This window comes from Zea mays, chromosome 4 (genome assembly GCF_902167145.1).
Source record: "Zea mays cultivar B73 chromosome 4, Zm-B73-REFERENCE-NAM-5.0, whole genome shotgun sequence".
NCBI lineage: Eukaryota > Viridiplantae > Streptophyta > Magnoliopsida > Poales > Poaceae > Zea > Zea mays.
Genome location: NC_050099.1, coordinates 126,414,837 through 126,486,359, shown reverse-complemented (window position 1 = coordinate 126,486,359; position 71,523 = coordinate 126,414,837). Strand labels below are relative to the sequence as shown.

The 71,523-nt window shown below is 50.3% G+C and overlaps 1 protein-coding gene, 1 long non-coding RNA gene and 1 other non-coding gene across 4 annotated transcripts; 2 read left to right on the top strand and 1 right to left on the bottom strand.

Annotated features, from left to right (window-relative positions):
* Positions 1 to 712: 712 nt before the first annotated feature.
* On the bottom strand, positions 713 to 794 carry TRNAS-AGA (transfer RNA serine (anticodon AGA)). The gene has a single exon. It is a non-coding gene; the product is annotated as a tRNA-Ser (tRNA).
* A 120-nt stretch (positions 795 to 914) lies between these two features.
* Positions 915 to 4,658, top strand: LOC100275721 (uncharacterized). The gene is made up of 2 exons (XR_002269144.2): positions 915 to 1,118; positions 1,900 to 4,658. It is a non-coding gene; the product is annotated as an uncharacterized lncRNA (long non-coding RNA).
* Positions 4,659 to 40,353: 35,695 nt separating this feature from the next.
* LOC103653654 (homeobox-leucine zipper protein HOX7) lies at positions 40,354 to 45,118 on the top strand. 2 transcript variants are annotated; one of them, XM_035967324.1, is made up of 5 exons: positions 40,354 to 40,975; positions 43,014 to 43,220; positions 43,314 to 43,591; positions 44,373 to 44,452; positions 44,542 to 45,118. In XM_035967324.1, exons 3-5 carry the CDS (start codon positions 43,490 to 43,492, stop codon positions 44,885 to 44,887), a joined length of 528 nt encoding a protein of 175 aa, XP_035823217.1. In that variant the 5' UTR covers positions 40,354 to 40,975; positions 43,014 to 43,220; positions 43,314 to 43,489; the 3' UTR covers positions 44,888 to 45,118. The 2 variants fall into 2 exon arrangements, with proteins under 2 accessions (XP_035823217.1, XP_008678710.1); XM_008680488.4 differs by having other exon boundaries at positions 40,364 to 43,220.
* The last annotated feature ends 26,405 nt before the right edge of the window (positions 45,119 to 71,523 follow it).

Below are 71,523 nucleotides of genomic sequence, written 5' to 3'. Positions count from 1 at the left end.
CACAAGGTGGAAGACTACATTTTTGCTAAAGGCCCCTACGTTTTGTATTATTTGCGCCAACGTTCCCCAAGTTCCCTTTCGCCTCTGCCGCTGATCCCCCACCTCCCTGTGTCGTCCTGTGTAGTTCTTTGCCGCCCGTCGCTCACCATGAAGCACAAGGTGGAAGACTACATTTTTGCTAAAGGCCCCTACGTTTTGTATTATTTGCGCCAACGTTTTTTATTCAAGAATGAGTAGGGGTGGTAATAGGCTCAAAATTTTACACTATAAAATTTAAGAATCAGATCATATTAAAATCAGACTGCATTTCTATTTATTTTTATGCTAAAATTAATTAAGGACTCAGATGAATTGTAAAGAAACATTTAGAGTGTGTTTGGTTTGAGTAATTATTTCATCCAAGATGAGTTAGTGCATCATAAGTTCATTATTCAAATTTGGTGAGATGACCTCATTTCTAATGTTAGTACTAACTAAATAATTCTGAGGAATTAGATGATGATGAATCAACTCATTCTATTGCATAAAACCAAATAAAAAACGTGAGAAGATGGTGGTATAATTTAATCCTTAAACCAAACATTCTATTATATTGTGATCCATTATTACCTATACGTAGAAATTGAAAAATAGGAGTTTAGGAGAGCGGCAATTATAAGGTTCATGGAGCGGCAAAAACGATTGTACGAAGCGAAAAAAGCACCCAAAAAAACGTGGTCGGCAGGATTCGAACCTGCGCGGGCAAAGCCCACATGATTTCTAGTCATGCCCGATAACCACTCCGGCACGACCACTATGTAATAATAATATGAGGTCTAGATTATACATCTGGGCTGTACGTGCAAGTTTGTCACAGGCGAGAGGGGCGCGCACATGTAATTACGTCTTGAATGCAAAAGGGCCAGGGCCGAGGTTGGGCCCAGATTGACAGTTCTTCGGCTTCTTGGGCTGGGCCTACTCTGACCGCTCCCGCCCCACCACCGATTCTCTTCCTCCGCTCCGTTCCCCACCTCCGTTGGTGCGTCCACCGAGGCGGCCGGGTCGGTTCGCCTCCGCCGCGGTCGATCAATGAATCCATGCCGGCCTCGTGGCCTGGTTCCTTGCTCTCCTTATTCTAGGTACGCTTCTGCTTTTCGATACTGTTATTTCATTCAGGCTCAGGCGTGGCTTCGGCTTCAGGGACCACGCGATGCTTTCCCAGTCAGCCAGCCGGGTGGGCGGGGCGCAATGGGGGTTCCGAGTCTTGGAGGTGTGTCGGTGTCTCGTTTGATTTGGCTGTGGGTGTGGTTCTGATAGGGTAGGTCGCTGTACCTCTCCGCTACGGCTACCTCACTTGTGCCACGCTCACGCTTCGCCAGGGATCGAACTAAAAGGCTAGTGGTAGTGCTAAATCTCGCCTGAGCGACGTAGCATTTAGGCTATCGAGTATTGATGTTTCTGTTTACAACCCCACTCTGGACATTCATGACGATATATGGGGGATGGCTTTGCTGGGGTTTTAATGTAATATAATCACGGTCCCGGGTGTCACGTTTTTAGTTTGTCCAATTTCGTTGAGCAAAACTATGGCTGAAACTACTGCTCTTGCTCCTGCGCGCTGGATATTTGCTTTATTCCACTGCACGTGTTTTACCCACAAGCCACAACATGCCATTGAAAGATTACAAGTACTAGAGCAAATAGGATCACGTACACACATGCCATGTCTGGCAAGGTGATATTACAATACCATCTAGTTGTCGTATACTGGGCTTACTTTATATGCTGAATTTTCTCTCAGGGCTGTTATGTGTTTGCTCTCTGTGCTCTTCCACACATCAACTCATGGAATTCTGTTTTCAACTAATTCCATGTTTTATATCATGAATAACAAGAACTTCATTTTCTTGATGTTACCAGGAATGTGCAACTGAGTGACTGCTGAGCTGTAGATAAATGTGAGGAGTTGAGGACATTATTTACAAACAAATGGTATGTAGTATTCCAGATCTGAAGAACTAGACGGAGCATATACAACAGAAGTGATAGTATATGAATAGTAAGGATTTTCTCCAACAAAAATTCTTCCATAATCTCTAGATCTATCACATTAAGTTATGTCACATGTTTTGCTGAAAGCAATAGTAACAGACTCATAGTGTCCTTCTGGAAGAATATGTCCTGAAGTAAACTAATGTAAAAGTCAACCTTTGTAATTAATTCGAGCTTAGTAGTGGTCTTGTAGTGACAGTACTTTAGTACTTTATTCTCATGACTTCTTGTGCTTACTAAGCTTTGGCAGTAAGCTTTTAATTTGCATCTTCCAGCAGAAGCTATATGTTAGAGTCAATTTGTTCTAACTGTAAACCATCAAAATAACTCATAACTGTATCTGGTAATACACAAACTAAAAATTCTTGTTACTCTGTTTGAAATATCGTTATTTACTGTAGTTGTTTCTGGTGTTATAATGTAATAAAAAAGACAGATCCAGTATCAGTGGCTTCCACATGCGTGAAGTTTAGGCGAAGGAATAACCGAGGCAAGCTTTGCCCTGTATCTTGCAGAGAGACTACACTGACTGAATCTAGGACTTCTGGATTAATGGAAAGGCTTCTCACCACTTTGTTAGACTTGTCCTTCTCTGGTGTTATACTGTCATCTGATAAAATAATTCAATAGCAAGCTAAGCAACAGTATACTTCATACATGGCAGAGCTCAACTTTGACTTCTCAGGGCTTAAAATTGAATTTATATGACATAGCTTGTTTCATTTCAGATCATCTGTTTTTCTTAAGTCATCGCTTGTTTGATTGGGTTTTCAGTTAGCAACATCATAGTTAGCAGCCCAAGATTAAGAATTGTAGTATCTTCTGAAGATTAAGACCTCAGTCATTCTCCGAAAGTATCAATACTTGGAAGTATGAAACTGTAGATCATGAACACAGTGTTTCGTCAATGTTTTTTGAACAACTTATGTTATGTGCTTGATTTTTAAAGGAGTCAGTTGACAACCAGTGTTCATTTCTTTTCAGCTTTAATAGTAAATAACTGATCATTAGGTGCAATTTTCTATTCAAGCAACCATGTTACATGATCAGTTGGTATTTATGGCACATCAATTTTGTTAGTTGCGATGCTAGCATTCTGAACTGTGTCATCATGGTTTGCTTTTAGAACTATTATACATAGATAATAATTGATTTGGAGAACACTTCAATTCCTGTAACAAACACGCAAGTTACGCTAGCATGTCATGTCATGTGCTTATTAATTCAAAAACAATAATTGTGTGCATGAACAATAGATCTGTACGGATTGTTTCAATCGTCAAATCATGAAGCATCCGCTGCCGTGATGGAAATGCATTGCATTATTCATTTCCGATTCTTTGACATCATACATTCTATACGTGTATCCTTACTGTTTTTTATTAAAAGTGGTGATTATATAGATCAAAATATAAGTAGTGCCGATATCATCATTTGTTGTCAGCTAACGGATCATTCCTTGTGCCTTCTAAATATGATTGAAATTGTCAATAGCAAAATGTTGAATACCTAGCTATTGAAAATTTGCATTGTCAAGGTTTCACGCAACATAAAGATGTGGTGCTATTTTTTTTAGTTCTGTTCATTTTTCATAGCAAAGTTTGGAGTACTTTTATTTTGTTCCCCTTTATTCACCTTAATCTATGCAGATTTATTATCTATTTATATGCAGTAATAACTAAAAACGACTGTGCTGCTATGTTATAAAATGATTCTTTGTACAAGTTATTTAATCTATCATCACAATTTATATAAGGTAATTTATGGTCATATAGTCATGTCTGTCAGATACAGTAGTCATTTCCTCTTTTGGCATATGATATTTGGTTCTTCAATAGAGAACCAATGATATGTATACTTATTAACCAGTCATGGCTGCCGCTAGGCCGCTAGTACTTTGTTTACTTAGGATTGATTTTGAAGAAGATTGGCAATGCAAGTAAGCTTCCAACAGGTCTGAGGTATGTGTCTAATGAAAGCGTCTTTCTTCCATTTATTGGTTGAATGCCCTTGTGTCAAAGCATCCTATGCATATCAACTTGCACTTACTGAATAAGGGGATATACCTTATTACAATTCCATGTCTAAATTAATGACACTAAATGAATTTTGATTTATGTATCTTAGTTTGTAAAGTTGCCATGTCGCTAATATTCGACAGCTGTTTTTGTTACAGCATATAAAATGGACTTGATGCATCACTCTTTTTAGAAAGGTAAAACCTGAGCTCACCAAACACTTTCTAGCTCTGCCTTGAGGGAAGAATAGCACCATTGAAAGGACAATGCAAACACCAAACAAAAAGGGCGAAGCGCAGCAAAGGGGCCGGAAAAGAAGTCCTCAACGATTTTCTGTTAATTGAATGATATGGCATCCTAGAGTTTGTTGAGAAACATAGGTGCCATTATATTTGTCTGAAGTCCCAAAGCTCTCAATCTATTATGCCTACAAGGCTAGCTGCATATGCATCATTAGCCACTTACACTTCAATTATTCGTGACTAAGAATTCAGGAATCTTTTTCTTGATTATATAGACTTCTGTACAATCTGTCTCCCTTCTCTTATTTACTTGGTTGAAAAGACCAATAATGGATAAGAATCTATTATTTGAGAGGTTAAGATGTGATCACATAAGTCCCTGTAATTGTTGCTCCTTGCTAACGTTCACTTAATGAGAAAAAATACTAATAACATAAAATTTCTGCCACTTTACTTCACTCATTGCTCATTGAAGTAAAAAATGTTGTGGAATCATTCTGCTGCATCACACTGTCTGATTGTGACACACTGATGAAGCTTTCTTACTTGCATTGTTCTGTCTTAGCCTTATGGACAGTCAGGCAATTTGTAGAGCTATATTGTGTCTGTGATTTTAACATATTTCTGTTACCTCATTGTCTGTCAGCATTGTGGTCAGTTTGGAATGGCCATCCTCGAAATGTCATGACATTTATTATGTGTTCAGACCTTGAGCATAGTTTCTAACCCATTCATTAATGGGGTGTTTGGTTTGAAGAGTTAATCCATTCTAGATAAGGTGGTGCATCATGAGTCCATTCTATAAATTTGGTGGAACGAACTCATTCCTCATATTATTACTAATTATTAGGCTATGAGAAATAAAATGGTGATGAATCAATTCATTTCATTTCACAAACCAAATAAGAAAGTGATGAGTGAGAAGATGGACTACCTCATTCCTCAAACCAAACACGATATAAGTCTTTACCTTAACATACGACATTGATAATGTCGGAGGTAAATTATAGCCGGGTGGCGGAATGCACCCACCTTATCCTAAGTAAGAGTGGGCTGCCTAGGGTATGCCTGTCGAGAGGTGCAAGAACACATGAACAACATGATTTAAAGTTGTTTAGGCCGTCGAATCTTAATACCCTACGTCCACTGTGAGTTGTATTGCTTAAGAGCTTGAGCGTGGTGAGTCTGAATGAGCTTGAGTCCAGAGAGAGTGTCCCCTTGTATCGTATGTATCATCCCTTTTATAGTCTAAGGGTGGCACATTATGAGGGTGCCGAGCAGGCTCGACAGGTGGGCCCTAGCGAACTACTATTTAATATGTACTACATGGAGCAGTAAATGCACTATGGACAGAGATCTTCTCCCTCGGTCGTCGTGTAGACCTTCTGACCAGGTGTGTCTTCCGCCCAGCAAACTACTATTTAATATGTACTACATGGAGCAGTAAATGCACTATGTACAGAGATCTTCTCCCTCGGTCGCCTATAGACCTTCTGACCAGGCGTGTCTTCCGCCCTATTTACCGGCTTGTGCCAGTCACAGGAGTGTACCTTGTATGGTGACATATGTAGGGACCGGGCACACTAACGTGCACGGACGACCGCTCATGATGGTGTTGTCCACACACGCAGCGCCAAGACACAATCGTATGCCTCGGTATCACGCGACGCAATGTACAAGTCCTACGCGCGGCGTTGACACACAATTGTCCGCATCGGTAACGCATGGAGCGGTCATTCACACCTGCGCGGCCTGACGAAAGCTTGTCCATGCCCTGTGCATAGCAGGGCATGCCTTAGCCGCTCGCATTGAGTGTGGGCAACGAGCTTGCTTCTAGCCGAAGGCTTGTGCCACGTGTCTATGGGCCACGTGGCAGCTTCGGACCTCTACCTGAGCCCAGAGCGGGGAACAAGAGCGTAGGAGGGCTTGAAGCCCTGGGACCTCCTTGTCTGTGGCCCAGATGGTGCACGGGGAGGTCCGGGACCCTCATGCGGGGGTTCAGATGGCACACATGGAGGTCCGGGACCCACCTGCGGGGTCCAAACTCATTGTAGTATTCCCTGAGCATTTTCACCTCTGGGGCACGTGGCGACACCGGACCTGTCCCCGAACAGTCAGTGGGTCCAGAGGCTAATGGCCCCGTCAGACGGGTCCGGACCCATGGGCCTAGCTGCTCAGTTCCTTAGTACGCGGTTAGAGGTAATCACACGATTATCTGCCTTGACACAGTAGGAGAGGGTACCTTAGTTACGAGGTACCAGTAGTGGCCCCTGGGCCCACCTCGAGAGAGGTTATGAACCCACAAGTGGGGCCATAATTGCGATCTTGTTTCAAGCAACCGGGTTGCGACTAGCGCACAACGGTGCATTCTGCGGCTCACTGACCTGCGGCCCTCACACCTGGTGGTCATGCACATAACGCTCGACACCATAGTGGCAAGGGTAAAAAAATGGATTTCCTTATTTCCTTCCACCGATGCTACTGAGGCTAAACTACCACCAAACCATGGATTAGTCATGCACATGACTCAAGATTGATGTTTAGTAGCGTACCCATGGGGCCCACACTCTATTGCACACGATCCTTTAAGATGTGTAACCGGGCTTGACGAGTAGAGCTTGGGAAGCCAACATTTAAGCTATAATGAGGCCCACCACACCAGGTGCGTAGTTCCAGGTACTAGGGCACCTATTGCAGAGTGGTGGAGTATGCAGGCTTTGGGTATAGGACCAGGCTAAGCGGCTACACATCTCCGGACCACCCTAGGAAACAGGTACCTTTTCTTCGGACCCGGCACCGAGCGATCCAAACCTATTTCAACAGCAAAAGGAGGTCCCAAACTAAGTCACAAGCAATTGAACTCGACGAGTAGAGTTTAGAAGCCGACCTTTAAGCTAGAATGAAGTCCGGGACCTTAGGTGCACAGTTCTAGATACTAGGGCACCTGTTATAGAGTGGTGGAGTATGCATGCTTAGGGTACAGGACCAGGCTAAGCGGTTGCAGGACTCTAGACCACCCTAGGAAGCAGGTACCTTTTCTTTGGATCTAGCTTCCTGCGTTCTGAATCCCTTTCAGCAGTAAAGGGTCACCAAACTAAGCTACCGACCAGCTAACTCAATTCGAATCTCAACATAGTAACAAGAGTAGGGAACCCACATGGGGGTTAGAAGAAATAATGACCACATTTTCCCAAGTGAAAGTCGCCTAGAGGGGGGGTGAATAGGGCGAAACTGAAATTTACAAAGTTAATCACAACTACAAGCCGGGTTAGCGTTAGAAATATAAATGAGTCCGTGAGAGAGGGTGCAAAACAAATCGCAAGCGAATAAAGAGTGTGACACGCGGATTTGTTTTACCGAGGTTCGGTTCTTGCAAACCTACTCCCCGTTGAGGTGGTCACAAAGACTGGGTCTTTTTCAACCCTTTCCCTCTCTCAAACGGTCCCTCGAACCGAGTGATCTTTTCTTCTCAATCACTTGGAACACAAAGTTCCCACAAGGATCACCACACGATTGGTGTCTCTTGCCTCAATTACAAGTGAGTTTGATCTCAAGAAAGAATGAGAAAGAAAGCAATCCAAGCGCAAGAGCTCAAAAGAACACAACAAATCACTCTCACTTAACACTAAAGCTTTTGTGGAATTGGGAGAGGATTTGATCACTTGGGTGTGTCTTGTATTGAATGCCTAGCTCTTGTAAGTGGTTGGAAGTTGGAAAACTTGGATAGATTGAATGTGGGGTGGTTGGGGTATTTATAGCCCCAACCACCAAACTAGCCGTTTGGTGGAGGCTGCTGTCGCATGGCGCACCGGACAGTGCGGTGCGCCACCGGACAGTGTCCGGTGCGCCAGCCACGTCACCAGGCTGTTGGGTTCCGACCGTTGGAGCTCTGACGTGTGGGCCCGCCTGGCTGTCTGGTGGTGCACCGGACAAGTCCTGTAGACTGTCCGGTGTGCCACCCGCGCGCGCTGGCGCGCATTTAATGCGTTGCAGACGACCGTTGGCGCGAAGTAGTCGTTGCTCCGCTGGCTCACCGGACAGTCCGGTGTGCACCGGACATGTCCGGTGAATTATAGCGGAGCGGATTCTCGAAGCTGACGAGTTCAGAGTCGCTCTCCTCTGGAGCACCAGACACTGTCCGGTGTGCACCGGACATGTCCGGTGAATTATAGTGAAGCGCCTCTGAAAATTCCCGAAGGTGCGAAGTTTGGCTTGGAGTCCCCTGGTGCACCGGACACTGTCCGGTGCGCCAGACCAGGGCAGCCTTCGGTTATCCCTTGCTCTCTTTGTTGAACCCATTTCTTGGTCTTTTTATTGGCTAAGTGTGAACCTTTGGCACCTGTATAACTTATACACTATAGCAAACTAGTTAGTCCAATTATTTGTGTTGGGCAATTCAACCACTAAAATCAATTAGAAAATAGGTGTAAGCCTAATTCCCTTTCACCAAGGGATTTCCATTTTCCCAAGGGAAATTAGTTCGTTTTCCCTTGGGAAAATAGAAATCCAATGGAAAAATGGAGTTCCCAAACTAGCCCGTAAAGTTGAAACGAGAAAGAAAATTACCGCAAAGACAAAACTAGGGGTAAATATTTTGTTTATAACTTGATATACATGAGCTATGTGATGTACGCCAGAGACTGTGTTTATGAGGCCGGACCCATCGAACTAGACCACACATTCCCCGTCCTGCCCTTACGAATAAAACTTACGGTGATGCTTCAAGTTCCATGAATCTTCGCTCGTCGATGAGATCCACGTCTTCATGTCGTAGTTGTTCCTACATGGATCCATCGAAAGCATGGACTAGTGGTGAGCCCATGAGGATTTCCAGGGGAAGGCAGGCTTCAGTCCTGTAGGCCGGGAAGAACGGGGTCTCCCCACTCCCCAGGATATCCACCCCCATACAACGAACGACCAAGAGGGTGAAATCTTTTGCAGAGTTTGAGCCGGTGTGTGTGTTTGCTTTGCATGGAACTGGCATGCTTTGCAAGACTTTACTAGCTCAGTTGCATCTAGGAGAGTGGTTGGGCAGTAAAAGCAATATCGGAAGGCCTTACCGACCAGCGTGCGGGATGAGGAATGACTTGCACACTCGCCTCCAAGGATCTCTGCGAGTAACTCGTGGCCCTCTTCCTGGGTCATGCACCACATGAGGATGCCATTGGCCCCACGACGGTAGAGAACCCCCTCCACCGCCGTGTAGCGTTTAGCTAACCCCACTATGCGCTCAGCAGACACATGGTCTTCAGGAAGGATATTGTCTTTCAGGTAGTCCTGGATCTCGGAGATCCATGCATCGGGACCGTCCTGAGCAACTGGATGTGGTGCTAAGGGGTTTTTGGGGTCTTCAGTAGCACATGCAATCCTTGGCGGGCTCCACGGAAGGAACACCGCCGGGACTGCTAGCTTCAAGGTGCTAGTCTGACCCCCTTCGCCCAGTTCGGTAGGCTAGGTGGAAGGTATCAGCAGCCGTCTTTCGAAGACGCCCTCGGGCACGGTGCCCAAGTTGATGCCCTCGTGGAGTGTTCATCTGATGTTGAGTTGTTAGCGGGAGGAACATGTTACAGTTTCAGGCAAAAAAACTAAGAAGTTGCTCGGCAAAAGATGAGGCGAAAACTAAGAAATTTCCAAATAAAAACTAAGAAGTTGCTCAGCTATCTGAATCATGATGCCAAGCAAAAGATCAGGCGAAAACCTAAGTCAAAGCGCCCTACTTCGAGCACAAAATGTCGGAGGTAAACTCCAGCCAGGTGGCAGAATGCACCCGCCTAATCCTAAGTAAGAGGGGGCTGCCTAGGGTATGCCTATCAAGAGGTGCAAGAATGCAAGAACAACAGGATGTAGAGTGGTTTAGGCCGCCGAAGCGTAATACCCTACGTCCACTGTGAGTTGTATTGCTTGAGAGCTTGAATGTGGTGAGTCTGAATGAGATTGGGTCCAAAGAGCGTGTCCCTTGTATCGTATGTGCCATCCCTTTTATAGTCCAAGGGTTGCAAGTTACAAGGGTGCTGAGCAGCCCTGACAGCTGGGCTGCAACGAACTAGTATTAAATATATACCACATTGAGCAGCAGAGATGTTCTTCCTCGGCCGCCGTGCAACTTCTAACCAGGCGTGTCTTCCGCCCCGTTTGCCGGCTTGTGCCAGTCGTGGAGTGTACCTGATATGCTGACATATGTAGGGACCGGGCGCACTGATGTGTGCGGGAGTTAATGTGCTGGACGTGCGCGCTCTGCCCGAGCAAACGACCGCTCATGATGGCGCTGTCCACGCGCGCGGCATTGAGACACAACTGTCTTCCTTGGTATCACGTGGTGCACTGTACAAGGCTTACGCGTGGCGCTGACACACAACTGCCCACATCAGTAAGCAAAGCGGTCATTCACACCTGCTCGGCCTGACGAAAGCATGTCCATGCCCTGTGCAGAGTAGGACACGCCTCAGCCGCAATGCGAGCGGCGAGCTTGCTTCCAGCCGAAGGCTTGTGCCATGTGCCCATGGGCCACGTGGCGGCTTCGGACCTCTACCTGAGTGGAGAGCGGGGACCAAGAGTGTAGACTGGCTTGAAGCTTTGGGCCCTCTTGTTTGGGGCCTAGATGGCGCACGGGGAGGTCCGAGACCCTCCTGCGGGGGTCCGGACGACACACGTGGAGGTTCGGGACCCACCTGCGAGGGTTTGGACTCATGGTAGTAGTCCCTGAGCATTTTCACCCCTACGACACGTGGTGGCATCGGACCCGTCCCCGAGCAGGGAGTGGGTCCAAAGGCCAATAGCCCTGTCAGACGAGTCTAAACCCATGGGCCCGACTGCTGAGTTCCTTAGTATGCAGTTAGAGGTAACCACACGGATATCTGTCTTGACACAGTAGGAGAGGGTTACCCCGTAATCGGGGTAACGACAGATAACATTACACTTAAAAATGACATAGAAGAAGCTATTTGTCAGCGCCCGAAGGTCATACCACCGGATACTGCGAAGGCGCCTTTAGGGCATGTACAAAGCATTTTAAAGCACCATTTCTTGAGATGTATATAGGGGGTAAGTGTAAAAAAACAAAGACACCATATCTTTATAAAGACACACCTCTGGCTCAGTTTTTGAAGCAAGAAATAGCCTTACTAGTACAACCCACATAAATAAGGCATGCCTTAGAGAATTTTATTATATAAAACATAAGATTTAGACACACCCCATTGTACCTATAATGTCTTAGTTGTGTCCTTTATTTAAAAAAGTCGCACCACGATGTCTAGGTTGTACATGCCCTTAAGGATCCTGATGGAGTATCGGGGGAAGGTTTCATGCAACATAAAGATGTGGTGCTATTGATTTTTTTTAATTCTGTTCATTTTTCATAGCAAAGTTCGGAGTACTTTTTATTTTGCTTCGCTTTATTCACCTCAATATGTGCAGATTTATTAGCTATTTATATGCAGTAATACTATATATCACTCTGCTGCTATGTTATAAAATAATTCTTTGTACATTTTATTAATCTATCATCACAATTTGTATCAAGGTAATTTATGGTCATATATCACAATTTGTTTCTTCTTTTGGCATATGATATTTGGTTCTCCTTCAACTTCACTAGAGAATCAATGATATGTTTACTTATTAACCAGTTGTGGCTGCCGCTAGCCCGCCAGTACTTTGTTGACTTAGGATTGATTTTGAAGAAGATAGGCAATGCAAGTAAGCTTCCAATTGGTCTGAGGTCTGTGGTAAATGGAGTCAAGTTCTTCCATTTATTGGCTGAATGCCCTTGTGTCAAAGCATCCCATGCATATTAACTTGCACTTACTGAATAAGGGGATATACCTTATTACAATTCCACGTCTAAATTAATGACACTGAATGAATTTTGGTTTATGTGCATATCTGACAGCTGTTTTTGTTACAGCATATAAAATGGACTTGAATGCATCACTCTTCTTAGAAACGTAAAACTTGACTACCATCAAACACTTTCTAACTCTGCCTTGAGGGAAGCATAGCACGATTGAAAGGACAATGCAAACACCAAACACAAAGGGCCAGAAAAGAAGTCCTCAACGAAATGTTTGAGTTTCTGTGAATTGATCGATATGCATCCTAGAGTTTGTTGAAAAAGATACGTGCCATTATATTTCCCAAAGTTCTCAATCTATCATGCCTACAAGTCTAGCTGCATATGCATCCTTAGCCACTTACATTTAAATTATTCGTGATTAAGAATTCATGATTCTTTTTCTTGATTATATAGACTTCTGTACAATTTATCTCCCTTCTCTTATTTACATGGTTGTAAGATCAACAATGAATGGGAATATATTATTTGAGAGGTTAAGATGTGATCACATAAGTCCATGTAATTGTTACTCCTTGTTGACGCTCACATGCATGACCAGTCTAACGGCGAACCTAAGGACCTTTGATAGTACTCAGGGGAGGCCATACCGTCGGATGCTGCCAAAATGCCTTTAAAAATCTTGATGAAGTTACATAGGGCAACTACTACCAAACCTCCGGTCATAAGGGCATGTATAGTGGAAAGACACCAAAATGGTTCTCTAAGCATAAGAGACAACTAAAAAATTGTATTATACAATGGAGTGTCTATAAATGTAGTCTATTAATAAGTATAGAAGTAAATGTTTTTGTACAATATCGGATCGACAGAACAGACGACGAATTCGTACAGTGGGAAGTGAGACGTATGTTGCTACTTGGGTTACGATTCCACGATTTTTTTGTAAATACCCGTTTTAAACACATCAAGAGTCTCTATATTAAACACCACTGTACATACGTTAAGGTTGTAAGCATGGGGACCTGCCTTCACCTCGACAAAGGCAGTAGCCCCATCGTTCTCTAGAGCTCGATCTTGCCCCCCAAGGAATAAAGCTATTTTAGACAATGCATTCCGAATGATTGGCCTAAGACCTCGAGCCGTCTAGGCTATGTGATGTTCTTACCCATGTTCTTTTGACTACCACCATCCACAATAATGATCTAAGACCAGGGCCTTGGGGTCACTCTTCACAACAAAACACTTGTTTGTTCTCTTAGTCGCCTGGAGCCCTCTATTTTCTCCTAAATCTCTAAGGTCCCCGACCTTGGGTAAATTAAGTGGCTAAGCCTTGAGCCCCTGGGACATGGGCATTTTGAGATGACAATGAGAGTCCTAAAGCGGCTAAGTATGAAGGAACTCACAAGTTGAGGGAGTGTAAAAGGACTCCCATTGAGGCATGGTGGCCCCCGAAGATACGATGTCATGATGGGGATCTACCCCTGATAGTTTTATAACACTAGTATTATAGACAAGGTTTTCGTATATCATATTAAATATATTGTGTGACGTTATAGTCTGATAGGTACACTATCACTAAGACTTCGACAGTTGACGTAATCAAGACCTCTATTTGATATGTGCATCACCTCTATAGCAACATGTGGGCATGGTAGTGTATCGGGAAGTATTATAAGGTACCTATTGCTACATCAATTACTAGCTACGTTGTATCCTATGATATACTTTGGTGTTTGTTGATACGACTAGACATACCTACCCATGCGATCTATAGCTAGGCATCTGACACTATGACATCATCGAACGCATGGTGCTGCGTATGACTCCACGTCCAAGTCTCCAAGATTAGGATCATTAGGTCATGGCCGACCGGGGCCATATTCCACCAAAATACGTAATCCTCTCCCTTCCTTAATCTATAAAAGAGAATACTACAGTAGCATTAAGGGGATGAACTGCAAGGCCGATGACCTAGAGGCCGGTTCATGAGGTTCAAATGATACTAAATCGAATTAGATCCACACTCTCCTAAGAGCAGTCATGAAGTTAAACCAATGATTATTAGGTTAGTATTTTCACCAGAACCAAGTGTGAAGGGAGAGCTAGGAGGACATGACGTTCAAATGATATTTTCTTCAACTCTGTGTTTATCAATCTATCATGCTTAAGAACTCTCTAAAACTACCCTCGTGCTAGTACCCGAGACGCTCCCAAATTCAACGCATATCACGCCTACACCCCCGCTTTTTATGATACACTCTTCATTTTTCAGGTACTCTTATAGTTGGTGCCGTACCACGACAATACTATTGTTCGAACATAAAAAACAAGAGAAACATGACTTAGTAAACAAGTTTCTCCTAATAATTGGTTGAACAAAAAGTAAACGCTAAGAAGCCTGTAAAAAAACTGAATGTATTTGGTCTTTTGCATGCGGTTATCCATTTCGTAGTATGAATGGTGTAGGTTTTTGGCTCACAACACAATGACGTGTCATGAAAACAAGTGATACAATAATATGTAGCCTTTTATTTTGTATCTGACTATATTTGAGTATTTCTTCTGGAACCTAAATTCAATGCAGCCATATCTAAAAAATTCAACATACCAATGATAACTATTCAGAATTTTATTTGTGTGCAACGTTCGAAAAATCCATCAAACTAGAGGTGGTTTTTTTGATATTCCATTATTTAATACTAACTCTGTCACTTGAAAGGAACTTTTGAGTAACAAGCCATGATGGATATTGTTTCAAAAAATAATCGAAAAAACTTAGCATGCCTTATGGTTTTGGTGTCCTAATTCTTCATTAGTGAATTATATCTTAGTCATACGAGAGAACCAAACGTTTTTGCCTTCTCATCCTGTATTCGAGTTTAGTTGTGCCCTTAAATAAACTACTCCTTCAATTTGTTTATTTGTCATGTTTTAGTTCAAAAATGAACTAACGAACGAGTTGGCGACAAATATTTGAGAACAGAGGGAGTATCTTGTTTCTTTTACATGTTAGGTTATCTCAGTGCACTGTATAATATACCCCCTTCGTCCATAAATATTGGTCATTCTCGCTTTTCGAGAAGTCAATCATTTTTAACTTTGACTACAATTATATAAAAAAATATTAATATTTATAGTACATAATTAATATCATTAAATATATCTTTGAATCTATTTTTGTACTAAACTTATTCGAAGATACAAATGTTGCTAATATATTCTATAAATCTAGTAAAACTTAAGAAAGTTTAACTAACATGAATACTATAGCGACCAACATTTGTGGACATAGGGAGTACATCAAATGAGTTCTTTTATGACATGGGATAGAGTTAAGTAAGAGAGAAGAAAGATATATTTTCATAGAGATATAACTTGGGATCCATATTCAAGACAAAACAAAAAACCACCAACATGGTTTCTTTTCTTAGTCTATTGTGATATATGCACAACACATGCAACAATTAATTGATTTAGTTCCTATGAAATAACACCAATTTACTATGCATTGGGTTTGTTGGATTGTTATCATATATACTTGTGTTTATATGTCTATATGAAATTACTACTTTGTTAGGTCAGAGCAACATGATACGCTCTGATAACTTTAAGGCCATTTCTAGTGGAAGTTTCATTGCACGATTTCTAAAAGTGACACATCAGCTTTTGTCTATGAAACCGTGTATTACCCACTTTTCTCCTATGAAACTCTTTCCATCTCTCTCGTCATAAATATCATGCCATGTCATCTCATTTAATGAGAATGAAACTATGATGAAACTCGCACTGGGAATGACGTAATTCACTCACTTTTCTATCTCTTAAATTTCAGACATGTAGATTGTCAAGAAGCAATTGGTTGTTTTTATTTATAGCTTATGCCTTGCCAATCAACCATTTATTGTATTATAAAGTGAAACAGTAATGTACACGTATTACTAGCTCTACGTCAATGGAAGGTGATGCTGAAATATTTACCGAAAGCAACGTACATAATTGTTTGGGGTACGCAGCCTGCCAGAGTAAGTCGTGCTCAGTTTTCCCTTTTGCTTGTACAAACATCGGTGCATATGTGCTGGTTGCTGTAGGAATAGCCAAACGTGCTGCATCATATATGTAATCCGAATTAAGCTTCAAGGTGTGTTTTCTAGTCCAGATATTATATCATGCCTCATGAGCAACTTCATGTACGTATAGCCTACCAGCACAGTGCACTTCAGTGCGGGTTTTTTCTTTTCCAACTGTGCACTTGTAATTAAAACACTGTGTTTCGTTGCTTGTAAAGTCATCTAATGATAATTTAAAGAATTAAGACGCCAGTGGCAAAATCAAAATCGACTTTCCGTGATGACTTTTCGCTGACTGGCGTTTGGATCTCTTCATTTTATAAAATTGAAATTCACTAAATAAAATAACTTATTTAGTTTAGAATTTGATATTACGCCACTTTCCAAAGTTCAGATATAACTCTATCTCAAATTCATGGGGCAGAGGATGAGAAGTGATTTTATGCATTAGTAAAATTTGTTTATACTCTGTAACTTACATGACACTCTTCGTCTCACTCCTTTTTAGTAAAAATGTAACATATAAATATCTCCAACATCTTGCTAATAATAATATACAAATATATTTTGTATAAAATTGAATTAGCTTAATTGATATATCAAGGGAATGACATCTGAGAGAAGAAGTTGCCCAAATAATTGTTAGTTTCTTTATCTGATTTCCTTTTCTTTTTAGAAATATTTTATCGAATGACATGATTCTTTGCTGCTTATCAGAAATGTTAAGATATTTTTTTTGTATAGATTAAATATCAAGGGCCATATCACTAGGAAAAGGCCTGTTGCCTAATGTACAAAAAGATTAAGGACCTGTTTGGTTTGATGCCTAAGTTGCCACACTTTGCCTAACTTTTCTGCCTAAGGTTAGTTCTTCAATTCGAACGACTAATCTTAGGCAAAGTGTGACACATTTAGGCACGAACCAAACAGCCCCTAAATGTGAAAGGGAAATGTGCCCTTGGGCCATTTCTATGTATTTTGGTGATTGAGTGCCAACACATGTGCTTAATTGGGAATTTATGTACATGGATGAACAAGGTGAAAATCATGAAGTAAAGGTATGTTTCTAAGCCTTAGTACATTGGTTTTAAGTACTAATATATTTGTCTAAGTGTTAGAAACAGAAAGAAGAAGAATAGAGAAAAGGAGAAGGGACTTGGCTGTGTGCTGCCAAGACCCAGCTCGGTCTGGAGCACCGGACTGTCCGGTGTGCACCGGACAGTGTCCGGTGCGCCAGGCTGGCGCGACTCGAACTGGCCGCTCTCGGGAAATTGGCCGGCGGAGTACGGCTAAAATTCACCGGACTGTCCGGTGTGCACCGGACTGTCCGGTGAGCCAACGGTCGGCCAGGGCCAACGGTCGGCCGCGCAATCCGCGCGGGACACGTGGCCGAGCCAACGGTCGGAAGACGGCACCGGACTGTCCGGTGTGCACCGGACATGTCCGGTGCGCCAACAGAGCCAGATCTGCCAACGGTCTGCAACGGTCGTCTTCGCCGTTTAAGGAAACAAATCGGGCACCGGACAGTGTCCGGTGTGCACCGGACTGTCCGGTGCCCCCGACGACAGAAGGCAAGGATGGCCTTCCGGATTTGCTCTCAACGGCTCCTAGCTGCCTTGGGGCTATAAAAGGAGCCTCTAGGCGCATGGAGGAGATACACAAGCAACCTTTGAGCATTCTTGATCATCCACACTAAGTCTCTGCGCATTCGTTTGTGTTTCTAAGTGATTCGAGCTCCGTTCTAAGTGAGAACTCTGAGATAGTCTTGTGAGCTCGATTCTTGGCCGTGTGTGTGCGCTTTTGCTGTGGATTTGTGTGTGTTGCTTCCCTCCCTTACTCTGTGTTTCATTTGTGATCATATACTTGTAAGGGCAAGAGACTCCAATTTGTGGAGATTCCTTGCAAACGGGATAGTGAAAGGAAAACAAAACACCGTGGTATTCAAGTGGGTCTTTGGACCGCTTGAGAGGGGTTGATTGCAACCCTCGTCCGTTGGGACGCCACAACGTGGAGTAGGCAAGCGTTGGTCTTGGCCGAACCACGGGATAAAACCACTGTGTCACTCTGTGTTTGATTCTCTTGTGGTACTGTGTTTTGTTGAGATTGTTGAGACTTCACCTTAGCCACTTGGCAATAATCGTGCTAACACTTAACAAGTTTTTGTGGCTTAAGTTTGAAGTTTTTACAGGATCACCTATTCACCCCCCCCTCTAGGTGCTCTCAATTGGTATCAGAGCCGTTCTCTTCAAGAAAGGGACTAACCGCCCGAAGAGATGGATCCTAAGGGGAAGGGAATTGTGATCAACGACAAGGAGAAGGAGTCCTTCGTCAACGAGCCAAGGGATGACAAGTCCAATGACTCGGGCTCGGGCCACAAGCGAAGAGATGGGAAGAAGAAGAAGACAAGACGCATCAAGGAGATCGTCTACTACGACAGCGATGAGTCCTCTTCTTCCCAAAAGGACGACGACTACGACAAACAAAGGAAACCGGTTAATTCTAACTTTTCTTTTGACTACTCTCGTATTCCGCATAGTTCAAATTCACATTTGCTTTCCATTCCACTCGGCAAGCCCCCACACTTTGATGGGGAGGACTACGGATTTTGGAGTCACAAAATGCGTAGTCATTTATTCTCTCTCCATCCAAGCATATGGGAGATTGTAGAGAATGGAATGAAATTTGATAGCTCGGATAGCCCTATGTTTATCAATGAACAAATTCATAAAAATGCACAAGCTACTACTGTTCTCTTAGCATCTTTGTGCAGGGAAGAGTACAATAAGGTGAGCGGCTTGGACAATGCCAAGCAGATATGGGACACCCTCAAAATTTCTCACGAGGGGAACGACATCACCATGCTCACCAAGATGGAGTTGGTGGAGGGCGAGCTTGGACGATTCGCCATGATAAGGGGAGAAGAGCCAACTCAAACTTACAACCGGCTCAAGACCCTTATCAACAAGATAAGGAGCTACGGAAGCACGCGTTGGACGGATCACGACGTCGTCCGACTAATGCTCAGGTCCTTTACCGTTCTTGATCCTCATTTGGTGAATAATATTCGTGAGAATCCCAGGTACACCAAAATGTCGCCCGAAGAAGTTCTAGGAAAATTCGTCAGCGGGCGAATGATGATCAAGGAGGCAAGGTATGTGGACGACGCCTTGAATGGACCGATCAACGAGGCGCAACCTTTTGCTCTCAAAGCCACAGGGAACAAGGAGGCGCTACCCAGCAAGGTGGCGCAAATTGAGGTGGCCGGTCTTAATGAAGAAGAAATGGCCCTCATTATCAAGAGATTCAAGACGGTGCTAAAGGGTCGCAATGGACAGCCGAGCAAGACTAAGACCAAGGGGAAGCGATCATGCTTCAAATGCGGTAAGCTTGGTCATTTTATTGCTAACTGTCCTGATAATGATAGTGACCAGGAAAAGGGGAACAAGAGGGAAAAGAAGAAGCATTACAAGAAGGCAAAGGGCGAGGCGCATCTAGGCAAGGAGTGGGACTCGGATTGCTCCTCGTCCGACTCCGACAATGAAGGACTCGCCGCCACCGCCTTCAACAAATCAACCCTCTTCCCCAACGAGTGTCACACATGCCTTATGGCAAGAGAGAAGAAGGTATGTACTCGCAACTCTACCTATGCTTCTTCAAGTGAGGACGAATCTAGTGATGAGGATGAAGTAGATTATTCATGTTTGTTCAAGGGCTTAGATAGATCTAAGATAGACAAAATTAATGAATTAATTGATGCCTTGAATGAAAAGAATATACTTTTAGAAAAGCAAGAGGATTTGTTGTATGAAGAGCATGATAAATTTGTTGAGGCACAAAAATCCTATGCTTTAGAAGTTAAGAGAAATGAAATGCTTTCTTTTGAACTATCTACTTGTCATGAAACCATTTCTACTTTGAAAGGTGTCAACAATGATTTAAATGCTAAATTAGAAGTAGCAAACAAATCCAATTCTTTTGTAGAACATGTTGAAATTTGTACTAGGTGTAAAGACTTTGACATTAATGCTTGTAGTGAACACCTAGTTTCAATTTCCAAGCTTAATGATGAACTGGCTAGTCTTAATGCTCAACTTAAGACTAGCAAGAATGATTTCGATAAGCTAAAATTTGCAAGGGATGCCTACACAATTGGTAGACACCCCTCAATTAAGGATGGACTTGGCTTCAAGAGAGAAGCTAAGAACTTAACAAGCCATAAGGCTCCCATTCCCGCCAAGGAGAAAGGGAAGGCCCCTATGGCTACTAGTGCTAAAAGGAACCATGCATTTTTGTATCATGATAGAAGACAAACTAGAAATGTAAGTCATGATACTTATGATTCATGTGTTTATGATTCTCATACCATGTTTGCTCCTAGTTCCTCTTATGTGTATGATAGAAATGTTACTAGGAGAAATGTTGTTCCTAAAAGAAATGCTATTCATCATGTGCCTAGAAGGAATGTTATTCATGCTCCTAGGAAAATAGTAAATGAACCTTCCACAATTTATTATGCTTTAAATGCTTCCTTTGCTATTTGTAGAAAGGATAAGAAAATTGTTGCTAGGAAGTTAGGGGCAAAATGCAAGGGAGACAAAACTTGCATTTGGGTCCCTAAGGATATTTGCACTAACCTTGTAGGACCCAACATGAGTTGGGTACCTAAGACCCAAGCCTAAATTTGCCTTGCAGGTTTATGCATCCGGGGGTTCAAGCTGGATTATTGACAGCGGATGCACAAACCATATGACGGGGGAGAAGAAGATGTTCACCTCCTACGTCAAAAATAAGGATTTCCAAGATTCAATTATATTCGGTGATGGGAATCAAGGCAAGGTAAAAGGGCTAGGTAAAATTGCAATTTCTAATGAGCATTCTATATCAAATGTATTCTTAGTGGAGAGTCTTGGATATAATTTGCTATCTGTCAGTCAATTATGTCAAATGGGATATAATTGTTTATTTACAAATGTAGATGTGTCTGTCTTTAGAAGAAGTGATGGTTCACTAGCTTTTAAGGGTGTATTAGACGGCAAACTTTATTTAGTTGATTTTGCAAAAGAAGAGGCCGGTCTAGATGCATGCTTAATGGCTAAGACTTGCATGGGCTGGCTGTGGCATCGCCGCTTAGCACATGTGGGGATGAAGAACCTCCACAAGCTTCTAAAGGGAGAACATGTGATAGGTCTAACCAATGTTCATTTCGAAAAAGATAGACCTTGTGCAGCTTGTCAAGCAGGGAAACAGGTGGGAGGAGCGCATCACAGCAAGAATGTGATGACCACTTCAAGACCCCTGGAGCTGCTGCATATGGATCTCTTCGGACCCGTCGCCTATCTAAGCATAGGGGGAAGTAAGTATGGTCTAGTTATTGTTGATGACTTTTCCCGCTTCACTTGGGTGTTCTTTTTGCAGGATAAGTCTAAAACCCAAGGGACCCTCAAGCGCTTCCTCAGGAGGGCTCAAAATGAGTTTGAGCTCAAAGTGAAAAAGATAAGGAGCGACAACGGGTCCGAATTCAAGAACCTTCAAGTGGAGGAGTTCCTTGAAGAAGAAGGGATCAAGCACGAGTTCTCCGCTCCCTACACACCACAGCAAAATGGTGTGGTAGAGAGGAAGAACAGGACGCTCATTGACATGGCGAGGACGATGCTAGGAGAATTCAAGACCCCCGAGTGCTTTTGGACGGAAGCCGTGAACACTGCTTGCCATGCCATCAACAGGGTCTACCTTCATCGCCTCCTCAAGAAGACGTCGTATGAGCTTCTAACCGGTAACAAACCCAATGTATCTTACTTTCGTGTATTTGGGAGCAAGTGCTACATTCTAGTAAAGAAGGGTAGAAATTCTAAGTTTGCTCCCAAAGCTGTAGAAGGGTTTTTATTAGGTTATGACTCAAATACAAAGGCGTATAGAGTCTTCAACAAATCATCGGGTTTGGTTGAAGTCTCTAGCGACGTTGTATTTGATGAGACTAATGGCTCTCCAAGAGAGCAAGTTGTTGATTGTGATGATGTAGATGAAGAAGATGTTCCGACGGCCGCTATACGGACCATGGCGATTGGAGAAGTACGGCCACAGGAACAAGATGAACGAGATCAACCTTCTTCCTCAACTATGGTGCAACCCCCAACCAAAGATGACGAACAGGTACCTCAAGTGGAGGCGCTTGATCAAGGGGGAGCACAAGATGATCAAGTGATAGAGGAAGAAGCGCAACCGGCACCTCCAACTCAAGTTCGAGCGATGATTCAAAGGGATCATCCCGTCGACCAAATTCTGGGTGACATCAGCAAGGGAGTAACTACTCGATCTCGATTAGTTAATTTTTGTGAGCATTACTCCTTTGTCTCTTCTATTGAGCCTTTCAGGGTAGAAGAGGCCTTGCTAGATCCGGACTGGGTGTTGGCCATGCAAGAGGAGCTAAACAACTTCAAGCGCAATGAAGTTTGGACACTGGTGCCTCGTCCGAAGCAAAATGTTGTGGGAACCAAGTGGGTGTTCCGCAACAAACAGGACGAGCACGGGGTGGTGACGAGAAACAAGGCTCGACTTGTGGCAAAAGGTTATGCCCAAGTCGCAGGTTTGGATTTTGAGGAGACTTTTGCTCCTGTGGCTAGGCTAGAGTCAATTCGAATCTTGCTAGCATATGCCGCTCACCATTCTTTCAGGTTGTTCCAAATGGATGTGAAGAGCACTTTCCTCAACGGGCCAATCAAGGAGGAGGTGTACGTGGAGCAACCCCCTGGCTTCGAGGATGAACGGTACCCCGACCATGTGTGTAAGCTCTCTAAGGCGCTCTATGGACTTAAGCAAGCCCCACGAGCATGGTATGAATGCCTTAGAGATTTCTTAATTGCTAATGCTTTCAAGGTTGGGAAAGCCGATCCAACTCTTTTTACTAAGACTTGTAATGGTGATTTGTTTGTGTGCCAAATTTATGTCGATGACATAATATTTGGTTCTACTAACCAAAAGTCTTGTGAAGAGTTTAGCAGGGTGATGACGCAGAAATTCGAGATGTCGATGATGGGCGAGTTGAACTACTTCCTTGGGTTCCAAGTGAAGCAACTCAAGGACGGCACCTTCATCTCCCAAACGAAGTACACGCAAGATCTGCTAAAGCGGTTTGGGATGAAGGACGCCAAGCCCGCAAAGACTCCGATGGGGACCGACGGACACACCGACCTCAACAAAGGAGGTAAGTCCGTTGATCAAAAAGCATACCGGTCAATGATAGGTTCTTTGCTTTACTTATGTGCTAGTAGACCGGATATTATGCTTAGCGTATGCATGTGTGCTAGATTTCAATCCGATCCTAAGGAGTGTCACTTAGTGGCGGTGAAGCGAATTCTTAGATATTTGGTTGCTACGCCTTGCTTCGGGCTCTGGTATCCAAAGGGGTCTACCTTTGACTTAGTTGGATACTCAGACTCCGACTATGCTGGATGTAAGGTCGATAGGAAGAGTACATCGGGGACGTGCCAATTCTTAGGAAGGTCCCTGGTGTCATGGAACTCTAAGAAACAAACTTCCGTTGCCCTATCCACCGCTGAGGCCGAGTATGTTGCCGCAGGACAGTGTTGCGCGCAACTACTTTGGATGAGGCAAACCCTCAGGGACTTTGGCTACAATCTGAGCAAAGTCCCACTCCTATGTGATAATGAGAGTGCTATCCGCATGGCGGAAAATCCTGTTGAACACAGCCGCACAAAGCACATAGACATCCGGCATCACTTTTTGAGAGACCACCAGCAAAAGGGAGATATCGAAGTGTTTCATGTTAGCACCGAGAACCAGCTAGCCGATATCTTCACTAAGCCTCTAGATGAGAAGACCTTTTGCAGGTTGCGTAGTGAGCTAAATGTCTTAGATTCGCGGAACCTGGATTGAATTGTAGCATACATGTAGTTATGCTTTTGATCATGTTCCTTTTTGCATTATGTTGCTTATTATGGTGCTCAAGTTGTACAAACACTCCCTGGACCTCACAAGTCCGTTGCAAAGTGATGCACATGTTTAGGGGGAGATGTGTTACAACTTGACCCTTTGAGACTAACCATGTGCTTGAGTTTGGTAATTTAGTCTCGAAGGAGGCTTGAAAGGGAAAAGGTGGACTTGGACCATGAAAGACTTCCACTGCACTCCGATGAGAGGGTAACTAATTCCAAGTTCATCTCATGAAATCTTATTGCCATTTGCTCTTAATTGAAGACTTTGGTGAGGCAATGGGGTTAACGGGCCACGATTGATCCCGTTTTGGTGCTTGATGCCAAAGGGGGAGAAAATAAAGGCCAAAGTGATAAATGGATCAGCTACCACTTGAGAGATTTTGAAAATAGTAGAATAGAGTTTTTGTTTTGTCAAAAGCTTTTATTGTCTCTTATTGTCTCTATTTTCAAAAGTTGGCTTCTTGTGGGGAGAAGTGTTGATTATGGGAAAAAGGGGGAGTTTTTGAAATCTTTGATCAATCTCTTTTGGAATGACTCTCTTTATACTTCAACATGTGTGTTTGACTTAGAGATAGAGATTTGAGTTTGATTTGCAAAAACAAACCAAGTGGTGGCAAAGGATGATCCATATATGCCAAAATTGAATAAAACTTAAATTTATTTTATTTGAAGTGAGTTTGCACTTGTTCTAGTTGCTTTATGTTGTGTTGGCATAAATCACCAAAAAGGGGGAGATTGAAAGGGAAATGTGCCCTTGGGCCATTTCTATGTATTTTGGTGATTGAGTGCCAACACATGTGCTTAATTGGGAATTTATGTACATGGATGAACAAGGTGAAAATCATGAAGTAAAGGTATGTTTCTAAGCCTTAGTACATTGGTTTTAAGTACTAATATATTTGTCTAAGTGTTAGAAACAGAAAGAAGAAGAATAGAGAAAAGGAGAAGGGACTTGGCTGTGTGCTGCCAAGACCCAGCTCGGTCTGGAGCACCGGACTGTCCGGTGTGCACCGGACAGTGTCCGGTGCGCCAGGCTGGCGCGACTCGAACTGGCCGCTCTCGGGAAATTGGCCGGCGGAGTACGGCTAAAATTCACCGGACTGTCCGGTGTGCACCGGACTGTCCGGTGAGCCAACGGTCGGCCAGGGCCAACGGTCGGCCGCGCAATCCGCGCGGGACACGTGGCCGAGCCAACGGTCGGAAGACGGCACCGGACTGTCCGGTGTGCACCGGACATGTCCGGTGCGCCAACAGAGCCAGATCTGCCAACGGTCTGCAACGGTCGTCTTCGCCGTTTAAGGAAACAAATCGGGCACCGGACAGTGTCCGGTGTGCACCGGACTGTCCGGTGCCCCCGACGACAGAAGGCAAGGATGGCCTTCCGGATTTGCTCTCAACGGCTCCTAGCTGCCTTGGGGCTATAAAAGGAGCCTCTAGGCGCATGGAGGAGATACACAAGCAACCTTTGAGCATTCTTGATCATCCACACTAAGTCTCTGCGCATTCGTTTGTGTTTCTAAGTGATTCGAGCTCCGTTCTAAGTGAGAACTCTGAGATAGTCTTGTGAGCTCGATTCTTGGCCGTGTGTGTGCGCTTTTGCTGTGGATTTGTGTGTGTTGCTTCCCTCCCTTACTCTGTGTTTCATTTGTGATCATATACTTGTAAGGGCAAGAGACTCCAATTTGTGGAGATTCCTTGCAAACGGGATAGTGAAAGGAAAACAAAACACCGTGGTATTCAAGTGGGTCTTTGGACCGCTTGAGAGGGGTTGATTGCAACCCTCGTCCGTTGGGACGCCACAACGTGGAGTAGGCAAGCGTTGGTCTTGGCCGAACCACGGGATAAAACCACTGTGTCACTCTGTGTTTGATTCTCTTGTGGTACTGTGTTTTGTTGAGATTGTTGAGACTTCACCTTAGCCACTTGGCAATAATCGTGCTAACACTTAACAAGTTTTTGTGGCTTAAGTTTGAAGTTTTTACAGGATCACCTATTCACCCCCCCCTCTAGGTGCTCTCAAAATGTCCTGCTATGTCGGCAAGAGATACAATAATGAAAACATGTAGAGTTGGTTAATGTTAACGTTTTTACATTTATGTTAGTTCTAAGGTTGTCTCCGTTAAGGTTCGTCGTTAAATGAGCCTGAACGCTAAATATAGCACACAAAGAGATCCGATAAACCTCTAAGGTTGTCTCCAGCAGTGTCGGTGTTTCGACCCCGAGGGGTCCCTGGACCGACGAGTAAATTGTCGATGCGTGTCCCAGCCCAGATGGGTCGGCGCGAGACGGAACACGAGGGAGGAAAGACAGCAAGGGGAAATCGCGGCCCTCGTGTTGTCCTGCGCCCAGGGCGGATGCGCTTGCAGTAGGGGGTTACAAGCGTTCGCGAGGGAGAGAGAGAGAGACCGTCCGCCAACCCGTTCTCCCGCGCGGCCACCTTCTCGTACGAGAGCCCTGGGCCTTCCTTTTATAGACGTAAGGAGAGGGCCCAGGTGTACAATGGGGGGTGTAGCAATGTGCTAACGTGTCTAGCAGAGTGGAGCCAGAGCCCTAAGTACATGCCATCGTGGCTGTCGGAGAAGTTTTGGCGCCCTGTTCATGTGATGTCGTGGTCGTCGGAGGAGCGCTTGAGCCCCGTGGAAGTACAGCTGTCGGGGCTGTCGGATCCTTGCTGACGTCTCCTTGCTTCCGTAAGGGGCTGAGAGCCGCCGTCGTCATGGAGCACGTGGGGTGCCATCATTACTTGTTTACCGGGGCGAGCCAGATGGGACGTCGGTCTTGTTCCCCGTAGCCTGAGCTAGCTAGGGGTAGGGTAATGATGCCCCCCTCTGTGACGTGGTCGGTCCGAGCCCGAGGTCGGGCGAGGCGGAGGCTCCTCCGAGGTCGAGACTGAGTCTAGGCCCGGGGGTCGGGCGAGGCGGAGACCGTCATCCGAGGTCGAGGTTGAGTCCGAGCCCCGGGGGTCGGGCAAGGCGGAGACCGTCGTCCGAGGTCGAGGTTGAGTCCGAGCCCTGGGGTCGGGCGAGGCGGAGACCGCCTTCCGGAGTCAAGGTTGAGTCCGAGCCCTGGGGTCGGGCGAAGCGGAGTCCGTCTTCCGAGGTCGAGGCTGAGTCCGATCCCTGGGGTCGGGCGAGGCGGAGACCGTCGTCCGGCGTCGAGGTTGAGTCCGAGCCCTGGGGTCGAGCGAGGCGGAGTTCGTCGTCCGAGGTCGAGGTTGAGTCCGAGCCCTGGGGTCGGGCGAGGCGGAGCTTCCTATGGCGCCTGAGGTCGGTCTTGGCGGCTGTCAGCCTCACCCTGAAGGGTGGCATAGCAGTCGGAGCAGCACATGCGGCATTGTTTTCCTGTCAGGTCGGTCAGTGGAGCGGCGAAGTGACTGCGGTCACTTCGGCTCTGTCGACTGAGGAGCACGCGTCAGGATAAGGTGTCAGTCGATCCTTGCATTAAATGCTCCTGCGATACGATCGGTTGGCGTGGCGATCCGGCCAAGGTTGCTTCTCCGCGAAGCCTGTCCGAGCTGGGCCTCGGGCGAGTCGAAGGTGCGTCCGTTGCTTGAGGGGACCCTCAGGCGAGACGTGAATTCTCCTGGGTCGGCTGCCTTTGCCCGAGGCTGGGCTCGGGCGAGGCGAGATCGTGTCCCTTGAGCGGACGGAGCCCTGACCTGAATCGCGCCCATCAGGCCTTTGCAGCTTTGTGCTGATGGGGGTTACCAGCTGAGATTAGGAGTCTTGGGGGTACCCCTAATTATGGTCCCCGACAGTAGCCCCCGAGCCTCGAAGGGAGTGTTAGTACTCGCTTGGAGGCTTTTGTCGCACTTTTTTTGCAAGGGGACCGGCCTTTCTCGGTTGCATTTCGTTCCGGTTGGTGCGCGCGAGCGCACCCGCCGGGTGTAGCCCCCGATGCCTCGGAGGAGTGGTTTGACTCCTTTGAGGTCTTAGCGCATTTCGTGATGCCTCGGCCGGTCTGGTTGTTCCCTCATGCGAACTGGCCGTAGCCCAGGTGCATAGTCAGGTTCCAAGTTCTCGGGCTGGTATGTTGACGCTGTCAACGGTTTGGCCGGAGCCGGGTTTGCGAGAGCAGCCCCCGAGCCTCCGCGCAGAGCGAGAGGATGGTCAAGGACTGACTCGGCTTTTTTCATACGCCCCTGCGTCGCCTTTCCACAAGGAGGAGGGGGGGAAGCGCCATGTTGCCCTCGGGGGGCGCCGAACATGGTGTCTCCAGTGAGTTGCTAACGGGTAATCCGAGTGGACGCCCGTGCCCCGTTCGATAAGGGTCGTCTAGTGGCCCAGAGGCGCGCTCCAAAAGTACCTGCAGGTGATTTGCCAGACCCAGTCCCGTTTGATAGGGTCTGAGGGCTCGATTCCTCCCTCTGATGGGATTCCGTTACAGAATCGCTCCTGCTGGTCTCGGAAATGTCCTAGGGTACCTCGGGAGCGTAGCCCGAGCCTCGGCCATGTATCGGACGTACCCAGAGTCATCCCTCGTTCTACGTGCTCTGAGGCGGCTGTCGAACCCTTCGGGGGCCAGCCTACGAACCCCTGATCAGTAGTGGGCGCGGAGCCCGAGTGGTCTGAGGCGGCTGTCGAACCCTTCAGAGGGGCCAGCCTTCGAACCTCTGATCAGTAGTAGGCGTGGGGCCCGAGTGCTCTGAGGCGGCTGTCGAACCCTTCCGAGGGGCCAGCCTTCGAACCTCTGATCAGTAGTAGGCGCGGAGCCCGAGTGCTCTGAGGCGGCTGTCGAACCCTTCTGAGGGGCCAGCCTTCGAACCTCTGATCAGTAGGAGGGCTCGGGGCCCGCTTCCTTCGCGGAGAAGGATCTCTTTCAGAGTATCCCCTTTCCCGGTCCCTGTAGCAAGAGAGAGAAAGAGGAATAGGAAAAGGATACGAATTTGAACGACGTGGCACACCTTTTTTGACGCAGTCATTATGGCGGAGGTGAAGCGTCGCCCGCTTCGCCTGCCAAAGGTGTCGCCTGTTCTGCCGCAGAGTTAATGCGACAGGACGAGTGGTTGGCGGGGCGGCCGTTGTGCGTGCGCGAGCCGTTCGAGGAACGGAACACAGGCGCGTCGTCTTCACGCCGTGGGAGAGGGCTCTCTCGCTATCCCAGGAGGGGACGTGAGCCTGCAGACGACTTGACTGCTTCTTCCGCCCGCCTGCCGCCGCCATTACTGCCGGCCCACTTTTGGCCATATCGACCGTCGCGCCTTCTCCCGCGGCTGACTGACCCATGACCAACGTGCTCAGTTGGCACTGTTGGGCCATGCGCAGGGTTGCCTCGAGTCGCGGCACCGGTTCCGCAGTCGAGAAGGCGCGGTACTAGCACAAGTGGCAGTGCAGTTTCCCGCACGTAGTAACCGACGCGCCGGTTACATGACGTGTGGGCCTGAGCCTCCATGCTGGGCGCGTCGAAGTCGAAAGGGTGCGCCCCCTTGGTGCGGTTGCATGCCGCCTGCATGGCGGTCCGCCCTTTCACCCGCTGGTCTAGGCAAAAGTGGAGGAGTGCTTGTAACCGCTGGGCAGTTGTGCGCTCCGCGCGCGGCGGTTTGGCTCCTTCTGTCCTGGGCCAGCTTGCATGACGCGTAGGACCCAGCCCCCGTGTCATAGGGGGAAGACCTTGGAGCGTGTTGGTGAAGACTCAGTCCGTGACGGCTGAGGACGCAAGTGGGGAGAGTCGCCTTTAAAAGGAGGGCGACCCCCTTGGATGGCAACCATGTCTTCGCACTCTCCTCATGCATCGAGCCCTTCCACCTTCCGAGCCCCCAGATGGGGAGCGCCCGCGTTGCTTTCGTCTTGTCGTCGTTGGAGGAACGCAACTTCGCGGAAGTTGGTACCTTTCAGCCATCGCTCGGCTTCAAGGATTTTCATCAGGCGGCCCGGCTGCATCCCCTCGCTGGTGGTCACCCAAGACGGTGACCACCAGTTTGATGGTGGGGAGAAGCAAGTCGGGCTGCGACCTCTGCCCCGCCCTCAGCTTCAAGGATCTTCATCATCCTTGATGGGGCGGAGTGCGCCGAGTTGGGGCCTGTCTCCGCGCGGGCAGCGGTCCGCTCCTTCCCTCAGTGATTGGGGGGAAGGGCGTTCGCCGTTCGTGGCGCTGGCAGCTGCCGCGTGTCTGGCTCTCCGGCCTGAGCGGCTTCGGCGCTGCTTCCGGTGCCACCTCCCACCGAGGCAGCCGGAAGAGGTTTCTCTGCCGACGAGATAGTCGGTGCCACCCGCGGACTGACCTCCGGCTCTACGGCCTTCTGCTTGTCCTCGCCCCTCGAGTGGGAACGTGGGCGAGGGCCTTATCGCAGCAGCATCTGCCCTGAGGTCATCGCTGCTGCTGTTTGGCCGCCCGGAGCGGAGGTCGTTGTCGCTGCTGTCGGAGTGAGCGGTGGCGAGCCACCTGGGGTTTTGTCGTCCCGCAGGCCCTCCAATGTGGGGGGTTGTTCGTACCTGCGGGAGTGGAACCAGAGTTCCGTTTGTAATGGCACCTTGAGTGTCGGTGTCTTGTTCATTGCGGCTGTCGGGGCCTGAACATCTAGGTATTTTGGGTGTAATACCATGTTTCTTCCTTATTTCGAGCACCAGGACTCGCCTGTCGGCTAGCTAGACCGCTTAACCAAGTGTGAGTTGCCTCGTGTGGAAGGTGACGAGTGAGGTATCCGTATCCTGGAGGCGTAGGAGTCCCTCGGCTCGATCGGCCTTGCCGCCCGAGGCTTCTCTTGCTTAGTTAAAGAAACCCTCGGCCGCTCTGCGATGAGCCGGAGCCAGAGGTAGCGGTGTCAGCATGGACAGAGGAGGAGTTGGCTCGAAAAGAAGCTTTGTCGGCCAGAGCCTGGCTGGGCCGTCCACTGGTGGGACCAACGTCGGAGTCGGGTTGCCGAGGCCATGAGCCGGGCTGATGTCCTTGGGGGACAGCTGGCTGAGGCTATGGAGCGGGCGGTCGAGCCGTCTGCTCGGGCCGGGTTCCTGGAGGAGACCCCAGCGACGATGGCCCAGGCGCGGTGCTGACAGGTCCCTTCGAGGCGGAGATCCTCCGACCGTGTCGTCGTCTGAGGCCGGGTCGGATTCCGCCGAAGGTGGAATCGACGCCGAGGGTGCTGCTGCTCCCCCTGCTGATGTCTGATCCTGTAGGAACAATTTATCTGTAGTGTGCGTATGTTTTTTGCGGCCGCCGAGGCCCAAACATACCGTCGTCGTGTTGTAAAGCTGCGTTTCTTTTCCCCTTGTTTCGAGTATCAGGACTTATTTGTCGGTAACAGAATTGTTTGTCCGAGCGAGAGTTACTTTTCACGGAAGGTGATGAGTGAGGTATCCGTATCCCGGAGGCGTAGGAGTCCCTCGGCTCGGTCGGCCTTGCCGCTTACGTGTACTCTTACTCGTCCGTTGGATTCTGTTATCGATATAGTCGAGAAGGCACAAAAAATCGTTTTGGCAGAAAAGCTTTCGAACGTTAAGACTTGTTCGGCCAGCGGAATCGCTTATCCGAGCGTGAGTTACTTATCGCAGAAGGTGATGAGTGAGGTATCCGTATCCCGGAGGCGTAGGAGTCCCTCGGCTCGGTCGGCCTTGCCTGCTTACGTGTACTCCGTCGTTTTCAGGATCCCACTATCGAAGTAGTCGAAAAGCACGAAAGATGTTCTGGCAGAAAGACTTTTTCCGAGGAAAATTTTGACGCAGAGGGGGTGCCCCCCTTCTAGCCCCCGAGGGAGGGTCGGGCTTTGTCGAGGCAAGGCTGACCCTTCCTTGATCGTTAGACTTCATATGTAAGCGAGGTGTATGAACGACTTGAAAACATCTTAAGGGTAGAAGCGACGTAGCTGTCGGATGTTCTAAGCGTTGTTGTAGACCTCGCCTTGACTGTTGGCCAGCTTGTATGTTCCGGGCTTCAAAATCTTGGCGATGATGAATGACCCTTCCTAGGGAGGCATGAGCTTGTGGTGCCCTCGGGCGTCTTGTCGTAGTCGAAGCACCAAGTCGCCCACTTGGAGGTCTCGGGACCGAACCCCTCGGGCGTGGTAGCGTCGCAGGGACTGTTGATACCGCGCCGAGTGTAGTAAGGCCATGTCCTGAGCCTCTTCTAGCTGGTCCAGTGAGTCTTCTCAATTGGTTTGATTGCTTTGGTCGTCGTACGCCTTCGTCCTCGGGGATCCGTATTCTAAGTCTGTGGGCAAGATAGCCTCGTCCTCATAGACTAGAAAGAACGACGTGAAGCCCGTGGCTCGGCTTGGCGTTGTTCTCAGACTCCAGACCACCGAGGGGAGTTCCTTCATCCATCGCCTGTCAAACTTGTTGAGGTCGTTGTAGATCCGCGGCTTGAGTCCTTGCAGAATCATGCCGTTGGCACGCTCTACTTGCCCATTCGTCATGGGGTGAGCTACGGCGGCCCAGTCCACCCGGATGTGGTGATCCTCGCAGAAGTCCAAGAACTTTCTGCCGGTGAACTGGGTGCCGTTGTCGGTGATGATGGAGTTCGGGACCCCATGACGATGGATGATGTTGGTGAAGAACGCCATCGCCTGTTCAGACCTGATGCTGTTTAGGGGTCGGACCTCAATCCACTTGGAGAATTTGTCGATAGCGACCAGCAGGTGCGTGTAGCCCCGGGTGCCTTCTGGAAGGGACCGACGAGGTCCACACCCCACACAGCAAACGGCCAGGTGATGGGTATCGTTTGCAGAGCCTGAGCGGGCAGGTGGGTCTGCTTTGCGTAGAATTGACACCCTTGGCAGGTGCGTACAATCCTAGTGGCGTCGGCCACCGCGGTTGGCCAGTAGAAACCCTGTCGGAAGGCGTTTCCAACGAGGGCCCGAGGTGCTGCGTGGTGACCGCAAGCCCCGAGTGAATTTCTTGTAATAATTCCTGACCTTCGGCGATGGATATGCATCGTTGGAGGATGCCTAAGGGGCTGCAGTGGTAAAGCTCCTTTCCGTCATCCAGCAAGACGAACGACTTGGCACGCCGCGCCAGTCGCCAAGCTTCGGCTCTGTCGAGGGGTAGCTCTCCTTGGTGGAGATATTGCAGGTACGGGATCTGCTAGTTTCGATTAGGCGTGACCCCATTCCGCTCTTCCTCGACGCGCAGTGCCTCACCCTTGGGGGCCGAGGGTGCCTCGGGCTGAGCTGAGGGCGCCTCGGGCAGGGCCGAGACCTTCTCGGGCTCGGGCGTGTCGTCGGTCTTGACTGAGGGTTGATGTAGGTCTCGGGAGAAGACGTCCGGGGGAACCGTTGTCCGCCCCGAGGCTATCTTAGCCAGCTCGTCCGCAGTCTCGTTGTATCGTCGGGCGATGTGGTTGAGCTCGATCCCGTAGAACTTGTCCTCCAGGCACCAAACCTCATCGCAGTAGGCTTCCATCTTCGGGTCACGGCAATGGGAGTTCTTCATGACTTGGTCGATGACAAGCTGCGAGTCGCCACGAGCGTCGAGGCGTCAGACCCCTAGCTCGATGGCGATGCGCAACCCGTTAACCAGAGCCTCGTACTCGGCCACGTTGTTGGACGCCGGGAAATGGAGGCGCAGCACGTAGCGGAGGTGCTTCCCGAGGGGTGAGATGAAGAGCAGGCCTGCGCCCGCTCCTGTTTTCATCAACAACCCGTCGAAAAATATGGTCCAGAGTTCCAGTTGGATCGGAGCTGCTGGAAGCTAGGTGTCGACCCATTCAACCACAAAGTTCGCCAAGACTTGGTACTTGATGGCCTTCCGAGGGGCGAACGAGATTGTCTCGCCCATGATCTCCACCGCCCACTTTGCAATCCTACCCGAGGCCTCTCGGCACTGGATGATCTCCCCCAGCGGGAAGGATGACACCACAGTCACCGGGTGAGACTCGAAGTAGTGTCGCAACTTTCACCGCGTCGGAATTTCCGCGTACAGTAGCTTCTGGATTTGCGGGTAGCAGATTTTGGTCTCGGACAGTACTTCACTAATGAAGTAGACCGGCCTCTGGACGGGCAATGTGTGCCCCTCTTCTCGTCTCTCGACCACGATCGCGGCGCTGACCACCTGAGTGGTAGCGGCGACGTAGATCAAGAGGGCTTCTCCGGCAGCGGGGGGCACCAAGATGGGCACGCTTGTAAGGAGTGCCTTTAGGTTCCCGAGGGCTTCCTCGGCCTCGGGGGTCCAAGTGAAGCGCTCGATCTTCCTCAAGAGGCAGTACAGAGGTAGGCCTCTTTCGCCGAGGCGCGAGATGAAACGGCTCAGAGCCGCAAGGCATCCCATGACCCTCTGTACTCCTTTCAAGTCCTTGATGGGCCCCATGTTGGTGATGGCCACAATTTTCTCCGGGTTGGCCTCGATGCCCCGCTCGGAGACGATGAACCCCAGGAGCATGCCTCGGGGGACTCCGAAGACACACTTCTCGGGATTGAGTTTTACGCCTTTCGCCTTGAGACACTGGAATGTCGTTTCAAGGTAGGAGAGGAGGTCGGAGGCCTTTCTCGTCTTGACTACGATGTCATCGATGTAAGCCTCGACCGTTCGACCAATGTGCTCTCCGAACACGTGGTTCATGCACCTTTGGTATGTCGCACTTGCATTCCTCAAACCGAATGGCATAGTAACGTAGCAGTACATGCCAAAGGGTGTGATGAAAGAAGTCGCGAGCTGGTCGGACTCTTTCATCCTGATTTGGTGATACCCTGAGTAGGCATCGAGGAAAGACAGGGTTTCGCACCCAGCAGTGGAATCCACGATTTGATCGATGCGAGGCAGAGGGTAGGGAACTTTCGGACGTGCTTTGTTTAGACCAGTGTAGTCTACACACATCCGCCATTTCCCTCCTTTCTTTCTCACAAGCACAGGGTTGGCAAGCCATTCGGGATGGAATACCTCTTTAATGTACCCTGCAGCCATCAGCTTGTGGATCTCCTCGTCTATGGCTCTGCGCTTTTCTTCGTCGAATCGGCGCAGAGGCTGCTTCACGGGTTGGGCTCCATCTCGGATATCCAGCGAGTGCTCGGCGGCATCCCTCGGTATGCCAGGCATGTCCGAGGGACTCCACGCAAAAACTTCAGCGTTCGCGCGGAGAAAGTTGACGAGCACTGCTTCCTATTTGGGGTCGAGCTCGGCGCCGATCCGGATCTGCTTGGAGGCGTCGTTGCTGGGGTCGAGAGAGACAGACTTAACCGTCTCAGCTGGCTCGAAGTTGCCGGCGTGGCGCTTCACATCTGGCACCTCCTTGGAGAGGCTCTCCAGGTCGGCGATGAGGGCCTCGGATTCGGCAAGGGCCTCGGCGTACTCCACGCACTCCACGTCGCATTCGTACGCGTGTCGGTACGTGTAGCCAACGGTGATGACCCCGTTGGGGCCCGACATCTTGAGCTTGAGGTAGGTGTAGTTGGGGACGACCATGAACTTAGCGTAGCATGGTCTCCCCAGCACTGCGTGGTAGGTTCCTCGGAACCCGACCACCTCGAACGTGAGGGTTTCCTTTCGGAAGTTGGAGGGAGTCCCGAAGCAGACGGGCAGATCGAGTTGCCCAAGGGGTTGGACGCGTTTCCCGGGGATGATCCCGTGAAAGGGCGCCGCGCCGGCCCAGATCGAGGACAGATCGATCTGCAGGAGCCCGAGGGTCTCGGCGTAGATGATGTTGAGGCTGCTGCCTCCGTCCATGAGGACCTTGGTAAGCCTGATGTTGCCGATGACAGGATCGACAACGAGCGGGTACTTTCCCGGACTTGGCACGCGGTCGGGGTGGTCGCCCTGGTCGAAGGTGATGGGATTGTCGGACCAGTCTAGGTAGACTGGCGCCGCCACCTTCACCGCGCAGACCTCCCAGCACTCTTGCTTGCGGTGCCGAGCCGAGGCGTTCGCCACTTGCCCACCGTAGATCATGAAGCAGTCGTGGACCTCGGGGAACTCCTCTGCCTTGTTATCCTCCTTCTTGTCGTTGTGGTGGGCTCTGCCACCTTCCGCCGGTGGCTCGGCCTTATGGAAATAGCGCCGAAGCATGACAAACTCCTCAAGGGTGTGATTGACGGGACCCTGATGATAGGGGCACGACTCCATGAGCATCTTGTCGAACAGGTTGGCGCCTCCGGGAGGCTTCCGAGGGTTCCTGTGCTCGGCGGCGGCGACAAGGTCTGCGTCGGTGGTGTCGCGTTTCGCTTGCGACTTCTTCTTGCCCTTCTTCCTCGCGCCGCGCTGGGCGGACTCCTCGGGGACGTCTTCCGGCTGGCGCCCCTGAGGCTGCATGTCCTTTTGGAAGATGGCCTCGACCGCCTCCTGACCAGAGGCGAACTTGGTGGCGATGTCCATCAGCTCGCCCGCCCTGGTGGGAGTCTTGCGACCCAGCTTGCTCACCAGGTCGCGACAATTGGTGCCAGCGAGGAACGCGCCGATGACATCCGAGTCGGTGATGTTCGGCAGCTCGGTGCGCTGCTTCGAAAATCGCCGGATGTAGTCCTGCAGGGACTCTCCCGGCTGGTGGCGGCAGCTTCGGAGATCACAGGAGTTCCTAGGGCGCACGTATGTGCCCTGGAAGTTGCCGGCGAAGGCTTTGACCAGGTCATCCCAGTTGGAGATCTGCGCAGGAGGCAGATGCTCCAGCCAGGCTCGGGCGGCGTCGGAGAGGAACAGGGGAAGGTTGCGGATGATGAGGTTGTCATCGTCCGTCCCACCTAGCTGGCAGGCCAGCCGGTAGTCTGTGAGCCACAGTTCCGGCTTTGACTCCCCCGAGTACTTGGTGATAATAGTCGGGGTTCGGAACCAGGTCGGGAACGACGCCCGTCGTATGGCCCGGCTGAAAGCTCACGGACCGGGTGATTCGGGCAAGGGGCTCCGATCCTCCCCGCTGTCGTAGCGTCCCCCACGCCTGGGGTGGTAGCCTCGGCGCACCTTCTCGTCGAGGTGGGTTCGACGATCGCGACGGTGGTGCTCGTTGCCGAGGCGACCCGGGGCCGCAGGCGCTATGTTCCGCGTGCGCCCGGTGTGGACCGAGGCTTCCCGCATGAATCGGGAAGTCGCGGCGCGATGCTCCGGGGGGTACCCCTGCCTTCGGGAGGCAGAGCTTTCGGCCCGTCGGACCGCGGCATCTTCCAGGAGATTCTTGAGCTCTCCCTGGATACGCCGCCCCTCAGTGGTGGATGGTTCCGACATCGCTCGGAGTAGTATCGCTGTTGTAGCCAGGTTCTGGCCGACCCCACTGGAAGCTAGGGGCAGCCTTGCCCTGGCATCGTCGGCGATGCGGTGTTGGTCGTCCTGGGCCAGATGACGCACTTCTCCGGCCGGTGCTCGACCTGCCCACTCCTGCCCGATATTTTGCCGAAGCTGCACAAGTTGTCCTGCTTCCTCGTCGAGCCTAGCCTGCATCTCGCGGATTTGCTCGAGCTGTGCGTCCTGACCCCCCGCAGGGACTGGGACCACAGCTAGCTCCCGAAGGATGTCAACGCGAGGCGCAGGCCTAGGGGGATCATCGTCCCCCCGAATTATGGTTGCCTTCTTCGAGACCCCCTAGATCGACGTGGAAGCATTCGCGACTTGGGCCACAGTCCTCGTCGCCGAGGCTATGGCTACTATCGGAGCAATCAGAGAGGCAGTAGTCACATGCGGTCATGAAGTCCCGCATGGCACTGGGGTCACCGAGCCCGGAGAAATCCCAACCAGAGTCGGGCTCGTCATCTTCCTTGGAACCCAGGGGCCCGTAGGTCGAGACGGTCGTCAGTCGGTCCCAGGTTGACCGCATATGATACCGGAGGGTTTGGACGTGCCTTTATGAAAGCGTCCACCGAAGCAGGGTCGCTTGGTGGGTCGCAGCTGAATCTAAAAGGCATGGAACGGGAAACAGACAGTACCTCTTGATCGACGGGTGGTGACGAAGTCGCGTCAGGGGCGGACTGCACCGTTGTCTGAGGTATGAAGCTAACGCCCAGCAAGTCCTTCGCGAGCGTGTTGGCGTCGTCCGTCAGCTTGGGGTTGGCGTGTTGCGGGGAGACGACGCTTGTCTTCGTCTCAGACGCGAGGTCAACGCCCGACGTGTCCCCCGCTGGGGTGCCGGCGCCGTCGACTCGCTCGACAGCCGACGAGGTGCCGCCTCCTGCTTGGCCATGCCTGCCCCGCCTCCTCCTCCGTCGGCGGGGAAGGTGACGGGACAGACCCGGATGTTGCTCTTCCGCCACGTGGGGAAGACGTCGTCGATTCCGCCGCCGGCGGGCGGGCTGACGGCCGCCATTGTCGTTGTCGCGCGGCGGAGGAAGGAGTATCATGTCGTAGCTGCCGTCGAGGGACATGAACTCAAGACTCCCAAAACAGAGCATCGTCCCGGGTTGGAGAGGTTGATGGAGACTACCCATCTGGAGCTTGACGGGAAGCTGTTCGTCAACACGCAGTAGGCCCCTACCTGGCGCGCCAACTGTCGGCGTTTTGACCCCGGGGGGTCCCTGGACCGACGAGTAAATTATCGCTGCGTGTCCCAGCCCAGATGGGTCGGCGCGAGACGGAACACGAGGGGGGAAAGACAACAAGGGGAAACCGTGACCCTCGTGTTGTCCTGCGCCCAGGGCGGATGCGCTTGCAGTAGGGGGTTACAAGCGTTCGCGAGGGAGAGAGAGAGACCGTCCGCTAGCCCGTTCTCCCGCGCGGCCACCTTCTCGTACGAGAGCCCTAGGCCTTCCTTTTATAGACGTAAGGAGAGGGCCCAGGTGTACAATGGGGGGTGTAGCAATGTGCTAACGTGTCTAGCAGAGTGGAGCCAGAGCCCTAAGTACATGCCGTCGTGGCTGTCGGGGAAGTTTTAGCGCCCTATTCATGTGATGTCGTGGCCGTCGGAGGAGCGCTTGAGCCCCGTGTAAGTACAACTGTCGGGGCTGTCGGATCCTTGCTGACGTCTCCTTGCTTCCGTAAGAGGCTGAGAGCCACCATCGTCATGGAGCACGCGAGGTGTCATCATTACTTGTTTACCGGGGCGAGCCAGATGGGACGCCGGTCTTGTTCCCCGTAGCCTGAGCTAGCTAGGGGTAGGGTAATGATGGCCCCCCTGGGACGTGGTCGGTCCGAGCCCGAGGTCGGGCGAGGCGGAGGCTCCTCCGAGGTCGAGGCTGAGTTTGGGCCTGGGGGTCGGGCGAGGCGGAGACCGTCGTCCGAGGTCGAGGCTGAGTCCGAGCCCTGGGGTCGGGCGAGGCGGAGACCGCCTTCCGGAGTCGAGGCTGAGTCCGAGCCCTGTGGTCGGGCGAGGCAGAGTCCGTCTTCCGAGGTCGAGGCTGAGTTCGATCCCTGGGTCGGGCGAGGCGGAGACCGTCGTCCGGCGTCGAGGTTGAGTCCGAGCCCTGGGGTCGGGCGAGGCGGAGTTCGTCGTCCGAGGTCGAGGTTGAGTCCGAGCCCTGGGGTCGGGCGAGGCGGAGCTTCCTATGGCGCCTGAGGTCGGTCTTGGCGACTGTCAGCCTCACCCTGACGGGTGGCACAACAGTTAGAGCAGCACAGGCGGCACTGTTTTCCTGTCAGGTCGGTCAGTGGAGCGGCGAAGTGACTGCGGTCACTTCAGCTCTGTCGACTGAGGAGCGCGCGTCAGGATAAGGTGTCAGTCAATCTTTGTATTAAATGCTCATGCGATACGGTCGCTTGGCGTGGCTATCCGGCCAAGGTTGCTTCTTCGCGAAGCCTGTCCGAGCTAGGCCTCGGGCGAGTCGAAGGTGCGTCCGTTGCTTGAGGAGACCCTCGAGCGAGACGTGAATTCTCCTGGGTCGGCTGCCTTTGCCCGAGGCTGGGCTCGGGCGAGGCGAGATCGTGTCCCTTAAGCGGACGGAGCCTTGACCTGAATCGCGCCCATCAGGCCTTTGCAGCTTTGTGCTGATGGGGGTTACCAGCTGAGATTAGGAGTCTTGGGGTACCCCTAATTATGGTCCCCGACAAGCAGCGTCCTCTAAATTCTATCCCCTAAATGAATATTCCGTGTCCTTTACATCACACTCTAAAAAATTTTGTCATTTATATCTTTTCAGTCTCCAGCAGCGTCCCCTAAATTCGGTCCTCTAAAGCTACAATGTTAACATATTTCCTTTTTTCATTTTTTTCCTGTTTTCTTCCCATTTAACGCAATACAAAGGATGCGCAAAATAGTGTATTTCATTAATTTGCAAATAATAATCTCTGAAATAATGTTTGATTAATAATTTCGAATTGTAAATATTAATTAACATTCGATGTGATATTGTGTTTAATTGTTGTCGATAAAACGTCGAATAGTATTTTATTGATATAAAAATATGTTTTCAAATTTACATGTTTCCACCATAAGCACGACACTTCTTCAATAAGCCATCGACAAAGCCACCATAAATATGGAGGCTCCCACCATACACTATAGTTTAGGGGACAATGTAGAGGACTTTGTTGGACGTGTAGGGAATCTGACTGAACCTACGTTTAGAGTACATGACCATATAGTGGTTCTTGTTGGAGCCAGTCTAACAACAATCACGATAAAATTTAGACTCTTGTTGGAGCCAGTCTAACAACAATCGCGGTAAAATTTAGATTGTCTTTCTCCTCTGTTTGTGGCGCACTCGCTGCCGCTCGCTATCCATAGTTGTTGACTCACGCATCGTCTCTTTCCATTCACTCACGCGCTTGCTCTCGTGCCTGACCAGCGACCTCAGGAACCTCCCTATGGGCACCGTCTCCTCCATCGGCCTCTCTGTCTTCGCCACCTTCAGCGCCGACGAGGTGGCCATGCTCGAGACGCTTGTCCTGCTCCCCGGCCAGGACGCCGAAATTGCACGGGAATCCTCCAGGCGCAGAGCAAGGTCTTCATGCTGCCTAGTTCCGCTTCCGCGGGCGCACCGTCACCACCGCCTGGTTCTGTCTCCGTCGTCGGTCAGGGTCTGCGTTCGTGGCCCTGGGACTAGGAGCACATGGTGCAGACAACAAGTGAGAACATTGCTGAAGCCGACGCGTGCAAGGTATTTGAGGAAATGCCAAGCTGATGCGAGAACACTACTAAACGCAAGCATCCACGCGTTTTAATTGATTTGTCATCAGTTCGTCATTATATTCTTAATATTTAAGTAGTGTGGCTTAGAAAAATGGCATAGACAAAATGATAGTATATCTAAAAGCTACTTATACAATTTCAGAACGAGTTAAAGAATTTAAATTTTAACTAATATGTCTAAAATATTTGTTGGCATAATGTTTATACGTTCCAAAATATCTATTATTGAATAATTATTAATTTCTTCATTTTGTATTGCAGTACGTTGAATCCAAGTGCAATATAAAAAATGAATAAATAAGGTAGTTTGTGTATTTTGTTATCATGGTAGATTTAAAAAACCGAATTTAGAGGTCGTTGCTGTACATGAAGAAGATATAGAAAACATAATCTTTTAAAATGTGTTGTAAACAGTGTTATTAAAAAGGCGCTTGAGCGCCTTTTAAGCGCTACTGAGGTAGTAAAGCGTCGTACGTTTCATAAATCAACTTAAAAGTTCTCGTTTTAAGCGCTAAAGCGCCACTTTTTAGCGTTGGCCATACTCGCTTCTTGTCATGCTCAAGTTCGGCACCGCCACAACCTCCCTATGCTACTCGGCGCTCGCCTCCACCGCTCCGTATCTGACTATCTGCCCTCTGCTCAGCGCTCGTGCTCGCCACTCCAGTGCTCCAGCTCGCTATCCCTTTGCTGCTCATGCTCGCCACTACCTCCTTGCTCTCATCCTTCTCCCCCCTTCCCTGCTGATCTGCTCATATTCTCCTCTGATTTTGGTTATGATGATGAAGCAACAAACAATCTCCTCTGATTTTGGTTATAATGATGAAGCAACAAACAATAGTGTTGGCTTTGGTGATGAGTAAGACAAAGACAAGAATGATGGTGGTATAGATGATTTGGATGATGGTTATTGAGATATGATAGAGCGAGATTGAGTAACGCTTGTGTGCTTGCAACTGCGGACATTGCATTCCCTTCAGTTGCTTTTGTGCTATATTTGTGTCTTTGTGGTTGTGGACATTGCATTCTACTTTAGTTGCTTTTGTGCTATGATTGTGATTGTGGACTATTGCACATTTCATTCTACTTTGTTTATGGTTGTTTACTTGATAGTTGCTATTAGTTGAACACTTGAACTTGTGTTATCGTGGATTTGCAGTAGTGTGGTTACAGACATGTTACATTATTATGTGAAATTTTGTTATATTCATATTTTTCCATGTTGTTTAAAAATACGTTTTAAAGCTCACTTAAACGTTTTAAAGTTTAAAAGTTCTCATGAGCGCTTCAGCGCTTTATCGCTTTAATAATCTTGGCTTTAAAGGATATGGAATTTTTCTTTAGAGAACAAAATTTAGAGGACGTTGCTGGAGACTTTCTAGAGCTCTATATCGTTAGCATGCTCAATGGGGTGTTTGGATGACTCTAGATTCTAGCTATAGTTTATAATATCAATTTAACTAGTTTTAAAAATATTTTTAATCTAAATAATAAATAAAATGACTTATCTAAATATCTTTTAAATGTTTACAACTCCACGATTTTCTGGACATCTAATAATCCACCAAAATTTCTAGAGCTGGACCTGTTCTAAACAGGACCTTAGTAGACCTTTTTAGGTAGAATTTCTATTCAACTTGTATATAGAACGTGCCCATGGAAATCCTCTGCGCAAACAACCTTACAGAACTATAATAAACAAATGACAAGGTGGTCATAAAACTTTAGTGCCGATAATGATTAGCCAGATTGCGCCCTTACAAATTAAAGCATTATAGTAACCAAATCTTTTATTTGCCTGGTACTGTGTTCTGTTGGTCAACTCTATGATAAGATGATTACCCACACCGTACTATATATATTGCCTGATGCTTTGTTTCCCTTTAGCCCATTACTCGTATCGTATCCTTCCTCTATTCTTGACATGGAACTTGAGCTTAGTCTGGGGGATTCTAGAGCTCCAGCAAAGAGCGCTTCCACGCCTGCTGCACTGACTCCTATACACGCAGGTGCGGGAGGAGAAGGCCATGAGCTTGCGCTGGAGCTAGGAGTAGGAGCTGCCAAAAGAGCTGAACAAGACAACCAAAAGACACCCGTGCAACCAGAACATGTGCAGGAAGAAGAAGAAGAGGAAGAAACATGCCCATACAGCGAGTCACCTGCCGAGCTGAGCCTCATCGGCTGCCCTTTGCTGCCTGCGGCCTCAGCAGAAATAGGTACAGACCAAATCAATTTTATGTGCAAATTGGATGTTAGCTAGTTTGATTGCTTCAAACTTCCAATCATCAGCATATATATATGGGGTATAGGGTCCGTGAATTCTTCAGAGGTGTGCGTGCGACGAGGATTTGGTGTGGACGCTGTTCTCGTGGATGGAGGAGACGCAGCACAAGGAAGACCGGCTTTGTCGACTTCGTTCTTGCCTTCGGAGTTTCTCGTTCGGCGGCAGGCTGATGATCAAGAAGCTGCTGCAGAGGATGAGGAGATGAGTGGGGTTGGCGGGGGAGCGAGGAAGAAGCTGAGGCTGTCCAAGGAGCAGTCTGCGTTCCTGGAGGATAGCTTCAAGGCGCACAGCACACTGACCCCAGTATGTGTCAACCCTGTTGTGTTTACTGCATTTTACTGTATCTGTGGAACATGTTAGTGCCCTTGACAGCATGTTAAGGGAGTGAATCTATTCTAGATAAGGGGGTCCAATCCACAAATTTGGTGCAATAAACTCATTTCTCGTATTATTACTAACTATTAGCATTATTAGCCTATAGGGAATAAAATGATGATGAATATGATCAACTAATTCCATTTTTTCACAAACCAAACAAGAAAGTGAGCAACGAGAAGATGATAGACTCTCTCATTCCTTAAAACAAACACGGCTATAAGTTTCTAATAAAGAGTTGACAAGGCTGCAGCATAACGAGGAAAGTAATTATAGAGTAGGACTTGAAAGATTAATTGGTAGCGGTGCATGTACACCACCACGTACAGATTGTTCTTGTGATTGCTGCATGACCGTTGATCTTATATATATGGTCACCAAGGAACAGTATTCAGTTCTTTTTGATTGCAGATTAGAGATATCGACATAGCTATAGCTCGGTTATTCATATTCTATATAGATTTGATGGAATTAAAAAAATTATAAAAGAAGATTTTGACTTGTTTGGAATTGAAATCCATTTAATCTCATCTAATCTAAATAGATTGAGAGCAAACGAAGGCCTAGTATATAACGGTCCTTGATGGGAAGTTTTTTGTAAGAATCAAGGGCTTGCACTAGCTCTTGCATGTATGAGCAAAGAATTATTCGTCAAATAATACATCTAGCTAGATGAGAAAAGTGGGTTTTTTTTTCTTTTTTGGCACAGAAACAGAAGAGTGATTTAGCGAAGCGGCTGAAACTTCGACCGCGCCAGGTGGAGGTCTGGTTCCAGAACAGAAGAGCAAGGTACTCCGACGACGATCCATGTATAGTTGTATACCATCAGTACATATTAAGCTTAATTGTATGTGCGACGACTGCGGGCATGCATGCAGAAGTAAGCTAAAGCAGACGGAGGTGGACTGCGAGTACCTGAAGCGTTGGTGCGAGAAGCTAGCGCAGGAGAACCGGAGGCTGCAGAGGGAGGTGGCGGAGCTGCGGCGTCTTTGCTCCGCCGCCTACCCGTTTTACGGTGCAGCAGCAGGGTTCGGCGTGGCCACAGCCCGAGTGTGCCCTAGCTCATGCGATAACGACGTCAGCGAGGCTGCTATCAGTGGCGCTCCATCAGCAGCGGCACCACCGCCATCCACCTTGTTCGCCAGCTGGCCTCCTCATTTCGGACCCTTCACCGTCGTCGTCCCCCCACTGCTCCGCCGGCAGCCGTCGGCGACGACCTCGTGATACGTACGTACGGGTGGTGCCGATGGAAAAAACTAGCTCTCACCTCATCAATGGCGTATAGTGTACTGTGCATGCATGCATGTATGTAAAAAGGTAGGTATATGCTTAATTTGTACGTAATTAAAAAACGTAGTGGACAAACAAATTGAACACGAATTAATTGGTATATATGATGCTTCTCGTGTGGTTGCGTATATAATAATTGACTCTGCTGCATGCGGAGCTTTTGCATTGTTGTCGCTGTACCTTACTAGTTACTACGATACAAGAATATGGGGATGATGAGTTGCCGGTCCGTTTGTACGGGTCTGGTCCCTAGCCAAAGTTATTTCCGGCTTCTCCACGTATGCAGGCTGAAAACCCGCTCGTGCCCGGCCAACGCATATCTATTGGGCGGATAGAATGCAGCAACCAATCACGCGAAATATGATCCGGCCGAGCATGGTAAAGGTGTGGCTGCTTTGCCAATTATGTGCCAGTGGCCGGCGTGTGTATATATATATATATATATATACTAATCTTGTATTCTTGTTGTTGTTGAGGCATCCATCACCATGAGCTGTGACGACACCGACCAGCAACCCATAGGGGCGCAGTATCTTGTTGTACGTTTGGCATAAACGCAACAGTAAAATATAAAAGGGAGATTATTAGGTCGAAGAAACTGTCTCCGCTTTGAATTAAAGCCGAGCCCGGATCTCTCGAGTAGTAACATCTAAACAATTGTACGACTAATACAACCGCTATTTTATTATGCTCACCAAAACTACTATCGACACTTGTCATTATATCACCTAAGAATCATTAGTGACGCGCCGATGATTATATATGCATGCGTCTCTCTTAAACTCTGTCCGTATATATATATTAAATTGGTTTTGACAAACTAAAACTAAAACTAAGAATCATTAGTTAATGCACACCCTCTGATTACAACCACAACAGGAAAACGATTAATCGTTTTCAAGTGTGCTAGCTAGGATATGCATGGTTTAAGCTTAATTCACACAGTTAATTAATTACGTACAAAAGAGACAAGGGGGTAAAGCCAGCGAGCAGGACAAAAAGAGGAGAGGTTGACAATGGCGCCAGCCCGTGTCGAACTCCTTCCTACACGTACGTGTTGACAGATGACCACCCACAAGAGAGCATGATTGGCGTGCGCGACACGTGCGCACGCTCACAGCCGCAAGTGATGGAACGTACGCCAGGACGACCCAATCACGAGTTTGATATCACGATTGGTCTGATGAATTGATTGGTTGATCGATCACGACCGCTCGGGTTCTAGTATGGACCGAATTACTACTGATCTATATATGGCTGTATCTACGTGTCTTTGTTGCTGCATATATGATGGATCGCTCTCCTCCGACCCCTCCCTACACATCTCTGGACGTGGGCCGCCCTTGCGTAATCCATAATTATCCAGGACTCCAGGTGTATATATGAACACCATGTATATACCATGATACCAATCCAATCAAACGTGTGATTAGCGAGAGAAGACCGCAGTGTTCAACGATGCTATCTGCGGTGTTCATCCATGCATGTGGGTATAAAGTATGTATTATTTTTTTAGTTCTATCGTAAGTTATTTTTTTAATTTTAACTGTTATTTTTTATTAAAAATATATATGACTGATTAGACTATAAAAGTGTTAGGATTTATGGGCTTGGCCCAATAAAGAAATTCAAATAAATTCTAGAAAAATCTCAAAAGCCCATACAAGAGGATGACTAGAGGATAGGTGGAACCATTAGCACCATATTGCTAGCTCTAGTGGAGTAGAGCTAGCTTAAATATGGAAGCCACACTCACTCACCAAGTCATGGATGAGAGGAGAGAGTGTGGAGAGCCACACGCGTGCGCGCTCGCTCGCCTGGCCGGGGCGAAGGGCGCGGGCGCACGACATGCGCGTGAATGGTCCGCCGAAATCTCCGCCGAAATCTGGCTCCTCGCCTTGCGGGGGCGCGGCTACCTTTTGCCGTTTGATTTTTTGGTTTCTTGGCTGTTACGCTTATCCTAACCGATCGCTATAAAATCTCAACTGATTGCGAGATTTTCGTGGACGGATAAGCACGGGGGGTCGCAGACTCGGCCCTATAAAAGGAGCCCGGCAGCCAGCCTCCAAATCATCCCAGTTCGCTTTCGCCTCTCTTCATAGCTGAGCCGCCTTTTAGTTCCCTTTGTTCCGACCGCAGAGGTGCATCTGCGATCAGGAGAGCAGGTCTCCGGAACCCTTCGTCTTCTAGATCCTGCACCGGGAGAGGGCGAATAAGGTTTTTGGGAAGCGTCTTCACGCGACTGCTCGTGATCTGCTGACCTCGTCGACCCTGCTGATTTCGCTACTTCGACATCGTCGACCCTGCTGATTCTGGCGCGTGCCATCTATCAGTAAGTCTAATCAGTACGCATCATCTGATTTGGCTTGTTATTTCAGTTCTTCTGATTTGGTCATGATTTATATTCGGAATTTAAACTAGAATTTGTCTAATTATTCAACAATCCAAAAACCTTATTGTAGACAATTTCCTAGTTTTTCTATGGCTGCTTTTGCCGATGCGCTGAAGCCAGAAAAGTTTAATGGTATGCACATTAAGAGATGGCAAGTCAAGGCCACGCTCTGGCTTACTGCTATGAATGTCTTCCATGTTAGTAAAGGCAGACCTGAGGGTCCACTGACTCCTGAACAGGAGAAAGAGTACGACCATGCCAATACTATGTTCACGGGAGCCGTTCTTAGCGCCCTTGTTGACCGTCTGGTTGATGCGAATATGCAGTACACAGACGGGAAAGAGTTGTGGGATGCACTTACTACTAAGTATGGTGCATCAGATGCTGGCAGTGACCTGTATATCATGGAGAGCTTTCATGATTATAAGATGGTTGATAATCGCTCTATTGTAGAGCAAGCTCATGAAATACAGTGTATAGCCAAGGAGCTCGACCACCTTAAGATAGTCCTTCCTGACCGATTTGTGGCTGGGTGCATTATTGCAAAGTTGCCTTCTACATGGAGGAACTTCGCCACAGCTCTGAAACATAAGAGACAGAAGATATCAGTTGAAAATCTGATAGCGTCTCTGGATGTTGAGGAGAAAGCTCGGGCTAAGGACACGAGATCTAAAGGAGGCGAGGGCAACTCCAGCGCCAACATGGTTCAAAGGAACCACAACAAGGGCAAAGGAAAGCCAAAATCTAACAAGCCCAACAAAACTACCAACTTCAAGAAGAAGAAGAACAAGGCTGAATTGACATGTTTCGCATGTGGCGAGGCGGGTCATTTTGCCAAGGATTGTCCTGATCGAGCGGATCGCCGTGGCAAAAAGGGCAATGTCAACACAGTGGTCGCTAGCAATGAGGAAGACAAAGGGTATGGTAATTTACCTTTTATCTTCTCAGTATTTCAATCACCTAGCTGGTGGCTTGATACTGGTGCTAATGTTCATGTGTGTTCTAACATTAACTTGTTCTCTTCTTATCAGGGCGCCCGGGATTCTTCCGTGCTAATGGGGAATGGGTCACATGCTTCTGTTCATGGCACTGGCACGGTGGATCTGAAGTTTACTTCGGGAAAGATCGTGCAGCTGAAGAACGTGCATCATGTCCCTTCTATACACAAGAATCTCGTTAGCGGAACCCTTCTATGTAGAGATGGGTTCAAGGTAGTTTTGGAGTCCAATAAATTAGTTGTGTCCAAGTCTGGACAATTTATTGGTAAAGGCTATGATTGCGGAGGCTTGTTCCGCTTTTCTTTGTTAGATATCAATAATAAGTATGTGAACCATATTTGTGCTAATGTTGATGATCTTGCGAGTATTTGGCATTCTCGTTTGTGTCATATTAATTTTGGCTCTATGTCTCGGCTTGCAACCATGAGTTTAATTCCGAATATCACCATAGTCAAAGGTTCTAAGTGCCATAGTTGTGTGCAGTCGAAGCAACCTCGAAAGCCTCATAAGGCTGCTAAGGAGAGACACCTGGCACCACTAGAACTCATACATTCTGATCTTTGTGAGATGAATGGTGTGTTGACAAAAGGTGGTAAGAGATACTTCATGACATTGATTGATGATGCGTCTAGATTTTGCTATGTATACTTGCTAAAAACTAAAGATGAGGCTTTAGACTACTTTAAAATCTATAAGGCTGAGGTTGAAAACCAACTAGAGAGAAAGATCAAACGTCTTAGATCAGATCGTGGTGGCGAGTTCTTTCCCAAAGTCTTTGATGATTTCTGTGCAGAACATGGCATTATTCATGAGAGGACTCCTCCCTATTCACCCGAGTCAAACGGGATTGCTGAAAGGAAAAACCGTACGTTGACTGACCTGGTGAATGCCATGTTAGACACTTGTGGTTTATCTAAGGCATGGTGGGGGGAGGCAGTCCTGACTTCATGTCATGTTCTGAATAGAATTCCTATGGGCAAAGAAGAGAAAACCCCTTATGAGAAGTGGGTTGGGAGAAAACCATCACTTTCATACTTGCGCACTTGGGGGTGCATGGCGAAAGTCAATGTACCAATTAATAAAAAGCGCAAGCTTGGTCCAAGGACAGTGGATTGTGTCTTTCTTGGATATGCTTCGTGTAGCATAGCATATAGATTTTTAGTAGTTAAATCTGAAGTTCCTGATGTGTATGTTGATACTATTATGGAATCACGTGATGCTACTTTCTTTGAACATATATTTCCAATGAAAGACATTCATAGCAATTCTAGATACTCTTCTGAGATAACTCCTGAACATAGTACACCTATTGAGAGTTTTGAACAGCCACATGAAATTGTCCTAGAGGAGGATGACAATGATGCTCCTAAAAGGAGCAAGAGACAAAGGGTTGAAAAATCATTTGGTAATGATTTCATTGTGTACCTTGTGGACGATACTCCTACTACCATTGCAGAAGCATTTGCATCTCCAGATGCAGATGATTGGAAAGAAGCAGTTCATAATGAGATGGACTCCATTCTTTCAAATGGTACGTGGGAAGTCACTGATCGACCCTATGGATGCAAACCTGTGGGTTGTAAGTGGGTGTTTAAAAAGAAGCTCAAGCCTGATGGTACAATTGAAAAGTACAAGGCTAGACTTGTGGCTAAAGGCTATACTCAAAAAGAAGGAGAAGACTTCTTTGATACTTACTCACCTGTTGCTAGAATGACCACTATTCGAGTACTACTTTCTTTGGCTGCCTCGTATGGTCTCCTTGTTAATCAGATGGATGTAAAGACAACTTTTCTTAATGGAGAGCTGGACGAGGAAATCTATATGGAACAGCCTGATGGATTTGTAGTAAAGGGTCAAGAAAGCAAGGTGTGCAAGTTATTGAAATCTTTGTATGGTCTGAAGCAAGCACCAAAGCAGTGGCATGAGAAGTTTGACACGACTCTAACGTCTGCAGGCTTTGCCATTAATGAGGCAGACAGGTGTGTATATTATCGCTGTGGTGGGGGCGAAGGAGTTATATTGTGCTTATATGTTGATGATATATTGATATTTGGCACAAACATTGATGTGATCAATGAAGTCAAGTCTTTTCTATCAAAGAGTTTTGATATGAAAGATCTGGGAGAAGCTGATGTGATTCTAAACATCAAGCTGATTAAGGCAGATGGTGGGATTACTCTCTCGCAATCTCACTATGTTGAAAAGGTTTTGAAGCGATTTGGCTTCTCTGAGTGCAAACCTTCTCCAACACCTTATGATCCCAGTGTGACACTGCGAAAGAACAAGAGAATTGGTTTAGACCAATTGAGATACTCTCAGATTGTCGGTTCACTCATGTATCTTGCTGGTGCAACAAGGCCCGATATCTCGTTTGCTGTGAGCAAATTGAGTAGGTTCATGTCAAACCCCGGGACTGATCATTGGCATGCACTTGAGCGGGTTATGCGCTACCTGCAAGGTACAATGAGTTATGGAATTCACTATTCTGGTCAGCATGCAGTACTTGAAGGATATAGTGATTTGAACTGGATATCTGATGCAGACGAGCTTTATGCCACCAGTGGTTATGTCTTTACTATTGGTGGAGGTGCGGTATCATGGAGGTCATGCAAGCAGACCATTTTGACGAGGTCAACCATGGAAGCCGAGCTAGCTGCACTTGACACAGCAACCGTTGAGGCAGAATGGTTGCGTGAACTCTTGATGGACTTGCCGGTGGTTGAGAAACCAATACCAGCTATCCTTATGAACTGTGACAATCAGACAGTGATTGCTAAAGTGACGAGTTGTAAGGATAATGGAAAGTCATCAAGACATGTCAAAAGACGTTTGAAGTCTATCAGAAAGTTGAGAAACTCCGGAGTTATAAGTGTGACTTATATTTCAACAGATAAAAATCTGGCAGATCCTTTTACCAAGGGACTACCACGTAATGTGATAGAAATCGCATCGAGAGAGATGGGTATGAGACCCGAATAAAGTTGCCATGGTGGGAACCTAGTCTATGTGATCGGAGATCCCGTGAATTAGGTCCTGGGAAGAATAAGCCATTGGTGAACTGAGGAGAGTAACCTTTGACCCTCTCTAAGTAAAGATGCAATACTCTCAAATGCTGTAAGGTAGGTTGGCTTTATGCCTTAATGTGTTCTGTTGGCTTGTATTAGCGAAGATGTTGTCCTGCAGAACATTCTTTGAAAGAACACACCTATATGAGTTAGACTGTCTAGCGTCGCAGTCTATGAGATTTGGGTGATCTCTAGTAAACTCATGAAGAGACCTTGGAGTACGACGTATATGCTCCACCCGAGAAGGGGACTACTGGTAGCCAAGTACTGGTCATGACTTCAAGTGAAACCCATTCACGCAAAACTTGCAATTCAAGGCATAGTCCATTGTCCAAGTTGTGGGTTGGTGTAGCTTGGAGTTTTAGGCGAAAGTTCAACTTAACAGTCTCTGCTGAAAAACTAGTATATTAAACAGTAGTGAACAGTGGCGAAAAACTGCAGATGGGCATTTGAGATCTGGTGGGGGACTGTTAGGATTTATGGGCTTGGCCCAATAAAGAAATTCAAATAAATCCCAGAAAAATCTCAAAAGCCCATACAAGAGGATGACTAGAGGATAGGTGGAACCATTAGCACCATATTGCTAGCTCTAGTGGAGTAGAGCTAGCTTAAATATGGAAGCCACACTCACTCACCAAGTCATGGATGAGAGGAGGGAGTGTGGAGAGCCACACGCGCGCGTGCTCACTCGCCTCGCCTCGCCTGGCCTGGCCGGGCCGGGGCGAAGGGCGCGGGCGCACGACATGCGCGTGAATGGTCCGCCGAAATCCGGCTCCTCGCCTTGCGGGGGCGCGGCTACCTTTTGCCGTTTGATTTTTTGGTTTCTTGGCTGTTACGCTTATCCTAACCGATCGCTATAAAATCTCAACTGATTGCGAGATTTTCGTGGGCGGATAAGCACGGGGGGTCGCGGACTCGGCCCTATAAAAGGAGCCCGGCAGCCAGCCTCCAAATCATCCCAGTTCGCTTTCGCCTCTCTTCATAGCTGAGCCGCCTTTTAGTTCCCTTCGTCCCGACCGCAGAGGTGCATCTGCGATCAGGAGAGCAGGTCTCCGGAACCCTTCGTCTTCTAGATCCTGCACCGGGAGAGGGCGAATAAGGTTTTTGGGAAGCGTCTTCACGCGACTGCTCGTGATCTGCTGACCTCGTCGACCCTGCTGATTTCGCTACTTCGACATCGTCGACCCTGCTGATTCCGGCGCGTGCCATCTATCAGTAAGTCTAATCAGTACGCATCATCTGATTTGGCTTGTTATTTCAGTTCTTCTGATTTGGTCATGATTTATATTCGGAATTTAAACTAGAATTTGTCTAATTATTCAACAAAAAGAAGGTAATTAAATACCAGAGAGAAATAATGATGATTTCTAGATGCTCGTAGAGAATCGGTTAAAACTAGTGGCTAGATAAATTCTTAAGATGTGCTATATACAACACCTCAAGGTCAACCAAGAACAACCCAAAACCTTCAACACCATGATATCCAAAAAATAAATCACAAAAGAAAGTAGAAAAATATAGTTTTTGGAGAAGAAATTTCGTATGTGATAGCTGGACACTAAGCCATGGTATGGTCAAACACTCAAGTTTCTAAGGATCCAAAACAAGGCTACAATACAGCCAAAAACACATGAAGTGATCTAAAGTGGGCTTTGTGCATTGGACATCTATGGACCTTTCACCAAGTTTCTTCATCTAGATGCAAGCTCTCTAGTGGAATCATATGCTGCCCCAACATTTTGATGTCCAAACCTAGCAAACCTGCATGCTGTCTGCAATTTCGAGGTCCAAACCATCAAATCCTCTTAAAGGCGCATAGCCTCTACACCTTCTCCATGATATTGATGTGTGTCCTACTCATCCTTGATCGTCTCATCACCAAGTGTTTGTGTGTTTGCCTTGACTAGGTTCGATCGTCGCCTCGACTTCGACCAACACACCGTCTTTACTACCATCATTGCATGTACACTTGCTTATCGATGTGTCCAAGTGCTAGCCAGTCCATCATTATAACTTGGTCCAAGCCTTTTCCAATCCATCCTTCACCACTTTTGGTCCATCGCGCATGGATTTTTCGGTTGAGCTTTTCCATTGTCGTTGATCGTCTCAAGATTGAATACCTGCATACCATAAGTCAAAAGATATTTGTGTGCAGTCTGTGTCACTCACACCATGGTTACTGTCACACACACTCAATCAAAACTTTGATCACCTCTGGACAATCATTCATCACTCATATATGGGTATATATCCACTTTGTGTTCACAAAAGTGCATTACTTTCTCCAACATCAAGTTCGTTTTCATTAATTTCTCCGCAAAACATGTTGTTTACAACGTCAAATTAGTTTTTATTAATTTCCCCACAAAACACGTGTCATCAGACTACATGCTCAAAATGATAGAGGGACTACTACCTTAATCGAGCGGGTTGGGTTGGATGCATGATTTGGATTACGCCTTGGCAACATATATTCGGGGTGTGTATCTGATGCACATATATGCATGCAGCAAATATAAATCTACATATACAGCCTTACAAAAATATAAAGCTTTGCAAACCCATAGATGAGTATCTCTATACTACTGTTGTTGAAGGTCTAGCTAAGTGTGTGTGTGTGTGTGTGTGTGTATATATATATATATATATATATATATATATATATATATATATATATATATATATATATATATATATATATATATATATATATATATATATGTCGGGGACCATAATTAGGGGTACCCTCAAGGCTCCATATTCTCAGCTGGTAACCCCAATCAGCATAAAGCTGCAAAGGCCTGATGGGTGCAATTAAGTCAGGGATTAGTCCATTCGAGGGAATCGATCACGCCTCGCCCGAGCCTAGCCTCGGACAAGGGCAGCCGACCCCGAAGGATCTCCGTCTCGCCGAACATATTTCCGGCTCGCCCGAGGCCCTGTCTTCGCCAAGAAGCAACCCTGACCAAATCGCCGCACCGACCGACCAACTCGCAGGAGCATTTAATGCAAAGGTGGCCTGACACCTTTATCCTGACGCGCGCCCTTCAGCCGACAGAGCCGAAGTGACCGCCGTCACTTCGCCGCTCCACTGGCCGGCCTGACAAAAAGACAGTGCCGCCTGCGCCGCTCCGACTGCGGTGCCACTTGACAGAGTGAGGCTGACAGGCCCGGCCGCAGGCACCATAGGAAGCTCCGCTTCGCCCGACCCAGGGCTCGGACTTGGGCTAAGCCCCAGAAGACGGCGAACTCCGCTCCGCCCGACCCAGGGCTCGGACTCGGGCTAAGCCCCGGAAGATGGCGAACTCCGCTCCGCCCGACCCAGGGCTCGGACTCGGGCTAAGCCCCGGAAGACGGCGAACTCCGCTCCGCCCGACCCAGGGCTCGGACTCGGGCTAAGCCCCGGAAGACGGCGAACTCCACTCCGCCCGACCCAGGGCACGGACTCGGGCTAAGCCCCGGAAGACGGCGAACTCCGCTCCGCCCGACCCAGGGCTCGGACTCGGGCTAAGTCCCAGAAGACGGTGAACTCCGCTCCACCCGACCCAGGGCTCGGACTTGGGCTCAGCCCCAGAAGACGACGAACTCCGCTTCGCCCGACCCCCGGGGCTCGGACTCCGCCCTGGCCTCAGCCGTCGGTCTCCGCCTCGCCCGACCCAGGGGCTCGGAATCGACCTCGGCCACGGAAGACAGACTTGACCTCGGCTTCGGAGGAGCTTACACATCACCCAACCTAGGGCGCAGACCAGCCACGTCAACAGGAGGCGCCATCATCACCCTACCCCGAGCTGACTCGGGCCACGGGAACAAGACCGACGTCCCATCTGGCTCGCTCCGCCAGATAGGCAATGATGGCGCCCCACATACTCTGTGACGACGGCGACTCTCAGCCCCCTTACGGAAGCAAGAGGACGTCAGCAAGGACTCAACAGCTCCGACAGCTGTCCCTCCGCCAGGCTCCGGCACTCCTCCGACGGCCACGACATCACACCAGCTGGGTGCCAAAATCTCTCCGGCTGCCACAACGGCATGTACTTAGGGCGCTAGCTCTCCTCCGCTAGACACGTAGCACTCTGCTACACCCCCATTGTACACCTGGATCCTCTCCTTACGCCTATAAAAGGAAGGACCAGGGCCCTCTTAGAGAGGGTGGGCCGCGCGGGGACGAGGATGAGACAGGCGCTCGCTTGAAGCCGCTCGCTCCCTCTCCCGCGTGGACGCTTGTAACCCCCTACTGCAAGCGCACCCGACCTGGGCGCGGGACGAACACGAAGGCCGCGGGATTTCCACCTCTCTCACGCCCGTCTACGGCCACCTCACTTCCCCCCTTCGCGCTCGGCCTCGCGTCGAACCATCTGGGCTGGGGCACGCGGCGACATTCACTCGTCGGCTTAGGGACCCCCCGGTCTCGAAACACCGACAGTTGGCGCGCCATGTAGGGGCCTGCTGCGTGTTGACGAACAGCTTCCCGTCAAGCTCCAGATGGGCAGTCTCCAGCAACCTCTCCGACTCGGGACGGTGCTCCATTTCGGGAGCCTTGAGTTCATGCCCTCGACGGCAGCTACGACATGATACTCATTCCACCGCCGGGCGACAGCGACAATGGCGGCCGACAGCCCGCCCGCCGGCGGCGGAATCGACGACGTCTTCCCCGCGTGGTGGAAGAACAACCTTCGAGCTCACCCCGCCCTCTTCCCCGCCGACGGAGGGGGAGGCGGGGCAACCAAGGCCAAGCAGGAGGCAGCGCCTCGTCGGCTGTCGAGCGAGTCGATAGCACTAGCACCCCAACGGGGGGCGCACCAGGCATCGACCTCGCGCTTGAGACGAAGACGAGCGCCGTCTCCCCGCAACGCGCCGATTTCGGGCAAACGGACGACGCCAGCGCGCTCGCGAAAGGCTTGCTGGACGTCACCCTTGTACCTGAGACGACGGTGCAGTCAGTCCCCGACGTGACTTCATCGCCGCCCGTCGACCAAGAGGTACCGACCGATTCCCATCCCACGTCTTTCGGATTCAGCCTCAACCCGCCTAGCGGCTTCGCTTTGGCGGGTGCTCTCGTAGAGGCGAGTCCAAACCCTCTGGGGTTTCGTATGCGGTCACCTTGGGATCGGCTGACGGACGTCTCGACCTACGGCCCCTCTGGGTCCGAGGAAGACGACGAGCCCAGCATCTGTTGGGATTTCTCTGGACTTGGCAACCCCAGTGCCATGCGGGACTTCATGACCGCATGTGACTACTGCCTTTCCGACTGTTCCGACGGTAGCCGTAGCCTCGGCGACGAGGACTGCGGCCCAAGCCGTGAATGTTTCCACGTCGATCTAGGGGGCCCCTCCGAAGGCAACCATCTCGGCATGCCGGAGGACGGTGATCTCCCTAGGCCGGTGCCTCGCGTTGATATCCCACGGGAGCTAGCTGTGGTCCCCGTTCAGGCGGGGGGCCATGACCCACAGCTCGAGCAAATCCGCGGGGTGCAGGCCAGGCTCGACGAGGGAGCAGGAGCGCTTGAGCCAATCTGCCGGGACGTCGGGCAGGCATGGGCGGGCCAACCTCCGGCCGGAGAAATACGTCATCTACCCCAGGGCTTCCAGCACCGCATCGCCGACGATGTCAGGGTCAGGCCGCCACCTGTATCCAGTGGGGTCGGCCAGAACCTGGCTATAGCAGCAATGCTCCTCCCCGCGATGCCGGAGCCATCAACCACTGAGGGGCGGCGAATCCAGGGAGAGCTCAAGAATCTCCTGGAAGGCGCCGCGGTCCGGCGGGCCGAGAGCTCCGCCTCCCGAAGGCAGGGGTACCCCTCGGAGCATCATGCCGCGACTTCCCGATTCATGCGGGAAGCCTCGATCTACACCGGGCGCACACGCAACACCGCGCCTGCGGCCCCGGGTCGCCTCGGCAACGAGCACCATCACCGCGACTGCCGAGCCCACCTCGACGAGAGGGTGCGCCGAGGCTACCACCCCAGGCGTGGGGGACGCTACGACAGTGGGGAGGATCGGAGTCCCTCGCCCAAACCACCCGGTCCGCAGGCCTTCAGCCGGGCCATACGACGGGCGCCGTTCCCGACCCGGTTCCGACCCCCGACTACTATCACGAAGTACTCGGGGGAGACGAGACCGGAACTGTGGCTCGCGGACTACCGCCTGGCCTGCCAACTGGGTGGAACGGACGATGACAACCTCATCATCCGCAACCTCCCCCTGTTCCTCTCCGACACCGCTCGCGCCTGGTTGGAGCACCTGCCTCCGGGGCAGATCTCCAACTGGGACGACCTGGTCCAAGCTTTTGCCGGAAATTTCCAGGGCACGTACGTGCGCCCTGGGAATTCCTGGGACCTTCGAAGCTGCCGACAGCAGCCGGGAGAGTCTCTCCGAGACTACATCCGGCGATTCTCGAAGCAGTGCACCAAGTTGCCCAACATCACCGACTCGGATGTCATCGGCACGTTCCTCGCCAGCACCACTTGCCGCGACTTGGTGAGCAAGCTGGATCGCAAGACCCCCACCAGGGCGAGCGAGCTGATGGACATCGCCACCAAGTTCGCCTCCGGTTAGGAGGCGGTCGAGGCTATCTTCCGGAAGGACAAGCAGCCCCAGGGCCGCCCTTCGGAAGATGCCCCCGAGGCGTCAACTCAGCGCGGCGCCAAGAAGAAGGGCAAGAAGAAGTCGCAAGCGAAATGCGACGCCGCCGACGCAGACCTTGTCGCCGCCGCCGAGTACAAGAACCCTCGGAAACCCCCCGGAGGTGCCAACCTCTTCGACAAGATGCTCAAGGAGCCGTGCCCCTACCACCAGGGGCCCGTCAAGCACACCCTTGAGGAGTGCGTCATGCTTCGGCGCCACTTCCACAGGGCCGGGCCACCCGCGGAGGGTGGCAGGGCCCACGACGACGACAAGAAGGAAGATCACCAGGCAGGAGAGTTCCCCGAGGTCCACGACTGCTTCATGATCTACGGTGGGCAAGCGGCGAATGCCTCGGCTCGGCACCACAAGCAAGAGCGTCGGGAGGTCTGTTCGGTGAAGGTGGTGGCACCAGTCTACCTAGACTGGTCCGACAAGCCCATCACCTTCGACCAAGCCGACCACCCCGACCATGTGCCGAGCCCGGGGAAATACCCGCTCGTCGTCGACCCCGTCATCGGCGACGTTAGGCTCACCAAGGTCCTCATGGACGGAGGCAGCAGCCTCAACATCATCTACGCCGAGACCCTCGGGCTCCTGCGTGTCGATCTGTCCTCGGTCCGGGCAGGCGCTGCGCCTTTCCATGGGATCATCCCCGGGAAGCGCGTCCAGCCCCTCGGACAACTCGACCTTCCCGTCTGCTTCGGAACACCCTCCAACTTCCGAAGGGAGACCCTGACGTTCGAGGTGGTCGGGTTCCGAGGAACCTACCACGCGGTACTGGGGAGGCCATGCTACGCGAAGTTCATGGCCGTCCCCAACTACACCTACCTGAAGCTCAAGATGTCGGGTCCCAACGGGGTCATCACCGTCGGCCCCACGTACAAACACGCGTTCGAATGCGACGTGGAGTGCGTGGAGTATGCCGAGGCCCTCGCCGAGTCCGAGGCCCTCATTGCCGACCTGGAGAGCCTCTCTAAGGAGGTGCCAGACGTGAAGCGTCATGCCGGCAACTTTGAGCCAGCGGAGACGGTTAAGTCCGTCCCCCTCGACCCCAGCAGTGACGCCTCCAAGCAAGTCCGGATCGGCTCCAAGCTCGATCCCAAATAGGAAGCAGTGCTCGTCGACTTTCTCCGCGCGAACGCCGACGTCTTCGCGTGGAGTCCCTCGGACATGCCCGACATACCGAGGGATGTCGCCGAGCACTCGCTGGACATCTGAGCCGGAGCCCGACCCTTCAAGCAGCCTCTGCGCCGATTCGACGAGGAGAAGCGCAGAGCCATAGGCGAGGAGATCCACAAGCTAATGGCGGCAGGGTTCATCAAGGAGGTTTTCCATCCCGAATGGCTTTCCAACCCTATGCTTGTGAGAAAGAAAGGGGGGAAATGGAGGATGTGTGTAGACTACACTAGTCTCAACAAAGCATGTCCGAAGGTTCCCTACCCTCTGCCTCGCATCGATCAAATCGTGGATTCCACTTCTGGGTGCGAAACCCTGTCTTTCCTCGATGCCTACTCAGGGTATCACCAAATCAGGATGAAAGAGTCCGACCAGCTCGCGACTTCTTTCATCACACCCTTCGGCATGTACTGCTATGTCACCATGCCGTTCGGCTTGAGGAACGCGGGCGCGACGTACCAGCGGTGCATGAACCATGTGTTCGGCGAACACATTGGCCACACGGTCGAGGCCTACGTCGATGACATCGTAGTCAAGACGAGGAAAGCCTCCGACCTCCTTTCCGACCTTGAAGTGACATTCCGATGTCTCAAGGCGAAAGGTGTCAAGCTCAATCCCGAGAAGTGTGTCTTCAGGGTGCCCCGAGGCATGCTCTTGGGGTTCATCGTCTCTGAGCGGGGCATCAAAGCCAACCCGGAGAAGATCGCAGCCATCACCAGCATGGGGCCCATCAAGGACTTGAAAGGCATACAGAGGGTCATGGGATGTCTCGCGGCTCTGAGCCGCTTCATCTCACGCCTCGGCGAAAGAGGTCTACCTCTGTACCGCCTCTTAAGGAAGGCCGAGTGCTTCGCTTGGACCCCTAAGGCTGAGGAAGCCCTCGGGAACCTGAAGGCGCTCCTCACGAAGGCGCCTATCTTGGTGCCCCCAGCTGCCGGAGAAGCCCTCTTGGTCTACGTCGCCGCGACCACTCAGGTGGTTAGCGCCGCGATTGTGGTCGAGAGGCAAGAAGAGGGGCATGCATTGCCCGTTCAGAGGCCTGTCTACTTCGTCAGTGAGGTACTGTCCAAAACCAAGATCTGCTACCCACAAGTTCAGAAGCTGCTGTACGCGGTGATCCTGACACTGCGGAAGTTGCGACACTACTTCGAGTCTCATCCGGTAACTGTGGTGTCATCCTCCCCCCTGGGGGAGATCATCCAGTGCCGGGAGGCCTCGGGTAGGATCGCAAAGTGGGCGGTGGAAATCATGGGCGAAACAATCTCGTTCGCCCCTCGGAAGGCCATCAAGTCCCAGGTCCTGGCAGACTTCGTGGCCGAATGGGTCGACACCCAGCTCCCAACAGCTCCGATCCAACCAGAGCTCTGGACCATGTTCTTCGACGGGTCGCTGATGAAGACAGGAGCCGGCGCAGGCTTACTCTTCGTCTCGCCCCTCGGGAAGCACCTACGCTACGTGCTACGTCTCTATTTCGCGGCATCCAACAATGTGGCTGAGTACGAGGCTCTGGTCAACGGATTGCGGATCACCATCAAGCTAGGGATCCGACGCCTCGACGCTCGCGGTGACTCACAGCTCGTCATCGACCAAGTCATGAAGAACTCCCACTGCCGCGACCCGAAGATGGAGGCCTACTGCGATGAGGTTCGACGCCTGGAAGACAAGTTCTACGAGCTCGAGCTCAACCACATCGCTCGGCGCTACAACGAGACTGCGGACGAGCTGGCTAAAATAGCCTCGGGGCGAACAACGGTTCCCCCGGACGTCTTCTCCCGAGATCTGCATCAACCCTCCGTCAAGATCGACGGCACGCTCGAGCCTGAGGCACCCTCGGACCAGCCCGAAGTACCCTCGGCACAGTCCGAGGCACCCTCGGCTCGGCTCGAGGCACCCTCGGTTCGGCCCGAGGTACCCTCGGCCCCCGAGGGCGAGACGCTGCACGTCGGGGGGGAGCGAAGTGGGGTCACGCCTGATCAAAACTGGCAGACCCCATACCTGCAATATCTCCACCGAGGAGAGCCACCCTCCGACCGAGCCGAAGCTCGGCGGGTGGTGCGGCGCGCCAAGTCCTGGGAGATGAGAAGGAGCTCTACCACCGCAGCCCCTCAGGCATCCTCCAGCAATGCATCTCCATCGCCGAAGGTCAGGAACTCCTGCGAGAGATACACTCGGGGGCTTGCAGCCATCACGCAGCGCCTCGAGCCCTTGTCGGGAATGCTTTCCGACAAGGTTTCTACTGGCCGACGGCGGTGGCCGACGCCACTAGAATTGTCCGCACCTGCGAAGGGTGTCAGTTCTACGCAAAGTAGACCCACCTGCCCGCTCAGGCTCTGCAGACGATACCCATCACCTGGCCTTTTGCTGTGTGGGGTCTGGACCTCGTTGGCCCCTTGCAGAAGGCACCCGGGGGCTACACGCACCTGTTGGTCGCCATCGACAAATTCTCCAAGTGGATCGAGGTCCGACCCCTAAACAGCATCAGGTCCGAGCAGGCGGTGGTGTTCTTCACCAACATCATCCATCGTTTCGGGGTCCCGAACTCCATCATCACCGACAACGGCACCCAGTTCACCGGCAGGAAGTTCCTGGACTTCTACGAGGATCACCACATCCGAGTGGACTGGGCCGCCGTGGCTCACCCCATGTCAAATGGGCAAGTAGAGCGTGCCAACGACATGATTCTGCAAGGACTCAAGCCTCGGATCTACAACGACCTCAATAAGTTCGGCAAGCGATGGATGAAGGAACTCCCCTCGGTGGTCTGGAGCCTGAGGACAACGCCGAGCCGAGCCACGGGCTTCACGCCGTTCTTTCTGGTCTATGGGGCCGAGGCCATCTTGCCCACAGACTTAGAATACGGTTCCCCGAGGACGAGGGCCTACACCGACCAAAGCAACCAAGCTAGTCGAGAGGACTCGTTGGACCAGCTGGAGGAGGCTCGGGACAAGGCCTTACTACACTCGGCGCGGTACCAGCAGTCCCTGCGATGCTACCACGCCCGAGGGGTCCGGTCCCGAGACCTCCAGGTGGGCGACCTGGTGCTTCGGCTGCGACAAGACGCCCGAGGGTGGCACAAGCTCACGCCCCCCTGGGAGGGGCCGTTCGTCATCGCCAAAGTTCTGAAGCCCGGAACGTACAAGCTGGCCAACAGTCAAGGCGAGGTCTACAGCAACGCTTGGAACATCCAACAGCTACGTCGCTTCTACCCTTAAGATGTTTTCAAGTTGTTCATATACCTCGCTCCCACGCAAAGTTTAGTCATCAAGGAAGGGTCGGCCTCGCCTCGGCAAAGCCCGACCCTCCCTCGGGGGCTAAAAGGGGGGAACCCCCTCTGCGTCGAATTTTTTCCTCGAAAAAAGATCCTTTCTGCCAGAATGTCTTTCATGCTTTTTGACTACTTCGAAAGCGGATCCTGAAAACGACGGAGTACACGTAAGCAGCCAAGGCTGACCGAGCCAAGGGACTCCTACGCCTCCGGGATACGGATACCTCACTCATCACCTTCTGCGATAAGTAACTCGCGTTCGGATAAGTGATTCCGCGGACCGAACAAGTCTTCACGTTCGGAAGCTCTTCTGCCGGAGCGATTCTTCGAGCCTTCTCAACTGCGTCGGTGACAGAACCCCATGGACGGGTAAGAGTGCGTGTAAGCGGCAAGGCCGACCGAGCCGAGGGACTCCTACGCCTCCGGGATACGGATACCTCACTCATCACCTTCCGTGAGAAGCAACTCTCGCTCGCACAAAACAATTCTGTTACCGACAAAAAAGTCCAGATACTCGAAACAAGAGGAAAAGAGACGCAGCTTTACAACACGGCGAGAGTGTGTTTAGGCCTCGGCGGCCGCAGAAAACACACGCTACAAGATAATCCGATCCTGCAGGCTCGGATCTTGACGGCTAAAGGGAGCAGCAGCACCCTCGGCGTCGGCAACACCTTCGGTGAGGCCCGACCTAGCATCGGACGGCGACGCGGTCCAAGGGTCTCTGCTCTAAAGGACAACGTCATCACCAAGCCCCGGGCCATCGCCGCCAGGGTCTTCTCCGAGAATCCGGCCCGAGCAGGCGGCTCGGCCGGTCACCTCGGGGCCTCGGCCAGCTGTCCTCCAAGGACATCAGCCCGGCCCGAGGCCTCGGCAGGTCAATTCCGGCGTCGGTCCCGCTAACGGACGACCCGGCCAGGCTCCGGCCGACTAGGTCTTCTTTTCAAGCCAACTCCGCCTCTGTTTGCGCTGACACCGCTACCCCTGGCCTCGGCTCATCGAAGGGCGGCCAAGGGGTTCCTTTAACTGAGCAAGAGAAGCCTCAGGCAACAAGGCTGATCGAGCCGAGGGACTCCTACGCCTCCGGGATACGGATACCTCACTCGTCACCTTTACATGGGACGACTCACGCTTGGTGAAGCGGTTCAGACAACCAACAGGCGAGTCTTAGCGCTCGAAAATGAGGAAAAAACACGGCTCCATGCCGAAATTACACACATGTTTAGGCCTCGACAGCCACAATGAACAAAAACACTGGCATTCAAGGTGCCATTACAAAACGGAACTCCGGTTCCACCTCCGCAGGCACGAACAACCCCACTCGACGGGAGGGGGGCCTGCGGAGCAACAGAAGACCGACGAACAGCGCGTCGTCGCCCGCTCCGGCAGCGGCGACGACGACGACTTCTGCTCCGGGGGGCCGAACAGCGGCAGCGATGACCTCAGGGCGGATGCCGCTGCCAGGAGGCCCCCGCCCGTGCCCAAACTCGTGAGGCAAGGACGGGCAAAAGGCCGTAGAGTTGGAGGTCGGTCCGTGGGCGGCCCTGGCTATCTCGTCGGCGGAAGAACCTCTTCCAGCTGCCGTGGCGGAAGCCGGCGCCGAGAGCGGCTCCGAAGCCACTCGGGTCCGAGAGCCAGGCACGCGGCAGCTGCCGGCGCCACGGACGACAACCGCCCTTCCCCCCGATCACTGAGGGAAGGAGCGGGCCACCGCCCACGTAGGGGCCGATCCCAACTCGGCACACTCTCCTCCCCAGCCCTGGTGATGAAAATCCTTGAGGCTGAGGGAGGGGCAGAGGCCGCAGCCCGGTTTGCTTTCCCCCGCCATCGAACTGGAGGTCACCATCTTGGGTGACCGCCGGCGGAGGGGTGCAACCAGGCTGCATGATGAAAATCCTTGAAGCCGAACGATGGCTGAAAGGTACCAACTCCCACGGAGTTGCATTCCTCCAACGACGAGGCGGAAAGACGGCGGGTATCCCCCATCCGGGGGCTTGGAAGGTGGAAAGACACGATGCATAAGGGAGCGCGAAGACATGGTCGCCTTCCAAGGGGGTCACCCTCCTTTTAAAGGCGGCTCTCCCTACTTGCGTCCTCAGTCGTCGTGGGCTGAGTCTCCTCCAACACACCCCAAGGATCTCCCCTACAGCGCGGGGGCTGGGTCCCACACGTCATGCAAGCCGGCTCAGAGCAGAAGAAGCCAAACCGCCGTGCGCGGTGCGTACAACCGCCCAACGGTTACAAGCGGCCCTCCACTTTTGCCCAGACCAGCAGGCGAAAGGGCGGGCAACCATGCAGGCGGCATGCAACCGCGCCAAGTGGGCACACTTCTCCGACTCCCAACACGCCCGGCACAGAGGCCCAGGCCCACGCGTCATGCAACCGGCGCGCCGAATGCTTCGTGCATGCAGCTGCCCCGCCACTTGCGCCACCACCGCGCCTCCTCGACTGCGGAACCAATACCGCGACTCGAGGCGACCCAGCGCACGACCCAGCAGCGCCAACCTGGCGTGACGGTCAATACGGCCAAAAATGGGCCGGCAGTAATGGCGGTGGCAGGCGGGCAGGAGCAGCGGTCACGTCGTCAGCCAAGCCTACGTCCCATCCAGGGGCGACGAGAGAACCCTCTCTCACGGCGTGAAGACAACGCGCCCGTGTTCCGTTCCTCGAACGGCTCGCGCACGCGCAACGGCCGCCTCGCGAACCACTCGCCCCGTCGCATTAACTCCACGGCGGGACAGGCGGCGCCCCTGGCAGGAGAAGCGGGCGACGCTTCGCCTTCGCCATAATGACCGCGTCAGAAAAGGTACGCCGCGTCGTTCGATTTCGTATCCTTTTCCTTTTTTCCTCTTTCTCTCTCTTGCAACAGGGACCGGGAAAGGGGGATACCCCGAAAAGGATCCTTCCCCGTGAAGGAACCAGGCTCCGAGCCTCCCTACTGATAAGAGGTTCGAAGGCTGGCCCCTCGGAAGGGTTCAACAGCCGCCTCAGAGCGCGTGGGCTCCACACCCACTACTGGTCAGAGGTTCGAAGGCCGGCCCCTCGGAAGGGTTCAACGGCCGCCTCAGGCTACTCGGGCTCCGCGCCCACTACTGATCAGGGGTTCGAAGGCTGGCCCCCGAAGGGTTCACAGCCGCCTCAGACACAGAGCGAGGGATGACCATGGGTACGTTCGATACATAACCAAGGCTCGGGCTGCGCTCCCGAGGTACCCTAGGACATTTCCGAGACCAGCGAGAACGATCTTGTAACGGAATCCCATCGGAGGGAGGCATCGAGCCCTCGGACCCCGTCGCCAGGGGACCGGGTCCGGCAGATCACCCGCAGGTACTTTTGGGCGTGCCTCTGGGCCTCTAGCCGACCCCTAACGAATGGGGCACGGACGTCCACTCGGATTACCCGCCTGCAGCTCACCGGAGACACCATGTTCGGCGCCCACCGAGGGCAACATGGCGCTTTCCCCCCCTCCTCCTTGCGGAAAGGCGACGAAGGGGCGTATGTAAAAAAGTCGAGTCTGTCCCTGATCGCCCTCTCGCCCTGTGCGGAGGCTCGGGGGCTGCTCTCGCAAACCCGGCTCCGGCCGAACCGTTGACAGCGTCAACATACCAGCCTGAGAACTTAGGACCCGACCGTACACCCGGGCTACGGCCAGCTCGCATGAGGGAATGACCAGACCAGCCGAAGCATTACGCGAGGCATTAAGACCTCGGAGGAGTCAAACCACTCCTCCGAGGCCTCGGGGGCTACACCCGGCGGGTGCGCTCGCGCGCACCCACCGGAACAAAACGCAACCGAGAAAGGCTCGTCCCCTTGCAAAAAAGTGCGACGAAAGCCTCCAAGCGAGTGCTAACACTCCCTTCGAGGCTCGGGGGCTACTGTCGGGGACCATAATTAGGGGTACCCTCAAGGCTCCTAATTCTCAGCTGGTAACCCCCATCAGCATAAAGCTGCAAAGGCTTGATGGGTGCGATTAAGTCAGGGATCAGTCCATTTGAGGGACTCGATCACGCCTCGCCCGAGCCTAGCCTCGGACAAGGGCAGCCGACCCCGAAGGATCTCCGTCTCGCCCGAGGCCCCCCTCCAGCGGCGAACATATTTCCGGCTCGCCCGAGGCCCTGTCTTCGCCAAGAAGCAACCCTGACCAAATCGCCGCACCGACCGACCAACTCGCAGAAGCATTTAATGCAAAGGTGGCCTGACACCTTTATCCTGACGCGCGCCCTTCAGCCGACAGAGCCGAAGTGACCGCCGTCACTTCGCCGCTCCACTGGCCAGCCTGACAAAAAGACAGCGCCGCCTGCGCCGCTCCGACTGCGGTGCCACTTGACAGAGTGAGGCTGACAGGCAGTCAGGCCCGGCCGCAGGCACCATAGGAAGCTCCGCTCCGCCCGACCTAGGGCTCGGACTTGGGCTAAGCCCCGGAAGACGGCGAACTCCGCTCCGCCCGACCCAGGGCTCGGACTCGGGCTAAGCCCCGGAAGACGGCGAACTCCGCTCCGCTCGACCCAGGGCTCGGACTCGGGCTAAGCCCCGGAAGACGGCGAACTCCGCTCCGCCCGACCCAGGGCTCGGACTCGGGCTAAGCCCCGGAAGACGGAGAACTCCGCTCCGCCCGACCCAGGGCTCGGACTCGGGCTAAGCCCCGGAAGACGGTGAACTCCGCTCCGCCCGACCCAGGGCTCGGACTCGGGCTAAGCCCCGGAAGACGGCGAACCCCGCTCCGCCCGACCCAGGGCTCGGACTCGGGCTAAGTCCCAGAAGACGGCGAACTCCGCTCTGCTCGACCCAGGGCTCGGACTTGGGCTCAGCCCCAGAAGACGACGAACTCCGCTTCGCCCGACCCCCGGGGCTCGGACTCCGCCCTGGCCTCAGCCGTCGGTCTCCGCCTCGCCCGACCCAGGGGCTCGGACTCGACCTCGGCCACGGAAGACAGACTCGACCTCGGCTTCGGAGGAGCTTACACATCACCCAACCTAGGGCGCAGACCAGCCACGTCAATAGGAGGCGCCATCATCACCCTACCCCGAGCTGACTCGGGCCACGGGAACAAGACCGGCGTCTCATCTGGCTCGCTCCGCCAGATAGGCAATGATGGCGCCCCGCATACTCTGTGACGACGGCGGCTCTCAGCCCCCTTACGAAAGCAAGAGGACGTCAGCAAGGACTCAACAGCTCCGACAGCTGTCCCTCCGCCAGGCTCCGGCACTCCTCCGACGGCCACGACATCACACCAGCTGGGTGCCAAAATCTCTCCGGCTGCCACAACGGCATGTACTTAGGGCGCTAGCTCTCCTCCGCTAGACACGTAGCACTCTGCTACACCCCCCATTGTACACCTGGATCCTCTCCTTACGCCTATAAAAGGAAGGACCAGGGCCCTCTTAGAGAGGGTGGGCCGCGCGGGAACGAGGACGAGACAGGCGCTCGTTTGAAGCCGCTCGCTCCCTCTCCCGCGTGGACGTTTGTAACCCCCTACTGCAAGCGCACCCGATCTGGGCGCGGGACGAACACGAAGGCCGCGGAATTTCCACCTCTCTCACGCCCGTCTCCGGCCACCTCACTTCCCCTTCGCGCTCGGCCTCGCGTCAACCCATCTGGGCTGGGACACGCGGCGACATTCACTCGTCGGCTTAGGGACCCCCGGTCTCGAAACGCCGACAATATATATATATATATATATATATATATATATATATATATATATATATATATATATATATATATATATATATATATATATATATATATATATATATATATATATATATATATATATATATATATATATATATATATATATATGCGCGACACAAGAACTCATTATCATATGCATGCATGACATATTTAAACCCAACTTGGTGCAAATAATCACAACTTCATGTTCAAGTTGTCGAGGTGCTTTATGGGAGAAAAAGTATTGTAGTAACGGTGGTTCAAGCTTTGACGCAACTAACAAACCACTCATCGATCTATATACATCGTCAACTCGTCATGATATAAACAAATGTGCGCGCATGCGGCAGGCCACGCGCGTCGCTCCATTTCAGTGCCAGCGAGACTGACCGAGTGACGGACATGCGGGCCCGAAAGCATGCACAAGCAGTCCAGGCCCGCTCAGCAGGTCCAGCAGGCCGTCGAGGCTAGATAGCTCCATTGTTCTTTTTCCAGAGGCCCCAAGAGCAGACGATGTACCGCTCTACTCCATACAAAAGCCCACATCTGGACTGCGATCCTGACCATTACAACCAAAATCAAACAATGCAACGTTACGTTAGATAAGCAAGAATGATGTTGCTAAAAAATATAGGAAAATTTGCCAATGCATGATTGAGGGTACCTATACCATATGTAGAACCGACCAAGCAGCAACTGCAAAGATGAACCTCATGTCAAAATCACAAACAACTAGCACATTTTAATATGTATATATCCATGACGCTATGTGTGGTTGACCACTTCATCTGCTAGCACTACCAAAAGAACATGTGAAAAATATATTGCTCCAATAGCGACTTTGGTGTATGGCCAGGAACAACCTGTCACACCCAGATTTAAGGGATAAAGTCGGATGCCCGGATACATCTCATATATACGCCAAAAAAACAACACATACAATAACAGAATGTATAGAGATAAATGTCACAATAAAATCAGAGTACTTATTACATAGCGGAAGTCTTACAAAATAAAAGATAAATATAAAACGAACTAAAGTCCATCCTTGGCGCCACAAAGTCGACTGGGAGACGCCACCTAGATTAAGTTGAACTCCTCGTTGTGTGACTCCTCTTGAACCACCTGTTTTTCTGCTGGGGTGTGATGCAACAAGGGTGAGCTCACACCCGTTCATCGCTCAACAAGTTGTGGAAAATAATGTGCATGAACTCACCAAAGGTGTGGGAGTTCATATGATGTGTAAGACTGATCAACAATAGAGGTTAAAGCTAAGTGTTAGGGACTTGTTCTCAAATGCTATGAGTTAAGAACAAGGCAACACAAAATGTTAATGATTAAAGATCTTCGTCCTTTGAAGCATTATCTCCCTTAGGATATATTGATCTTCAGACGAAGGTTATGAATGGCGTACCTTCATCATCTCAATATGTAATTAAGTAAGTAGAAGTATATGAAAAATAGAAAATAACATGGATAATTACATGACATCATTAGAGCATTTTTCTTATCTTATCACGAATAAATATGAACAATATTAAATTTTATTTATATCTTTGGCTTGACATAAGGTAAAAATTCAAAAATGACGTGCGAGTGAATACAAGTCAGCATGAACAGTACGGTGTCACTGTTCATCTATTTATAGGCACAAGACGTAGCCTGTGTAGAATTACATTCATGCCCTCGACATTTACTATTGACTTAGAGAAATCTATCGAGGACTAGACAACCTTTTTCCCTTTAAGTCGGTTTTATTTTCCATCGTTAAGCCGAAGCTTCTTCACGGGTAGCTTCGGCACTGATTCATCCTTCTCTCGAACCGCTTCATCCCATGTCCGAAGGTTCCTGTACATATATTATACTTAAGAAACTGTAACACCCTGAATTTGGGGGTATAAATTTTTTTTCTAATATTCACCAAATTCATGTGTTACCCTCTCTTTTCCTTGCTTTTCTTTTCTTTTTCCTAAATAGTGAAGAGTTATTTTGTTTTTATGTCTAGGTGTAAGCCTTAAAATAAAAATCTTAGAGGAACTTTGACTGTTGCATTCATGTCGATGCATAGTGTTTATGAGTGCAAAATATTATCGTAACAGATTAAAATATCTCGAGGATGTTCCCAAAAGTTTTTAAAATCTTCGGAATGTTTTTTCGAGCGTTGAATATGAATTTCAGTTTTTCTAATATTAATTAAATACCTAAAATTTAGTATTTGCAAATAACTATAAAATTTTGGAAACTCAATTCACTACCGGAATCCGGCCCTTTGCTGAGTGCCGGCGTCTTTGCCGAGTGCTTTTTATCGGGCACTCGGCAAAGAAGACTTTGCCGAGAGCCACACTCGGCAAAGTACGACTCTCAGTAACGAGCTAGTTTACCGAGTGCAGGACACTCGGCACAGGACCACACTCGGCAAAGACTTGTTTGCCGAGTGTCAAACACTCGGCAAATAAGGTGCTCGGCAAAGGGCCGTCAGCGGCCGTCCTAAAGCTGACGACCGTCAGCCTTTGCCGAGAGCCGAGGGCTGGCACTCGGCAAAGAACTCTTTACCGAGTGTCTTGTATAGACACTCGGCAAACCATATTTTTGTTTTTTACATTTTGGCCACCAAACTTTTTGTGGAATGTTACTACACTATGTAGACCTACATGTACCATTTTGGGACAAATATAACAGTGTTTGCAATAGCTAGTAGATTTAGTTCGTTTATTTGAATTTCTTCGGAAAATTCAGATTTGAACTGCAGGTCACTCGAAACTTAGAAAATCGTGCATGCAAAAATGATATCCATGCTACTTAGCACAAGTTACGACCGATTTTAGGAGCGGACCGGAAACTTCGAGCACCATGCTCACTCAACATGGCCGTGAACTTGTCATCCAGATGTTTAAAAATTGTATAAAACACAAACAAAGTCAGAAAATCATGAAACGTGTCCATGTGTCATGATATCATATGTAGAGGCTGTGATAAAAATTTGAAAAAGTTTCGAGAAAGCTGTGACGCACTATGTGTACAAACCTAAGAGATCCACATTGAAACTCCATGATTTCATGTGTAGTTCTCTTAGGTTTCTACACATACTGTCTCACAACTTTCTCCAAACATTCTCAATTTTTTATCACAACCTCTACATATGATATCATGACACGTTGACAGGTTTTATGATTTTATGACTTTGTTTGTGTTTTATACAATTTTTAAACACCTGGATGGCAAGTTCACGGACATGTTGAGTGAGCATGGTGCTCGAAGTTTCCGCTCCGCTCATGAAATCGATCGTAACTTGTGCTAAGTAGCATGGATATCATTTTTACATGCACGGTTTCCAAGTTTCGAGTGACCTGCAGTTCAAATCTGAATTTTCCGAAGAAATTC

Excerpts from the sequence above, each read along its gene's own strand:
- LOC103653654 (XM_008680488.4), top strand. The coding sequence starts at position 42,839 with ATGATTACCCACACCGTACTATATATATTGCCTGATGCTTTGTTTCCC. Across the intron at positions 43,592-44,372 it reads CGCACAGCACACTGACCCCA|AAACAGAAGAGTGATTTAGC; the intron begins GTATGTGTCAAC and ends TTTTTGGCACAG. Across the intron at positions 44,453-44,541 it reads TTCCAGAACAGAAGAGCAAG|AAGTAAGCTAAAGCAGACGG; the intron begins GTACTCCGACGA and ends GCATGCATGCAG.